The 71,662-nt window shown below is 46.8% G+C and overlaps 1 protein-coding gene across 1 annotated transcript; it reads right to left on the reverse strand.

The window, feature by feature from the left end:
• Nucleotides 1-26,760: 26,760 nt before the first annotated feature.
• Nucleotides 26,761-58,636, reverse strand: LOC144247089 (telomere repeats-binding bouquet formation protein 1-like). Its single transcript, XM_085589345.1, has 14 exons — nucleotides 56,449-58,636; nucleotides 56,138-56,266; nucleotides 55,547-55,678; nucleotides 55,062-55,122; nucleotides 54,851-54,966; nucleotides 54,648-54,722; nucleotides 53,944-54,141; nucleotides 51,625-51,756; nucleotides 49,589-49,714; nucleotides 46,756-48,345; nucleotides 41,891-45,790; nucleotides 40,677-40,790; nucleotides 38,626-38,745; nucleotides 26,761-36,852 (listed from the first exon to the last, which is right to left on the reverse strand). Exons 1-10 carry the CDS (start codon nucleotides 56,555-56,557, stop codon nucleotides 48,218-48,220), a joined length of 1,206 nt encoding a protein of 401 aa, XP_085445471.1. The 5' UTR covers nucleotides 56,558-58,636; the 3' UTR covers nucleotides 26,761-36,852; nucleotides 38,626-38,745; nucleotides 40,677-40,790; nucleotides 41,891-45,790; nucleotides 46,756-48,217.
• Nucleotides 58,637-71,662: the final 13,026 nt, after the last annotated feature.

A 71,662-nucleotide genomic window follows, 5' to 3' on the forward strand; every position in this document is an offset into this window, starting at 1 on the left:
TCTCCTTTTCTTGCACAGTGAAGGCTAGTATGTAATCAATAGGTCCATGAAACCAGCAATGTTTCTTTCGAGGGGTATCACAGGCACATTTTATTGAGTCTATCCCATAGTATTTCCAGCAAACCCAACACGGTGGATCTTCTAAGTCAGCTCCACAAGTGGAGCAATCCTCTCTCCTTGTGACAAGCCCTGTCCATGGCTTTAGATTCATCAGGGCTGCTCGTTTCGCTCCCTGGTCCGCCAAATTGTTTCCTCGTATCGAATTTCCAATCCCTGCTTGATGTCCTTTTACATGGACAATGGCTATTTTCTCTGGCCCTCTCAAAGCTTGTAATACCTGCCGAATCAATTCTTTATGTACCAGCCCCTTTCCCTGTGAGTTAATAAGTCCCCTTTCTTCCCAGATTTTGCCAAAAGTATGAACTACTCCATAGGCATATTTAGAATCAGTGAAAATAGTCCCACTTTTTCCTTCCAATAATTTTAGAGCCCTAAGCACCGCATATAATTCGCATGCTTGGGCTGACCAGCTGGGGCTAAGGGGACCAGATTCTACTGTCTTAAATGTTTTCCCATCTATTATAGCATACCCGGATTTCCTTTTCCCTTCCAGAACTCGAGAGGACCCATCTACATACAATCGAGTCCCTTCCTCTAGCTCTTCTTCCTCAAGATCCGGCCTTATTTTTGTTTCTTCCTCTATTTGTTGAAGGCAATCATGTGTTAGTTCTGTAATTGGTTCTCCATATAAAAACTGGGCCGGGTTTTGCAGGCTCGTTGTTTCTATACTTAACTTAGGAGAGGAGACTAGGATGCCTTCATACTTTAGGAGTCTGGCATCCGTTATCTATTTGTCAGCCTTCTGTTGCAAAACTCCACGAATGTTATGGGGAGATAAGACTTTTAGCTCACTTCCAAAGGTTATCTTCCCAGCTTCCTCTACCAGGAGAGCAGCAGCCACTATAGCCTGTAAGCATGTGGGCCACCCCCGGCTAACGGGATCCAGGAGATTGGAGAGATATGCCACTGGTTTCTTTTTTCCAGCCCAATCCTGAGCTAATACACCATATGCTACTCCCTCATTTACACTAATAAATAAGTAAAATGATCTCTTCAAATCTGGAATGCTAAGGACTGGAGCATTGACTAGTTCAGTTTTTAATGCTTCTAATTGATCTTCATCATTGGTGCTCCATTTCAATAACCCATCATTAGTTAATTTTTCATATAAAAATTTAACTTTTCCACTAAAATTTTTGATCCATTGTCAGCAATACCCGAAGAGTCCCAGTAACTGTCAGATTTGTCTTTTGTTCCGTGGGGCCTGTAGGGAAAGTATTCCTTGGATTCTATCAGTGTCCAATTTCTTGGTTCCCCTTGTTAACCAATGCCCGAGATATTTGACCTCTTCTTCTACAGACTGCAATTTTGACTTAGAGACTTTGAGTCCCTTAAGGCTTAAATAATTTAGGAGTTTTATACTTTCTTCCCTTACTTTTTCTTCCTTTTTCCCTGCAATTAATAAATCATCCACATATTGTAGTAACACCATCCCTTCCCCTAAAGGATAACCTTCTAGTACTTGTTCCAAAGCTTGTCCAAACAGATTTGGGGATTCTGTAAATCCCTGGGGAAGGACTGTACACCTCAGTTGTTGTTTTCTATGTGTATCTGGATCCTCCCATTCAAAAGCAAAATAATCTCTAGAAGTTTCCTTAAGGGGACAAGCCCAGAAGGCATCTTTGAGATCTATTACACTATACCACTGGTTTTCTGGGCCAAGTTGACTTAAAAGGGTATGTGGGTTAGCTACCACGGGGAACCTTTCAACGGTTCTTTTGTTAATTTCCCGTAAATCATGTACTAACCTATAACTACCATTGGGTTTCTTTACTGGTAAAATGGGGGTATTAGAAGGGGACATACATGGTTCTAAAAGTCCCTTTTCTAAAAGCCTTTCTATTTCTGGTTTCAGTCCTTGCCTCCCCTCCTTAGATATAGGATATTGCCTAATGCTGACAGGTATCTCCGGGTTCCTAATAGTTACTTCAAAGGGTTCAATATTTAGTTTTCCTACACTATCAGGGGTGTACCAAACCTCTGGATTAATCTTTTTCTCATCCTCAGCCCGGAGAGGACACAATTTTACTGTCAGTTCTCCCTTACTAATCTCTATCCCTATCCCCAATTCAATCATCAAATCCCTTCCCAGTAAATTATAATCTGCTTCTGGTACTAATAAAAATGACCCAATTCCTAATTTGAAGTTACTTTATAAGAGTACATCCTTGATTACAGGCACTCCAAAGGGTTTCCCTTTGGCCCCAATTGCCTGTATTATTCAGATGAAATCTTGCAGCCTTGGGGAAGGGTCTGGACAGTCAATCTTTCCACCCCTGAGTCCACAAGGAACTCATATTCTTGCTGCTGGGGACCTATTTTTAATTTTACTAGGGGCTCTGTTCTTTCTCTTATCCCAGCAGATAGAGCCCCTGACACCCCTAATCTTCCTTAAACTGCTCTTCATCAGCCATCCTTTGTCGGCATTCCCATTTCATATGTCCCTTTTTCCCACAGTAAAAGCAAACAATCCTATGTCCTCCACCTTTTCTTCCTTCATGCACCTGTCGACCAGCTCCCCTCAAACCTCCTGGGTGGCCACCACCCCTTCTTTGGGGAGACTGCCTCTGTCCTTCCCTTACAGCTGCTAACATAATTTTAGACTGCTTTTTGTAGTTCTCATCCTCCCTCCTAACATAAACCTTCTGAGCCTCCCGCAGTAACTCATCCAGCCCCCTCGCTTGCCTCCCTTCGAACTTTTCCAACTTCTTTCGAATATCCATCTACGAGTTTACCACAAAATGAACTTTCAACAGTGTTTCTCCTTCAGGAGTGTTAGGGTCCACTCCTGAATATAACTGAAAGGCTTTTCTCAGCCTCTCCAACCACTCAGTTGAACTTCATCCTTTTTCTGTTGTTCCTTGAATGCCTTTTGTACATTCTGTCCACGAGGGACAGCATTCCTTATTCCCTGTATTATTATATTTCGCAAATCGCCCATATGGGTTCGGTGTAATGGGTCTTGATTATTCCACTGGGGATTCTGTAGGGGCCATTTAGTATCTGCTAATGGTCCCTGTTGATGTTCATCATCCCAGATTCTCATGCCCATTTCTCTAATCATTCTCCTTTCTTCTGCAGAAAACAAAATCCCTAACATGGATTGCATCTCCTCCCAAGTATAAATATTAGGTCCCAAAAATTGATCCAACAGCTCCACCACCCCTAAAGGATCTTCTAACAAATGTCCCATTTCCTTTTTAAATTCCCTAACATCCCCTGAGTTTAATGGGACGGATATGTACCCTATTCCCAGAATCTGAGCAGGCTGTCCTGGTTGCGCAGCATTCGGGTTAGGCACCATTCCCATTCCATGCTCTCTAAGGGGAAATATACCCAATTCTTGCTTTCCCTTTTGTCGGGTCTGGCTTTGGGTTACTCACTGAGAACCCTCAGGGATATTTTCCTCCAACCTTTCACCTTCCGGTCCCTCATCCTCCGGTAATTCTTGGGTGGGTGCCGAGGGACCCGGGTGGTCGATTAGCAAAGGTTCCGGGAGTGGGGGGTATAAAAGTTGTGGCAGTGGAGGTGGCAATGGAAGAGGTGGGGGTGGTGGCAGTATGTAGGGAGGGGGAATACCTGGAGGTAATTCAATTTCTTTTGACCTCTTTTTCTTCCTCTCGATATTGAGAGCAAATAATTTTGCCCTTGTCTCTCCTCTTATCCAGAGGGCTGCATATTCACTTTCTTCTAGATTAAAGGGTTCTTTTGAATTAATGTAAATATTTAAGGCCTGACAGATCCAATCCTCAAAAGACCCAAATACCAGCCAATATGATTGATCCCCTCTTATTTGTTTCCCCCCCAAACTTCCATGCAGTAATGAGCCATTTTTACTTTATCTTTTCCCTTCCTAGAAGGAAAGGTATTCCAATATTTAATCATTAAGCTTAATGGACTATCCTCTGAAATATGGGGAAGTTCTACAGGGATTCCCCCACCCATGGGTTCAGCAGGCTTGCTTTTCCTCTGACCCATCTTCTGGAGTGCCTTCTCTCACACACACACTTGCTTCCCTCAATTCGTGGCCCAGTCCGTTGCCAGATATGGGAACCGCACTACTATGAGGTCCGCACTTGCTTGGGGAGTCCGAGCTGCCGGCCCCCCTCTCATACACCACACTCGTCACACTCCAGGATCCCCAACCCCCGACCAGGCGGTCCCGTTCTCCCAGAACAGGCCTCCTCCGGACACCAGGTCCTTCGGAAAATACTTACACCATCCGGTGTCTTCGCCTGGGGCTTCGTGCACAAAGATTAAGGGGGTAGCCGGCAGTTCTTTGCTTGCTATCGGATTTTAGGTTCGTCGGTCGGAGTCTGGGGAGGAGTGTCCCCGTAAGGCCACTGTTAAAGCAAAGGCAGTGGGGCGCCTCCTTAGGAGACCTCCTCTCCGGGTGTTCCGATCCGAGTCACGGCACCAAATTTGTTATAAATTGAGGCGAATAATTTGATTCAGCCTTTTAAGATCAATTAATAATTTTATTAATTACAGCAAGCGATAGCAAGCAAACAGCGCTAGGTGCAGCTGGGGAGTCTGGCTCCGCCAAGAGCTGACAACCTTCCTTCTCTTCAGTCCCTTTTTATACTTTCTTTTTTCTTCGTATCTTCTCTGCGTTGTACCAGGCTTGCAACAATTGGTTTCACAAGTGGGGGTGATGGGTCTCCTTCTGCTGCAGTTATCAGTTCCATCAACAATTGGTTTCACAAGTGGAGTGATGCCTCTCCTTACACTGCGGTTATCAGTTCCAGCAAGTCCTGCAAGATCTTTCACAATCTTTGTTTGCGGTTACCAGCCTTGCCCAAGCCTGCAAATTCCATGCCCCGACCCCTACCCTTTTATCCTAATTTCATACTTTTGATGAACAAACAAGTCAATGCAGTTTTTCACAGTAATAGATAGAAAAACAGGAGGCATAGTAACAAAGAGTTACCTGGTGAACAAAAATAGTCTTCAGAAACAGCTATTCCTCAGTTCTGTGGGAAAACTGTTCCCATGTAATACTGAACACTGTTACAGAAATTGAGAAGCTGTTAATTGACAAGTGGTGACCTACACTCCAAAAACACCTCTGGGAGTCTCCCTGCTAGAGGAAGATGATGCACACAATCCCAGTGCTCATCCCCTCTGGTGCTCCCTCTGTGCACTGCCGTGGAGTCATCAAAAAACAAACAAGACACCTGTGAGGCTACAGCAGCCTGCTGCGACCCTGCCTTGGTGAGTGAGCTCTGCACAGCTCCAGGGATGGAGATTATACAGCCTGTCAGGAACATCTGCTCCAGTTTTGGGATGGAGATTATACAGCCTGTCAGGAACATCTGCTCCGGTTTTTGGCTGACCTCATAGTGAAGAAGATTTTTTTTCTTATGTCTCATCAAAATGGCCATGCTGCTTCTGTGTCCATTGCCTCAAGTAGAGTTCTGGTATCATCCTCTCTTTGACCTCCTAGGAAAAGGAAGCAGCCAAAATCCCTGGTAGCTTTCAAGCTGAGCAAGCCCACGTCTCTCAGCCTGTCTGCTCATCACCCACTTGCTGTAGCCCTGTGACTGTGCTCATGGCTCTCTGTCTGCGTGATCCTCCAGTCACTGACTGGCGCCCCAGAGCTGGTCTCACAAATACCAAACACTGACAAGAGCCCTTTCCCTGGGCTCTGCTGGACCCATGGACTGTGCACGTGAAGAAGCAGCGCCTCTTGCAAGTTACAGGTTTGGAAAGCTCACTGCCAACCACACAAAAGAAAACCACCCAAACTTATTTTGTAATGATATGCTGACTCACTTCATCAATTCCAGGCGTCAGCCTACAGATGACATCCACCTTCTTTGGCTGAAGACCCACTTCTTCTTTAGCTTCTCAGAGAGCAGTGTCAATGTCATCTTAATCAGTGGTTTCCCTTTTACCTCCTGGAAAATACACTTCCCCTGGTGATTTTCTCAGAATGTCAAGGAGTACTACTGTTAAATATAACAAGGTTTATGTTTCTTATTGGATCCACACAGATGCCTGTTGGTATTGCAGCATACTTTATGTTTATCTTTCCACTCAAAGAAGCTGGAAATGGTGGTTAAGGTTTCTGCAGAGCAGAAGAAACATGCCTTAGCAAGAGTAGCTACCGAAGAAAATGCTCAGGCTATCCCTTGCTAATCCATAAACCCGTGCTATAAGAAATACACTGTACCTGTAAAGCGTTGTGTAGTTTATAGTGGAACTTTCGCTTTAGTATGTCAAAGTTTATGTTTTGCATCATCTTGACAGCTGAATCCAGACAGACAACTTGTAGAGCAAGATTAAAATATTCTAAGAGCAAATACTTCTGAAAGACACAGTTAAATAATGTACCTGTGAGAGAGGAAATAACATTTTGCTTCAGCCCAAAAAGGGTATGCAGCAAAAGAATGAAAATTGTTGGTTTTGTTTCCTATTTGTTATCTATAGTTAGGATGTGTTATGTTTAATTGGTTGGGTGTTGTTGAGAACAGGGAGAGGGGCAGGGTTGAAGACATGACCCAAACAGGAAGAAGGATGAGAAGGGAAGGGACAGAAGAATTGGCAGTTGGGAAAAAGCCTGAGTAGCCATTCAATGGGAAAGGGGACAGGGCTCACCCCCAGCCTCAAAAAGGTATAAAAGATTTCCATTTTGTCAAAGTATGCATGTGTGTGTTTTCACCTCTCGGGAGTATTATAGATAAATAATGAGATGATTAGCTCTCACAATTAAGGGATGGATATTGTATGTATATTAAGAGAAGCTTTATGGATGTATAGTTATGTTATTGTGGTTTATTGTTTAGATGTCCTCTGTTCTCCCCATAGTCCTCTTTCCCCCCACCCCTGTATTGTTCCCAGCAGATAGCCTGGGTTGTCTAGGACAGGTAGAAAGAAGGCGAGCACATGTGCCCCTTCCATGGGCAATGGAAAACTTGTTGCTAGGGGGCAACACCTCACCTCCTCCAATCAAGTTGCAAGAAAGTAGTCTCCATCAATAAACAGCAAAGAGTTGACTGACAGACTTTGAGGGGGACCACGTTTGGCTGATGCAACCCCCGGGGTAGAAAAGGCAGAACAGCCATTTTGTGGGTGAGCCACGTGGCAGGCAGACACGGAGGGAGGGCTCCCAACACTGTTATTTTCTCTTATTTAATCCTTTTGTGGTTTTATTGTAAAGGTTTAATGAATCTCTAAAATTCTAAAAAGTGAGCTCACTTTTTTAAGAAAGTGAGTTGTTTCTCACAGGAGGGAGACATGCACCCAACTCAGCTGACTCATTCTAAATTAATAGTTATTTAGTTATTGCTTCGAAGACTGTATTCCCTCTAAATTGTATCAAAAAGTGAATTATATCTAAGATATCTTTAACACATTCCAGTAGTAGGCTTGTGCATCAAGGATCAGTAAAAAGCACATTTACAATCAGTGTATCATCTGTATAACTGTGATTATTTTTTTTAAAGCAAGACCCAGCAACAGAAAAAAAAATAATTCCTGAAAACAGGCAGTGGATGTAAGGCAGGGATGGAAAACAAGAGTTGTAAAAGGAAACAAAATGCTAGTGAAATAGTTCTGAGATCCTTAGGTTTTTGCCTTTTATATATTAAAGGGAGAAAAGAATATTAACTGCAGACTGAAAAAATCACATTTAATAAAGCTGCGCTGCATTGTCAATTTCTTTATGTAGGTAAATGTGAAAAACGCCATTCACTTGTGTTAAAATTTTAGAAGTTTAATAGTAATGAAAATAGTAATAAAAATTAGGACAATAAGAAACAATAGAAAACAAAGAATCACAGACGTCCGGGCGCATGGCATTCCGCCAAAAGGCACACCTTGCTAACAAAGGATTACTCCTTAAAAGCAATAGCCTGTTGCATATTCATATATCCCATACATGAGTCAAACATTCCTTTCAAAGTAGGGTGTTTCTGATTAATTTTAGCTTCCCCCCTCATCTTGCAAATCAACCTTCTTGGTTCCTTGAAGTCTGAGTGTTTGCCATAAGGAGGCAATAATTCTTCTCTTGAAATCTTGGTGTCTTGTTGCTGTTATGTCTATCCAGATAGGACAATGCAAACAATTTCTTGATTAACGTTTCCATTCCTTGTGCTAGTGTCTTGGTTTGACAAGACAGGAGTCTGTGAAAGAGGGCAAAAGCCTCCTGTGCAATGGAGAAGGTAAACCCCCTCCCTCCGAATTACCAGGATTTTTAAATTAAAAGGCTCTCAGGCAAAGATATAGGAATGGGAGTAACAATTCTTTGCTAGGAGAAAACTAGATAACAATTTAAAAAGGCAAATGCAATCGGTACAAACAAAACTAGTGATAATGTCCACAACCTGAGGATTCGGGGTGTTGGTAGCAGTCCAGTTGAAATGATAGCTGCTCTTCTTGCAGTGGCTGATGAACTGCAGCTGCAGTGGTGATCTTTAGAAGGGTATAGTTTTCTCTGAAGATCTGGCGGCAGTTGGGCCGGTCTTCCTCTGCGCTGGGGCCGCCTCCGAACTCCGCCGCCGCTGCCTCACCACGCTCCGGCTGCTTCTCTGGGAGTCCTGCCGAAGGAGCTGCTTCTCTGGGAATCCCGCAAAGAGAGAGCTGCTCTGTCCCCCAAAAAGGTACCACTTTATACAATAAAAGAGTGCTCGGTTAGCCGCTCTGGGTGGAGCATCTCACAATGGGATGATGTTATGTTACCAGCCCTGCATTGAATCAGTCAATGGCCCATTAACAAACGATTACCACTCTTCGGAGCAAACCATTGTTCTTGGAAGAGATAACAAACCTGCCCAACCTTTCGACAGATGGCAAATAGAATACAAGCTTATCTTACAAACCAGGACAGCTAGTTACCAAAAATATCTTACATCACATAGTTTCTCTTTTAATATTATGCTATAGCCTAAAAACTATATTTACCACACTACTTAAAAGAGATTAATACAGCACTACTTAAAAGAGATTAATTCCGCATAACTTTCCAACATAACACATATAGCATTCATTTTAATATTTGTGAAGAGCTAATAATGTAATATGCATTTTGCACGGTAAACAATCATTACTGTGGAAGTTATCATTCCTTCATGGGTTTCTGTGGACCTAGCATGTTCCTGGTACACAAACACTGGAATCATAGTGAAATGAATGGGCAAGGAGACCTGCTCCTTTTTAATGCTTTTATTATGAAATCAACTCTAGGGGAGGGCCCGAGGGGTGGCGCGCACTGCCGCTGCTCCCTTTGGCGACACAGAGGAGGAGGATGTCAGCTTTGCTGTATAGCAGAGCTGGGGCTTCCGTCCTCATGGGCGTGCCTAGGAAGATGTCTTTCGGTTCAAGTTTCATGGTCTTTATACTCTTCTTGGCCCACTCTGCTTAGGGTGATGAGGGCAGAAAATTCTGACCAGGGTCCCAATGTCCCATGCCCTCTCTGGTCAGAGGTGTTGGTTTATTTCTTTATTTGTAGGGTGGCTAGTTGTCTTAGGGGTTCTTTGTAGGTAATTCTTGTTACTAGCTCTTATGGGAGTTTCATATTTGCTTATTAGGTGATGTAATCTTCTTGTATAGTCCGTCATTTTAGTAGGAACAGCAAGGGTAATACCTGATGATAAGGGGATTTAGTTAACAATAGAATTATTGAACAACCACTTTCTAACTGACATTGCAACTTCACAGAGCGATAGAGTATCTAAGAGGTAATTAACACGGAAACTTTCTGTCAACTCTCTTTACAATGTATTAGGTCTTCTCTGTAACAGGAGTGTAAAAATAGCTGGCTGTGCCTTTGGGAACAAGGGGCAGGACTGGGGGTGCGCAGGTGCCAGGAGGGCGCACGGCGATGGTTCCCCGGGAAGGATTGCGCCCCTCGGAGCCCCCCGGTACCTGCACGGAGCGGACGGTGAGCAGCGGTGCAGCCGCCCCCCTCGCACCGTGAGCGGCAGCACGGCGGCCCGGGGCAGCGGCAAGTGGGAGAACTTGTCCCCGACATCGAACTCCCGCAGGCGGCGCCGGGCCTTCTCTGTGAGCTCCTGCCTAGGAGCGGGCAGAGCGGAGCACCGGCACCCTCCGGCTGCACCCTGCTCACCCCCCCGTCAGCCCTGGGCAGGGACAGGGATCGGGGCCCAGCTCCTCTTCCCACTCTGCCGCCACCTCTGGCACTGCCACCGCCTGCGCCCTGCCCGGCCCCCGACCCAGCACCGCGCCATTGTTCCCTTTCCCTTTTCTTTTCCCCTTCCCACACCCAGGTGCGTCCCTGGGCCGGGAGCCGTGGGGCCGCTCGCTCCCTGGCCAACGCGGGGCCCCGCTACCCCAGACATGCGGCAGCTCCATCAGTTCTGTCCAGTCCCACCCGAACTCCAGGACCAGAGGAGCTTGCAGTGGGAGGACCGTGAAAGTGCTGCATTCATGCCCAGTCACAGAATCATAGAACATGGAAGGGATCTTAAAGCTCACCTTATTCCTCCTCCATGGTTTTAAAAATGTACTCACTTTTAGATACAATTAAATGGAGACAAATCGTTGAAGCAAAACAAAACTCTTTATTAGTAACGATTCTGCTGAACCAGGTGTGTGCCTCCCTTCCCCAAGAGATGAACACACACCACCTCTGAGAAAATGGTTTCTATTTATATCCTTTCGTGGCTGGGGTGGTCCCTGTCCCCTTTCCCATTGGATGGGTACTCGGTAACTTGCATTCTCTACTGACCGCCAACTATGGACAGAATCACAGAATTAATTAGGTTGGAAAAGACCTTTAAGAACATCTCGTGCAACCTGTGACCTAACACCTCCTCATCAATTAAACCATGGCACTGAGTGCCATGTCCAGTCTTTTTTTAAAAATGTCCAGGGTTGGTGACTCAATCACCTCCCTGGGCAGACGATTCCAGCATGCAGTCACTCTTTCAGTGAAGAATTTTTTTCTAATATCTAACCTAAACTTCCCCTGGCTCAGCTTAAGACTGTGTCCTCTTGTTCTGTCAGTTGTTGCCTGGAAGCAGAGACCGACCCCAAACTGACTACAAACACCTTTCAGGGAGCTGCAGAGTGATAAAGTCACCTCTGAGTCTCCTTTCCTCCAGGCTAAACACCCCCAGCTCCCTCAGCCATTCCTCACAGGGCTTGTGTTCCCAGCCCCTCACCAGCCTTGTTGCCTCCTGGACACGCTCGAGTGTCTCAAGATCCTTCCCAAACTGCAGGGCCAGAATTGGACACAGCACTCAAGGTGTGGCCTCACCTGTGCCAAGCATAGGGGAAGAATGATCTCCCTGCTCCTGCTGGCTGGTATGAACAAAAATAAAATTTAAATTTTTGGGGAATGTAGTTTGCAATATTTATACAAGGTTAAATGTTGTTGGCACAAGTAACAAATTGTAATTACAATTATAGTTAACAACGTATGTACAAAGTTGGATGTTGCTGATACAAGTAACAGGTTGTGATTAGAATTGTAGTTAACAATGTATGTACATGGTTAGGTGTTGTGGATGCAAGTAACAAATGGTGATTAGTTATATTAAAACTCAGTACTGTTGTGCACGCATAAAAGGGGAGTGGAACCGGGGAGGAGATGCCAATCTTTGTGGAGGGGGCAGAGAAGCTTCCAGAAGTATTGCATTGTAGAGCACAGCCACAGCTTCAATCAATGGAAGGGAGACCAACTAATAGGAGGCGAGAATCCCAAAATGATTGGTGAAGACTGCACCAACTTAGTAATTAGGGACACTTAGTAACGGAGAAATAGACCTATCACAGCACGGATCCTGAGCACCCCAATCAGGAGTGTCTTGGTTCGACAAGACAGGAGTCTGTGAAGGAGGGCTAAAGCCTCTTGTGCAATGGAGAAGGTAAACCCCCTCCCTCCGAATTACTAGGAGTTTTAAATTAAAAGGCTCTCCGGCAAAAATATGGGAATGGGAGTAACAATTCTTTACTAGGAGAAAACTAGACAACAATTTAAAAAGGCAAATGCAAGCGGTACAAACAAAACCAGTGAAAAAAGTCCACAACCTGAGGATTCGGGGTGCCAGTGGCAGTCCTGCTGGGACGATTGCTCCCCTTGCAGTGGTTGATGAACTGCAGCTGCAGTGGTGATCTTTAGAAGGGTATAGTTTTCCTCTGAAGATCTGGTGGCAGTGGGGCTGGTCTTTCTCTGCGCCGGGGTTGCCTCCGAGCTCTGTCGCCGCCGCCTCCCCGGCTGTTTCGCTGCGAGATCCCGCAAAGAGAGAGAGGGAGCTGCTTCTCTGGGAGTCCCGCGAAGAGAGCTGCCTCGTCTCCCCAAAAAGCTACCCCTTTATACAACAATAGAGTGCTTGGCTTCCTCCTCTGGGTGGGACCCCTCACAATGGGATGGTGTTACATTTACCAGCCCGGCAGTGAGTCAGTCAATAGTGTATAAACAAACCATTGCCTCTACGGGGCAAACCATTGTCTTTGGGAGAGATAACAAACCTGCCCAACCTTCGACAGATGACAAATAGAATACAAGCTTATCTTACAACCCAGGACATTATCCATCCCTTATTCTATTTCCATCTGCACACCATGAAATCTTACACCCAGTTCTCTCTTAAGACCAAGTTTCCCTGTGGTACACAGTGGGTCTCCCCATCTTCCTGCATTACCCACCAAGTGTAACCAGGTCCTTGAGCAAAGACAATCCCACGAATGGGTTGGTCTTTGCCTGAGGTGGGATTAATCCAAACAGTTTTCCCTAAAATACCTTTCATATGTACTACAGGGACCTTATCTCCATCTACTGCGTGTAAGGGTTCTGACTGAGCAGGGCCAGCTCGATTGACAGACCCTCGGTTGTTGACCATCCAGGTTGCTTTTGCCAGGTTAATTTCCCAGTTTCTAAATGTTCCCCCACCAAGTGCCTTCAGGGCAGTCTTAAGGAGTCCGTTGCACCGTTCAACTTTGCCGGCAGCTGGAGCATGATAGGGAATATGATATATCCATTCGATACCATGTTCTCTGGCCCAGGTGTTGATAAGGCTGTTCTTGAAATGGGTGCCGTTGTCAGACTCAATTCTCTCAGGGGTGCCGTGTCTCCACAGGACTTGTTTTTCCAAGACTAAGATGGTGTTCCAGGCAGTGGCATGAGGTACAGGGAAAGTCTCCAGCCATCCAGTGGTGGCTTCCACCATGGTCAGCACGTAGCGCTTGCCTTGGCGTGTCTGGGGCAGTGTGATATAGTCAATCTGCCAGGCCTCCCCATACTTGTACTTGGACCACCGCCCACCATACCATAGGGGCTTCACTCTCTTGGCCTGTTTGATGGCAGCACACGTCTCACAGTCATGGATAACCTGGGAAACACTGTCCATGGTTAGATCCACCCCTCGGTCTCGTGCCCACTTGTAGGTGGCATCTCTGCCCTGATGACCTGAGGCATCATGAGCCCATCGAGCCAGGAACAACTCCCCCTTATGGTGCCAATCTAAGTCTATCTTTGACACCTCTATTTTTGCTGCCTGATCTACCTGCTCGTTGTTCCGGTGCTCCTCATTAGCCCGACTTTTGGGGACATGGGCATCTACATGACGGACTTTCACCGTCAGCTTTTCCACCCGAGAGGCAATGTCTTTCCATATATCAGCAGCCCAGATTGGCTTTCCTCTACGTTGCCAGTTGGCCTTCCTCCACCTTCCCAGCCAGCCCCACAGAGCATTGGCTACCATCCATGAATCAGTATAAAGGTAGAGCTTTGGCCACTTTTCCCTTTCAGCAATGTCCAGAGCCAGCTGAACGGCCTTGAGTTCAGCGAGTTGGCTCGATCCACCTTCTCCTTCGGTAGCTTGTGCAACTTGGCGTGTGGGGCTCCATACGGCTGCTTTCCACTTCCGGTTCATCCCTACGATGCGACAGGAACCGTCAGTGAAAAGAGCGTAGCAGGTCTCCTCTGCTGGTAGTTGGTTGTATGGTGGAGCTTCTTCAGCCCTTGCCACTTGTACCTGCTCCTCATCATCAGTGAGACCAAAGTTTTCACCTTCTGGCCAGTTCGTAATTATCTCCAAAATCCCAGGGCGATTCAGGTTTCCAATACGGGCGCGTTGAGTGATGAGGGCAATCCATTTGCTCCATGTGGCGTCAGTGGCATGGTGGGTAGTAGGAACCTTTCCTTTAAACATCCACCCCAGCACCGGTAGTCGGGGTGCCAGGAGGAGTTGTGCTTCTGTGCCAATTACTTCCGAGGCTGCTTGAACTCCTTCAAAGGCAGCCAAGATTTCCTTCTCTGTGGGAGTGTAGTTGGCTTCAGACCCTCTGTAACTTCGGCTCCAGAATCCCAGTGGTCGGCCTCGAGTCTCCCCAGGCACTTTCTGCCAAAGGCTCCAAGACAACCCATGGTTCCCGGCTGCAGAGTAGAGCACATTCTTGACCTCTGGTCCCGTTCTGACTGGGCCAAGGGCTACAGCATGAGCGATCTCCTGCTTGATCTGGGTGAAGGCTTGTTGCTGCTCAGGGCCCCAGTGGAAATCATTCTTCTTTCGGGTAACCAGATAAAGAGGGCTCACAATCTGGCTATACTCAGGAATGTGCGTTCTCCAGAAACCTATGGCACCCAGGAAAGCTTGTGTTTCCTTTTTGCTGGTTGGTGGGGACATAGCTGTGATCTTGTTGATGACCTCAGTGGGAATCTGGCGCCGTCCATCTTGCCATTTCACTCCCAGGAACTGGATCTCTCGGGCAGGTCCCTTGACTTTGCTCTTCTTGATGGCAAAGCCAGCTTCTAGTAGTATCTGGATGATCCTCTCACCTTTCTCAAACACTTCTGCCGCTGTGCTCCCCCACACAATGATGTCATCAATGTATTGCAGGTGTTCTGGAGCCTCACCCTTTTCTAGTGCAGCCTGGATCAGTCCATGGCAGATGGTGGGGCTGTGTTTCCACCCCTGGGGCAGTCGGTTCCAGGTGTACTGCACGCCCCTCCAGGTGAAAGCAAACTGAGGCCTGCATTCTGCTGCCAGAGGAATGGAGAAAAACGCATTAGCAATATCAATGGTGGCATACCACTTTGCTGCCTTGGACTCCAGCTCGTACTGGAGTTCCAGCATGTCCGGCACAGCAGCACTCAGCGGTGGAGTCACTTCATTTAAGCCACGATAGTCCACAGTCAATCTCCATTCTTTGTCAGATTTGCGCACAGGCCAGATGGGGCTGTTGAAGGGTGAGTGGGTTTTGCTGACCACCCCTTGGCTCTCCAGCTCCCGAATCATTTTGTGGATGGGGATCACGGCATCTCGATCCGTCCGATACTGCCGGCGGTGCACTGTCGAGGTCGCAATTGGCACGCGTTGTTCTTCCACCCTTAGGAGTCCTACTGCAGAGGGGTTTTCTGACAGTCCAGGCAAGGTGTTCAATTGCTTCATGTCTTCTGCCTCTACAGCGGCTATTCCAAAAGCCCACCTGAGTCCCTTTGGGTCTTTGTAATATCCGTTCCGGAGGAAGTCTATGCCTAGGATACACGGAGCATCTGGGCCAGTCACTATAGGGTGTTTCTTCCACTCCTTCCCAGTCAGGCTCACCTCAGCTTCCACCAGAGTCAATTGTTGTGATCCCCCTGTCACACCAGCAATGGAAACAGGCTCTGCCCCCACATGTCCCGATGGTATCAGAGTACACTGTGCACCAGTATCAACTAAAGCATCATATTTTTGTGGCTCTGATGTGCCAGGCCATCGGATCCACACTGTCCAGAAGATCCGGTTTTCCCGTGCCTCTCCCTGGCTAGAGACAGGGCCCCTCTAACACTGGTTATCATTCCTTCCCTGGGCATACATACTAGAGGTCCCTTCAAGGGGGTCTGACAGATCGTACCCACAAGCTTGGTCACGGGAGGTTGAGGCTACCTTCACTTTGGTGGAACTCCCCCGGTTAGAGTTTCCCTCCTTGAGTTGACGGACCCGTGCTGCCAGGACAGAGGTGGGTTTCCCATCCCACCTCCCCATGTCTTCCCCATGGTCACGCAGGAAGAACCACAGATTAGCCCTTGGGGTGTACCCTCTCTCTCTAGCTGGGGATTGTTGGGTGCTGATTCTGGGGCCTGTGACTCTCACGGGTGCTGTATTAACCTTCCTTATCTCCTCCCTCATCTCCTCTTTAAACTCCTTAATCACAGCTGAGATATGAGCCTGCATTGGGCCATTAATCATACTCTCATAATTCCTAAGTTTGTTGGCAACAGAACCTATTGTCTCCCGGTGGGTGTCAGCATTGATCGTTGCAATGAAGGTGGCGTATTGAGATGGCCCCAGATTTGCTAGACTCCACAGCATTTGTCCCGTACACCTGACCTTGTCAGGGTCATTATTGTGTCGTCCATCCCTCCCAAAGAGTACCTCCAATACTGCCACTTCTCTCAGCTGTTGGATCCCTTCCTCGAGGGTCTTCCAGCGCATTCTATGATGGTGCTCTTGCATTCTCTCTCTGTGGATAAACCTCTCCCTGACACTCATTAAGAGCCGCTCCCAGAGAGAAAGGGACCCTGGTTCCCTTACAAAAACCTGATTTATACCCGAGTCCTGGGTCAAGGGTCCCAAGTTCCTTGCCTCACCACCGTCCAGCTGCACGCCTGTACCCATAAGATCCCAAACCCGGAGTAGCCAGGTAGCATAAGCCTCACGCCCTCGTCGCACAAGGTCTTTATGCAGATTGCGAAGACTTTCGTACGTCAGGGACTCGGTGATGATAGCAATCTCTGGCTCCCCTGTGGGTTGTGAGGTTCCTCCATTCCTGTCCCTATCTGCAGGGTGCTCTGCTTTCACCTTAGACTTCCTTGTTTCTACCGGGGCCACTGCTGCTGACCGTGACTGCCTTTGTGGTTCAGCTGGAACCTGGACAGTTGTAACATTAGTGGGTTCCACAGCTGTACTATTAGACTGTCCCTCCTCAAGGCAAAGGGCCGGTTTCTCACCAGCTGGGGAAATGCACTCCTTCAGCATCTCTCGTATCTCCTTAACCAGAACCCTCACCCAATCTGGGCGGTTCATTTCTGAGGTGGGCTGTGGGGCAGGGTCAGGCTCTGGAGCAGCAGCATCTCGAGTCTGTGGTGTAGGTGTGAGGGTAGTTATCCAGGTTAATCTTCCCTTATCTCTGAATGCTAAATATAACAGGACTATCAGCAACACCACCCATTGTATGGTATCATTAGCACTTAGAAAGGATCTTAACCCTTTGAGAACTGGTGGAACAGACCCAAAAAGATGGTTAAAAGGTTGAGAGAAAGTTTGCCCAGGTGCTATTTCCTCGCAGTAGGTACCGTTATTAAAGTAACCCCAAAAACATACAGTTAACGTGTGATAGCTATGAATCCATGTACCTGCCTTCCAGAGGAAATTAAAGATCCATGAATTCCTCACCCAATTAACCCAGAAGCCAAACTTGATAACAGACACCGTAGCCTTAGTCATAGGACCCATTTTTAGATAAGGGTCTGCAAATGGGAAAAGTATAGCTACGATCACATGCCACCCAAACCAAGGTAAACTAGACCACATGGTGATGCTTAAGATGTTTCTACACACAACAAAACCAAATTACTTAAGAACTGTTAATCCTTTTTCCCTCTCAATGCCCTCGGGCCTCACGTTGATGCGCCAAATTCTGTCTTGGTTAGACAAGACAGGAGTCTGTGAAAGAGGGCAAAGCCTCCTGTGCAATGGAGAACGGCAAACCCCCCTCCCTCTGAATTACGAGGATCTTTAAATTAAAAGGCTCTCAGGCAAAGATATGGGAGTGGGAGTAACAATTCTTTACTAGGAGAAAACTAGACAATTTAAAAAGGCAAATGCAATCGGTACAAACAAAACCAGTGAAAGAAAAAGTCTAGAACCTGAGGAATGCCAGTATCAGGTTTGCTGGGACAATTGCTTTCCCTTGCAATAGTTGATGAGTTGCAGCTGAAGTGGTGATCTTTAGAAGGGTATAATTTTCCTCTGAAGATCTGGTGGCAGTGGGGGCCGGTCTTCCTCTGCGCCGGGGTTGCCTCTGAGCTCCGCTGCCGTCGCCTCTGCGCGCGCCGGCTGCTTCGCTGCGAGTGCCGCCGAAGAGAGAGAGAGCGAGAGCTGCTTTTCTGGGAATCCCGCGAAGAGAGAGAGAGAGCTGCTTCTCTCGGAATCCCGCGAAGAAGAGGGAGAGCTGCTTCTCTCGGAATCCCGCGAAGAGAGAGAGAGAGCTGCTTCTCTCAGAGTCCCGCGAAGAAGAGGGAGAGCTGCTTCTCTCGGAATCCCGCGAAGAGAGAGAGAGAGAGCTGCTTCCCCCCTCTGGGTGGGACCCCTCACGGTGTTACATTTTTTCAGCCCTTCATTTAATCAGTCAAAGGTGTATAAACAAACCATTGTCTCTGAGAGAGATAACAAAAAACCTGTCCAACCGGTTCGCCTTCGACAGATGGCAAATGGAATACAAGCTTATCTTACAACCCAGGACACTAGTGCAGTCTGGATCAGTCCATGGCAGATGGTGGGGCTGTGTTTCCATCCCTGGGGCAGTCGGTTCCAGGTGTACTGCACGCCCCTCCAGGTGAAAGCAAAATGAGGCCTGCATTCTGCTGCCAGAGGAATGGAGAAAAACGCATTAGCAATATCAATGGTGGCATACCACTTTGCTGCCTTGGACTCCAGCTCGTACTGGACTTCCAGCATATCCAGTACAGCAGCGCTCAGCGGTGGAGTCACTTCATTTAAGCCGCGATAGACCACAGTCAATCTCCATTCTTTGTCAGATTTGCGCACAGGCCAGATGGGGCTGTTGAAGGGTGAGTGGGTTTTGCTGACCACCCCTTGGCTCTCCAGCTCCCGAATCATTTTGTGGATGGGGATCACGGCATCTCGATCTGTCCGATACTGCCGGCGGTGCACTATCAAGGTCGCAATTGGCACACGTTGTTCTTCCACCCTTAGGAGTCCTACTGCAGAGGGGTTTTCTGACAGTCCAGGCAAGGTGTTCAATTGCTTAATGTCTTCTGCCTCTACAGCGGCTATTCCAAAAGCCCACCTGAGTCCCTTTGGGTCTTTGTAATATCCGTTCCGGAGGAAGTCTATGCCTAGGATACACGGAGCATCTGGGCCAGTCACTACAGGATGTTTCTTCCACTCCTTCCCAGTCAGGCTCACCTCGGCTTCCACCAGAGTCAATTGTTGTGATCCCCCTGTCACACCAGCAATGGAAACAGGCTCTGCCCCCACATGTCCCGATGGTATCAGAGTACACTGTGCACCAGTATCAACTAAAGCATCATATTTTTGTGGCTCTGATGTGCCAGGCCATCGGATCCACACTGTCCAGAAGATCCGGTTTTCCCGTGACTCTCCCTGGCTAGAGACAGGGCCCCTCTAACACTGGTTATCATTCCTTTCCTGGGCATACATACTAGAGGTCCCTTCAAGGGGGTCTGACAGATCGTACCCACAAGCTTGGTCACGGGAGGTTGAGGCTACCTTCACTTTGGTGGAACTCCCCCGGTTAGAGTTTCCCTCCTTGAGTTGACGGACCCGTGCTGCCAGGACAGAAGTGGGTTTCCCATCCCACCTCCCCATGTCTTCCCCATGGTCACGCAGGAAGAACCACAGATTAGCCCTTGGGGTGTACCCTCTCTCTCTAGCTGGGGATTGTTGGGCACTGATTCTGGGGCCTGTGACTCTCACGGGTGCTGCATTAACCTTCCTTATCTCCTCCTTCATCTCCTCTTTAAACCCCTTAATCACAGCTGAGATATGAGCCTGCATTGGGCCATTAATCATACTCTCATAATTCCTAAGTTTGTTGGCAACAGAACCCACTGTCTCCCGGTGAGCGTCAGCATTGATTGTTGCAATGAAGGTGGTGTATTGAGATGGCTCGAGATTTGCTAGACTTCACAGCATTTGTCCCGTACACCTGACCTTGTCAGGGTCATTATTGTGTCTTCCATCCCTCCCAAAGAGTACCTCCAATACTGCCACTTCCCTCAGCTGTTGGATCCCTTCCTCGAGGGTCTTCCAGCGCATTCTATGATGGTGCTCTTGCATTCTCTCTCTGTGGACAAACCTCTCCCTGACACTCATTAAGAGCCGCTCCCAGAGAGAAAGGGATCCTGGTTCCCTTACAAAAACCTGATTTATACCCGAGTCCTGGGTCAAGGGTCCCAAGTTCCTTGCCTCACCACCGTCCAGCTGCACGCCTGTACCCATAAGATCCCAAACCCGGAGTAGCCAGGTAGCATAAGCCTCACGCCCTCGTCGCACAATGTCTTTATGCAGATTACGAAGACTTTCGTACGTCAGGGACTCGGTGATGATAGCAATCTCTGGTTCCCCTGTGGGTTGTGAGGTTCCTCCATTCCTGTCCCTATCTGCAGGGTGCTCTGCTTTCATCTTAGACTTCCTTGTTTCTACTGGGGCAACTGCTCCTGGCTGTGACTGCCTTTGTGGTTCAGCTGGAACCTGGACAGTTGTAACATTAGTGGGTTCCACAGCTGTACTATTAGACTGTCCCTCCTCAAGGCAAAGGGCCGGTTTCTCACCAGCTGGGGAAATGCACTCCTTCAGCATCTCTCGTATCTCCTTAACCAGAACCCTCACCCAATCTGGGCAGTTCATTTCTGAGGTGGGCTGTGGGGCAGGGTCAGGCTCTGGAGCAGCAGCATCTCGAGTCTCTGGTGTAGGTGTGAGGGTAGTTATCCAGGTTAATCTTCCCTTATCTCTGAATGCTAAATATAACAGGACTATCAGCAACACCACCCATTGTATGGTATCATTAGCACTTAGAAAGGATCTTAACCCTTTGAGAACTGGTGGAGCATACCCAAAAAGATGGTTAAAAGGTTGGGAGAAAGTTTGCCCAGGTGCTATTTCCTCGCAGTAGGTACCGTTATTAAAGTAACCCCAAAAACATACAGTTAATGTGTGATAGCTATGAATCCATGTACCTGCCTTCCAGAGGAAATTAAAGATCCATGAATTCCTCACCCAATTAACCCAGAAGCCAAACTTGATAACAGACACCGTAGCCTTAGTTATAGAACCCATTTTTAGATAAGGGTCTGCAAATGGGAAAAGTATAGCTACGGTCACATGCCACCCAAACCAAGGTAAACTAGACCACATGGTGATGCTTAAGATGTTTTTACACACAACAAAAAAACCAAATTACTTAAGAACTGTTAGTCCTTTTTCCCTCTCAATGCCCTCGAGCCGCACGTTGATGCGCCAAATTCTGTCTTGGTTTGACAAGACAGGAATCTGCGAAGGAGGGCTAAAGCCTCTTGTGCAATGGAGAAGGTAAACCCCCTCCCTCCGAATTTCTAGGAGTTTTAAATTAAAAGGCTCTCAGGCAAAAATATGGGAATGGGAGTAACAATTCTTTACTAGGAGAAAACTAGACAACAATTTAAAAAGGCAAATGCAAGCGGTACAAACAAAACCAGTGAAAAAAGTCCACAACCTGAGGATTCGGGGTGCCAGTGGCAGTCCTGCTGGGACGATTGCTCCCCTTTGCAGTGGCTGATGAACTGCAGCTGCAGTGGTGATCTTTAGAAGGGTATAGTTTTCCTCTGAAGATCTGGTGGCAGTGGGGCCGGTCTTCCTCTGCGCCGGGGTTGCCTCCGAGCTCCGCCATCGCTGCCTCCCTGGCTGTTTCGCTGCGAGATCCCGCAAAGAGAGAGAGGGAGCTGCTTCTCTGGGAGTCCCGCAAAGAGAGAGCGCGAGCTGCTTCTCTGGGAGTCCCGCGAAGAGAGCTGCCTCGTCTCCCCAAAAAGCTACCCCTTTATACAACAATAGAGTGCTTGGCTTCCCCCTCTGGGTGGGACCCCTCACAATGGGATGGTGTTACATTTACCAGCCCGGCAGTGAGTCAGTCAATAGTGTATAAACAAACCATTGCCTCTACGGGGCAAACCATTGTCTTTGGGAGAGATAACAAACCTGCCCAACCTTTCAACAGATGGCAAATGGAATACAAGCTTATCTTACAACCCAGGACAGGAGACAAGAGACTTTAAAAGGCCTGGGGTGTCTGACACCCGGGTCTTTCCTGGGAGCTGGTTTCCTTGGAAACACCCCGAGGTTACATTTACTAAATTGTTGAAACAGTCTCTGGACTAGCCCAAGGCGTTTCCTTCCAGTCGTTCAATTTGGAATTAAATACAAGCAAGCCTGTTTATTAACTGGCCTCCTTTTTTGTTAAAGTTTTCTTTGTAAGCCTGTCTACAACACGGGCCACACTATTCCTGATCCAGGCCAGGTGCCATTTGGCCTTCTTGGCCACCAGGGCACACTTTTGGCTCATGTTCAGCTGGCTGTCAACCAGTACACCCTGATCCCTTTCTTCCTGAGCACTGTCCAGACACTCTGTCCCCAGTCAACATGCAGGCCAATGTGAAGGACTCGGCACTTGGATGTTGCCTTCATGGAAGACAACGGTGACCTGGTTTCAAGGAACAGCACGGCAGCCCAGTCTCCCCTGGGCCACTCGGTCTAACAACACATGCAGGCACCAATGTGGTGGACGGTCGAAAGCGTTTATTATCTCATGGGTTTAAATAGTCTTGGGGGACTCTGCTACGTCAGGAGGGGGTTGGCAGGGTCTCTAGGGTTAGTTAGGAGTGGAAGACTACTGGGTTAGGTGTGGTTACATTCATTGGGGTAATGGATAACATGTTGCAGGGTGAGAGGGGGATGGGGGTCTTTCTTTCCGTCACATCCCGAAATCTTCCGTTCGCCTGTCCCTATCTACTACATCTCCCCCCTCCTTTTCATAAATAAAATGAGGTAGTCGTAGATATAGGCACTGGAGTGAGGTACAAACTTGTAACTTGGTAAGGAAAAAGGGGTTTGGTAAACCTGAGTAATTCTCGCAAGGTGAGTTTTGAAGGTTTTTGCAACTGACTGTGTTCGCAGTTTTTGGTTTACAGCATTTGTTGCTGGCCCACGAACAGAATGTTTGCCCGTTCTAGACGGGCCTGAACAAACGAGACTAGCTTGTTCAGCACGCATGGTCCTATGGTAACAGCTAAAAGCAGTATTGCCAGTGGACCTACCAGGGCGGAAATTAAAGTGGTGAGCCAAGGTGATTGAACCAGGATTCGAACCAGCTCTGCTGGGTTTCCCTGTCTCTCTTTCTCTGAGCCAGTCTATCTCGGAGTTCTGCCATGGAGTCTTTAACGACTCCCGTATGATCTGCATAAAAGCAGCATTCCTCTTTCAAAGCTGCACACAGTCCTCCTTGTTGCATGAACAAGAGGTCCAGTCCTCGCCTATTCTGTAAAACTACTTCTGAAAGCGAAGAGACTGATTTCTCTAGAAAGGAGATGAATTTCTCGATCCTCTGCAGGTCTTCATCAATGGTCATTTGCAGCTGAGAGAGTCCGTGCTGTTGGGTTGCGATGGCTGAGACACCAGTGGCTGTACCAGCTGCTCCCAGGCCGAGCAGCATTGCGATAGTTATACCTGTGATTATTTCTCTTTTGTGGAGTCTGTCAGGTTCTTCGAAAAGGTGGTACACTTCTTCATCTGAGTGGTACAGGACCATAGGAACAATCAGAACTTGGACACAGAAGTCAATAGAGTCATTAAATTTGGCAAGGAACACACAATGACTCACTCCGGATCGCTGGCAAACCCACATCCCAGATGCGGATGGGATGATAACCTTCTCTAGATCTCTTGGGGATTACAAACACAGGGGTGTTCCACGGGCTGGTGGAGGGCTCTATGTGACCCTTTTGCAGCTTGCGGTCGACCAGTTCCAGCAAGGCTGCCATTCGAGGCTTTGACAGGGGCCACTGCTCGACCCATACGGGGTCTGGTGATTTCCAAGTCAGTTTGATTGGCAGCAGTGGGTGTACGGCAGTGGCCCTTATTATAAATTTGTAATCCTGACTCCTAACATAGCAAGGATGTCCCTTCCTATCAGGGGTGGAGAGTTTTGCAAAATGTAGGGGTGGATTGCTACTGTTTGTTCCGGTCCCTTGCGGATGGGACCACCCACTTATTGGTCTTTCTGTTGGGCTTGACAACTTGAGTGCAGAAGTTGCCTTTCTGCTTTGCTAAAGTTGCATTGCCAGTGTCAGGGCCACAGTGCTTGGGGAAAAATCGAGCAGTCTGCTCCTGTGTCTGCCCAAAACTGAAGCCCTATGACATGGAGGTCCTGACTGCCATAAAGGCGGCACGTCCCCCATAGCATCAGGGGCTCCTTCCCTATTTTCATGGCCAGGGCCACCCAGGGGTCCCGTTCTGGGGCGTCCCCTGCTGACCCTGCGGCACGGGCGCTGCTTGTGGTGGTAGTGGGTACGAAGGTACTGCAGGCTGTGTTGCGAAATTCGCTGGTGAGGGTACCAAGCTGGCTGTGTCTTGTGGGGGTATGGGGTATAAGGGCGCCCCGCCCCACTGGGGGTTGGCATAGATGGGCCGCCTTGCATTCGCGGCGGGAGGAGGCTGAGTGCAGCCCGCACGCCCCCTCCCTCTCCCGGTTCCCTGGGGCCGGGACCTGCATTCCTTAGCGAGGTGCCCTTCCTCCCGCAGCTCCAACAGGCTCCTCTTGGGCGTGCTTGGGGTGGAGGTGCCGCGGCGGGCTGCCGTGCCGGCTGGGGACAGCTCACCGCGATGTGACCTGCCTCACCACACTTGAAACATGCCATGGCACTGGTCAGGGTGTGGACGGCTGCCTGAATGGGTGTCAGGTGCTCTTCCCTTACTACATGTCTGATCATGTCAGCCAGGCTGGCTCCGGCTGGCAGGGAACGTAAGATATCTTTGGTGACAGAGTTGCACTGCTGGCGCAAGCAGTCAGATACCACGGGGCCCTTTGCCTCTGCCGGCAGGGTAGAGGAGTCTATTGCTGCCTGCAGGCGATCTACGAACTGCGTGAAGCTTTCGCTCTCTGCCTGCCTCACGGTGGACCACGGCGACGGCTTGGCCACGACCCGGGAGGCTGCACGAATAGCCTCCCTAGCAGCCCGAGTGGTCGCCCTGAGCTCCTCAGCCTGCATCTGTGTGGCTTGTTGCTGAGGCGTGATCATATCATCGTGCTTTCCCATAAGCCTGGATAACATCGATCCGCGTAGTGGCTGCCTCGCGCCAGATGCTTGGGCTAATAGCTTTGTACAATTATCCTCCCATTCCTGTCTAAACACAATCATTCTGGCACGATCAAGTATCATGCGACCTATTCGCTCGGTATCAAAGGGAAGCAGGTTGTCATTACTAAAAAGGCCATCGATTAATGTGGAGACCATGGCCGAATTGTTCCTTTTTCTGCAATGGCTTTGACAATTGACTGTACATCTTTTGGGTTTACCGGGCCATATACCCTCTGCTGGTTCCCTTCCGGGCCGGTGATCCTCACCGGGAAGGCTTGTACGGCAGCCGCTGGGGACCATTCAGCACAGGCTATTTTTATTTCTCCCCAGTCGGTAAACTGGGCTGGTTTGTATTGTGGCTGCTTTTCGGTGCAGCTTAAAGCTTTACTTGGTTTTGTTTTAAATTGCGTTGGCTCTATTCTCTTCGTCTCAGAGTCCCAGCCGGCTCCCAACAGCTCTTCCGAGCTGCCGGAGCTGCTGCTGGACTCAGAGTCGGAAGTCAAATGCCAGCGCACTTCCGGGGCTCGGTGCCGTTTTGTGCGGCTCCGACCCCGCTCCTCCCCCCGGGGGTGGTGCCGCTGCCGCCCCCCGGGCTCGCCCTGCCTCCTGCAGGGGGGGGTTCCTCCCTTACATGGTAGTGGCGTCAGGCGCGGCTGCCAATTGGCTCCGAGCCCTCTGCCGCTCTCCTCCTCTTTCTCCCGCGCACGCGCATTAGCAAAACTCCGCACCTCTGGGCTCTTCGCGCCGAGACTGCCCACGCCCCGCCCCTCCCCTTGGCTGCCGGCGCCATTTTCAAAGGGATACGGGGGCGGCGTGGGTAGGATCCCCTCCCGAGCCGCGGCCTCCGCGCCTCTGGCTTCCCCTGCCAGTCCCCGCCAAAAGAACTCTGCGCGCTGCTGCACCTCCGGCAGCGGGTCACTGACCGGCAGTGGTGGGGCGGATGGGGGAGCCGCGGATTTTGGGAGGTTTCCGCGGGGGGTCCCGGGCCCCGGGCCTTGGTGGGGGGCGACGCGCCGGGCCCCCCCGGATCCCCGCTCCCGGGCGGATCACCCTCAGGGCCGGTTTGCGTTGCCGCTCCTACGCCTAGCTTGGGTGTAACTAATAAACACGTACGCGCTATGCTCCATGTCTCCTGCTCTTCTATTGCTCTGCGCAGGGCTTTCTCTACTTTGCCCCATGCCTTAAGGCTTCTGCCACTGCCTGAGGATTTTGTGTCCTCGGCCAGCACAGCTGTGCATTTTTCCCGTATCTCCGGATGCAAAACATCCACAGGGCGTTCAATTGCCCCAAGCTCAAGCAGCCTTGCTATAGCAAGATGAAAGTCTTTGAGCTTACACTCAATTCCCCATTTACAACCCTGGCGATGGCATCCATGATGATCGCGGGTCCTGGGACGTCTCCCTTGCCGAGAACACGGTCTTACCGGTCTGGCCGCTGCTCTTGTCCAGGCGACACCCGCTACCCGAGCGAATTATTCCCGGGCTTCAGCACCACTTATGTTGCCTTCAGGGGAAGGCAAGGCGACCTGGTTTCAAGGAACAGCACGGCAGCCCAGTCTCCCCTGGGCCACTCGGGCCAACGACACACGCAGGCACCAGTGTGGTGGACGGTCAAAAGCATTTATTATCTTATCTCATGGGTTTAAATAGTCTTGGGGGACTCTGCTACGTCAGGGGGGGTTGGTAGGGTCTCTAGGGTTAGTCAGGAGTGGAAAACTACTGGGTTAGGTGTGGTTACATTCTTTGGGGTAATGGATAACATGTTGCAGGGTGAGAGGGGGAAGGGGTCTTTCTTTCCGTCACATCCCGAAATCTTCCGTTCACCTGTCCCTATCTACTACAGAGCACAGAGACAGCCAGCAGAAGCCAAAAGCACTCTTTAGCCCAGCTTTGCATATGGCTGGAGCTGGCTGGAAGCAAATGGAATGAGGGCTGGGCATCAGCCTGAGGTTAAGCTGCTTAAGTGGTGCTGTGTCTGGAGGTGGCAGTCCTATGAACGGAGGAAGAGGTTCTGGGGCCACTGGGGGTAGAACCTGTGCTTAGAAGGCAGCTGGTTTCAACCTCTTATTCCTCATCTATCCTGTGGAAATATTTCCTCTGTACAGCTGTATCACTTAATCTGATTTCCATTGCTGTGCAGAGAGCAAACCCCAAAGAAGCTTTTCTTCCTTGTGTGTTCTGGGCAATCGACCAAGTTTGATGTCATTTTCAAACCCACTCTGGCTCAACGTCTGGAAGAGAAGATTTGTCTGTTAGTGGGGGACATCTGCATGACCCAAATAGAGCTGGTGGGTGAAGGCCACAGGGATGAATTCACCCTCGGTGGATTAGAGGAAGACATGCAGGAAAGGAATGCTGAGAGCAGTCTGAAGAAAGACATCATTGATGGTAAGAGAGGACAGGCTGCCAAGGTGTAGCAAGGAAGAGGAAAATGTCTGATCATGTGTGTCCTCCCTCTATCCAGGCCTGGGCTGTCACCCACAGGGCTTGGTGGCCTGTGGGCATGGCAGCCATGCGTGCAGAGCAGCGTGTGCTGTGCTGCATGTCGCTGGCTTAGGGACGTGTCAGGGTGTTTCCCTGGAAGTGGTGGGATGGGGAATTGCCTGGGGCACTCCCTCCAGAGGGAGGAAGGCTTGGAGCAAGGAAGCATTGAACATGCAGGTGTCTGTGCACGTGAGGGGGGCAGGTGGAGCTTCCTGCATGCTGAGATCCCTTGCTCTCCTCCTTTACAGCTGTCAGAGTGAATCACCTCCAGTTTGGGTACTGTCCTGTCAGGAAGCCCTGCCGCAGGACCTTCACCATCACCAACCACACCCGTACAAAGGTCATGCGCTTTGCATGGGAGACAGACGCCCCATTCCAGTTCTTCCCCAAGGTGAGCGTGGACTGCTCTGCCTTTCCCCATTGCTCAAGCCCTGCCCTGGTGTTCCCAGGAGCTGGCAGGGAGTCCTCACGTACCAGTGATAGCCTGTTCCAGTGCCACGGAGGAGATGCAGCCCCTGGCTTGGCTGGGCCATGGCTGCCAGCCTTGCAGAAAAGGCTTCATGTTATGGGAGGTGGCACCTTCTGTTCATACTTTTGGATATCCAACTTTGTGTACATCCACTCTGAGGTGCAGATTCCTGGCATAGGTGTTCACCACATCAGTCCCTTTTGCTGTCAGTCCTGGCCTACCGTCCGCAGGGGCTGGCCCAGTTCCGGTCCCTTCGCCCCCTGGCTGACCTCTCCCAGGCCGCATGGCTTCCCCTCCCGCACCCAGCCCGTGGCTGGGCAGGGGAGGTCTGAGCTCTTCCCTGACTGGAACAAAAGAGAGAGTTGCCCTGGGGTTCTCCGCTTTTAACCCCCCTGTGTTCTCAGACGTGTGTCCAGGGTCTTCAGTTGTCACACCACGTGTCAGCATTCAAATCTGACCACTGATTGGTTTGACCCCAACTTCCTGAGAAAACTCGCTTCCTTGTCAAACCAGGACACCTTGGCAGGGACCAGGCTTCCAATTTGGTCTTGACTCCCTCTCTGATTCTCCCTAGGTGGGACACCTCCATCCTGGCTGTGCCAAGGGCATCACAGTGATCTTGAAATCAGATGTCCCAGCCACCTTCAGAAGGCACCTTGTGAGCTGTAAGGTGACCAAGATTAACTTTGAGCTGCCACAAAGGAAGGTTCCTGACTGAGATGACCAAATGTGCATTGTCACATGGAAGGAAACCACCAAGAAAGACCCGGCAGCCAGCTGGCCTAAAAAAGAAAAGGTTAGAAGCAAAATGGCCAAAAAAGCCAACCCAGCTTTTACACAAAGAACCACCATAACACCATCACTGTTGGCTGAGCAGCTCCTGCTTTCTCTGGACATTGGACAGCCATGAGGTTCACCAGCAGTGCATTCCAGGAGAGAGGTGGAAACACAGTGACTGGATACACTCACACGAGAGGGGGAAGCCTTTTGGCAAGAGACCTTTAGCCACACACAAACTGCATCAGTCTGTGCCACAAGCACAAGTGTTGCAGCCCCTGTTGAATGGGGAACGTTTTCTTAGTTTATCCCATTTTATGGCGTTAGACATCTCTTCACCTCATTTCTTGCCTTTTTGCCAACAAGGAGTTAAGTCTGCTGCGCTCTGCCCCTTCTTTCAAAGCGGAGAGAAATCCACTTCTCCTGCATATGAACCCCAAGTTTTGTCTGCCTGGATACCAGAGAATTTGGTTGTCTCTGTATTGTGTGGGATATCTCATCATGGAGTAGCTCAGGCACCAATGACAGTATGGAGGAGTCCAGAGAAGGATCATCTCCAGAGCTTCTTGCTTTTATTGTCATTATTGCCAAACACACTCATCTTGGGTGATGGTTCTTTCTGAGTTTCTGGACCATTTTAAGGCCTCTATACCATCCTCTTTTCTATCAGAACATGTGAGGGTGGAGACTTTCCTAGTGAGATCTTTCACATCCCAAAATGCACATCCTCAGCTCCCAGCAACGTAGCTGTTGCTCCACACAAGACATCTGGAAAGCACTTTCTCCTAAGACAAGAAGAAAAAGGTGCTTTCTAGAACTCTTCAGTCTTGGGGTTCTCCATCCACAGAACTCCAGCAGGGGAACTGAAACCAAATTTTGAGACCTGCTGGATTTCAAGGGGACCAGGAAAAGAGTCAGTGCCTCTACAAGGTTGAAGTACAGGACTAGAGCACAGCTATAGTCTCCATCGATATATTAACAGCTGTGCTAGTGACTGCTTTGATCCGTGGGTGGAAACAACTACTGTAGCAGAGCAGTCTCAATGTTGTCATCTTTCCAGGGAAGTAAAAGTGAGTGGTCCTTTCTAGTCCCTCCGTGAGGCTGATCTTGGAGGCCAGAAGATTCCTTTCTCAGCCTGACTTTCTGGGCTCTGCTCAGTGATTCCTCCCTTCTCTGTTTGATCAAGATAGTCCCGGAGCCAGCTCACACTGTGGTGGAGGAGAGCAGCCAGGAGTTGGAGATGTACCTCAGTGCCGTTGTTGCCTACACCCAGTTCAAGCTGAACACGACCGCGGTTCAGTTCAAGGATACCTTGCCCTTCCAGACAAGGACCACCACGTGAGTGCTGGAGGCCAGGCAGGGCCCTGCGAGCAGGAGCTGCCTTTGCCCAGGGCTGGCCCAGTGCCCTGTTCCAAGAACTCTGCCCCAGCCAAAACCAGCACAGGCCCATTTACGTGCACACAAAGCCAAGCAGCTGGTGGTGGTCAGGAGAAGGTTCAGTGCTGCCATACCTTTCTGCTGAGAACAACCATGGATTTGCTTTCACTGCATGTCTGCATCTGCTCAAGAATAAGTTTGCAGTCAAACCAAGACCTAAAGGCCAGAGTAAGCCCCTTAGCTTCAGTGTCCTGGGCATCATGTTGGCCCTTTCCTCTTAAACTTCCAGACTCTGAAATACTTTTTTGGGCCACTCACGACAGCAGTCTTAAGCATGGCAGAGTTGCCTGGCGAAGAAGATGCTCCTCGGCAGAAAGCAGTACCAGGAGTCCATCAGACAGTGTTACTGTACTATTTGCTTTATATTTATTGGACATTTTTTGTTACTCCTCCTTCTTGCTTTTCAGTTTCAGGCTATGCAACACGGGGAAGGTAGCCCTGGAATACTCCTGGGAGAAAGCTGCAGATAGCGAATCGGTGAAGAAGCCATTTGCAACTGGTCAGATGAGTAAGGGCATTTCACTTGGTAGCTGAGGGCCTGGGAGAAGACTGCCACTTCACAACAAATTGCTTTTTCATCCTTGTCCACATGTCCACTTTCATCAGCAGCTTCCCAGCTGCAGCTGGAGAGTTTTCTCCTTGTCCCCATCTGCCTTTCAGCCCCTTCTGTTCTTGCTCTGCCACTTCTGCTCTGCAAAGGAGCTGAGCCAGGCTCTGGGGAGAGCCATGTGCTGGGTCAGGACTGGGAAGGGGGACGTCATGTCATCTCTTTGAGAAGTCTGAGACTGTGAAAAGCAATGGTGTAACAAGTGAGCTGCCCTGCAGCCACTGTCTGTGTGCAGTTCCCCACTCCAGGGCAAATGCAAAGTCACTGTCTAAAACCAACTCTCCTGCTTTGGCACAGGAGTGTGTGCTGCAGGCAGAGACTCTGCTCCCAGACACTCTTATTTCCTGCCAAAAGTACTTGGTCAGGGATGCTCCAAGTGCATCCCAGCTCTCTTCCAGCTACCTGCACAGGAGGCAGAGTTGCTGGAACACAGGATTTTGTCATTGAGAGGTGTTCTCTTCCTCTATGCAGCTCAGTTCGTCTCTGCTACTTTAAAGCGTTACAGAAAGCTGCTGGATCGTTTTAGGTGGCAGCAGGAGCATCCTTTCCAAATTCACCCTTCTGAGGCCCGGCGGCTGCAGCAGCCTGCCAAGCAGGAGCAGGATTTCAAGCAGGAGCTGCAGCAGCCTGAGCAGCAGGACTGTTCCAAGAAGCTACTCTACTCAAAGCGTGTTGGTTCTGCCCTGGAAATCTTCACAGATTTCACTCATGGCCTGCCATTGTTCTCCATCAACCCCTGCCATGGCATCCTTGCTCCGGGCCAGAAGCAGACCTTTCATGTGCAGTTCTCTCCAAAGTTCACGGGGATGTCTCAGACCACAGTGCTGTGCAGGTGGGAAACATAGACACACTTGCCATCTCGGAGCCGCCGCATGTCTGGGGTAGCGGGGCCCCGCGTTGGCCAGGGAGCGAGCGGCGCCACAGCTCCTGGCCCAGGGACGCGCCTGGGTGTGGGAAGGGGAAAAGAAAAGGGAACAATGGCGCAGTGCTGGGTCGGGGGCCGGGCAGGGTGCAGGCCGCGGCAGTGCTGGAGGTGGCGGCAGAGCGGGAAAAGGAGCCCGGCCCCGGTCCCTGTCCCTGCCCAGGGCTGACGGGGGGTGAGCAGGGCGCGGCCGGAGGGTGCCGGTGCTCCGCCCTGCCCGCTCCTAGGCAGGGGCTCACGGACAAGGCCCGGCGCCGCCTGCAGGAGTTCGATGTCGGGGACAAGTTCTCCCGCTTGCCACTGCCCCGGGCCGCCGTGCTGCTGCCGCTCACGGTGCGAGGGGGGCGGCTGCACCGCTGCTCACCGTCCGCTCCGTGCAGGTACCAGGGTGCTCCGAGGGTGACAGTATGTACAGTGAGACTGGTCCGTGTGCTCCAGTGTCCCACTCAGATCACCAGGATTTCTGCATCAAAGTCCTTCAGGTGATGCTGAGGAGCCCTGTTCAGTCCTGGCCTGCCCAGGGTCTCCCCTGAGCATCCCATGAGACTCATGTCTCTCCTGATCCCTTGGATCCCTTGTTGCTGACCAGCAAATACACCTGGGGGCATGTAGGCAGCAAAAGGAGGCCCAGAGGAACAAATGAAGTGACAGCCCACAGCAGGAGGGGACACAGGTGAGGAAACGCAAGCAGCCCAGCTCTGTAATATGACAAAGCACTACAAAATGAACACCATGAAAATCATCATCATCTCCCTGTCCAAACCCACAGCCACATCAGTCTTGAAATATTTTATATTGTTCTGATCTCAAAAACCAAGCTGGAGCATTGCAAATTGAATAAAAAAGGGACAAGGGAAAGATTAGTAAGTACAGAGCAGCTTCTGTATGATCACTGAATGGGATTCCTCAGTCTAGAAATCAAATGGGAGACAGATGTGAGAGGTTTGCAACAGCATGAATGGCCTAGGAAATGGAGATGAGGAAAAATCTGTCTTGATTCGTCACCAGTCAGGAACTTGAGGGCCTGAAAATGTTATCAGACAAAAACTACATATATATGTAGAGGGTGACAAGAAAAAGGGTCTGTGACATGCCAGTGGAGAAGCACCATATGGGACAGAGGTGTGCAAGCAACACATTGTATGGGAGAGAGTCTGATGGAAACCTCACACCTCACATTGCCCAGGAATAAAATAGAACTTCACCCAGGCATAACCACGACAGTGGAGAATTAGGGATCCTCCTTCTTCCCCTCAGCAACTCCCAAAATCCCCTGTTAGAGAGGCTGTGACAGCTGATGAACTTTGCTTCAGGTTCTGCTCATTAAGGATCTACTGCTGCAATGATGGGCCTGACCTATTCCCATTACCACTAGTGAGAACATCACTACTGGCTGATGGGGAAGCCTTGGGCCAGCAATGTTTATGTGCTGGATGTGAGACTTTGGAGGGAAGGGAGGAAAGACAAGGCCCCACCCTCCCCAAAGCCAGGCCAGTGTACATGCTCCTGCATCTGCCCCAGGGGTGATGCCAGGACTGCTGCAGGTCTCTGCTGGGGCTTGGAGCGATCAGTGCCTGGTGTGGGCAAGGCACGGGATTTTTTCCTATTCTTTTGCCAGGAATTTCACCAGAACAGAGAAGCTGCCAGTTAAGGGAATCCCTGGCCACACTTCAGCACTACATTCCATTCCATTCCATGCTATTCCATGCCATTCCCTTCCCACTGCTGCCACATGTTACATGCTTCTGCCCTCAGATGGCAGGATGGGAATAACACTCCGAGGGGTGACTTCAGGGGTTGCCTGAGAAAGAAGGTGTCTTCTTATTTTCAAATTATCAGGAGAAGAGTATCCAGCCAAGTTCGGGATTCAGTTTCAGGACTGAAAAACTGAGTGCAAATCAGCCTCTGCATCTCCTACATCCCACCCTGGGCTGTACCCAGCAGACTCCTCTGTTACTGCTGTAGCAGTCATCTCTCACACAGACCTGGCTCCCCAAGACCCAAGGACACAAGCTCTACAGCTAAACTTAACTTCTCTGAATTTCAGCCAACATCATTAAGCTGTTCCCCGAGCCCACAGATAGAAGAGCTGTGAAGAAGACATCCCTGACACTGAAATAACCAAATGAAAACCACTGCCAAGAGATGGGGCTGGTAGGCTCAATTTTGGCCTTTTATCTGTAAATTGTGAGCTTTCCCTTAAGACAGTTCTCATCCTGTTAGATCTGCCCTTTCAATGAATCACTGCTGTACCCAAAAGGCAGAAAAAGATAAGGTATGGAGGGGGTTTTAACAGGTTGCTTTCTTCTGCCTTTTAACTAGGTCCATTTGTATCTTTGTTTCCTTGTACGGCATCTAAAGACAGGTCCAGATCTCCCAATGGCACCTTGCAATCCCCAGACACTGCTCTTGCTTTGAGCAGTGTCTGCTCAGATGATTTCCAGAGGTCCCCTCCAGCAAGTTATTCTATACTTTTAACTTCTAAATCAGCTCAACTGCTTTTCACATATTCCCCAAATATCTCTTATTTCCTATACACCTGTGCATGTAGCTATGCGCATGTGGTATATTGATAGGCATTAGAGGAGCTCGACCTTCATGGAAGTTCCCAATGAAGAATGCATGATCTTCTGGCAAACATTTAACACAAAACAAAAAAGAAAAAACAGCAGAAACAGAGGAACTTCAGAATATTTAAAAATAAATCTCAGTGAAAGAGGGCTCAACCATATTCAGAGATTTAAATCATCTGTTTGAAATTTTAAACTGGCTTTCAAAGGTTTATCATGGAACAGAAGAGGTGACTGATGTCCTCAGCTGACAAGGGAAATCAGATCAGCTTTAAGTAACAGGAATGCACCAGATGCCTGCAGCACAGCTCAAGCTGGGCATCTGATGCAGGGACCACTGGAAAGCCACGTGCCTGTGGCCTCCCAGAAAACGGGTCTATTTGGCTGACAGTGGTGAGTAAGCATTTCAGAAGCTGCTTGCGCTCAGGTGGGTGCAAGCCAGCTACTAACATGTTCCAGGCACCCTGGAGGAAATCTGGGACAGAGAAAGCTCAAAGGCTGCATCCTGCTAAGAACACTGAAAGCAAGAGCAGATGCCATTCATCCTGCCCATTTCCAGCCAGGCTGCAGGGCAGCAGCTGCGATGCTCTGGTTCCTTTTGTTGCTCTTTCCCAGCCCTGTTATCACCCAAAGGTGTTTTGGACTGCCTCACCTCTGGGTGCTCAGCTGGTAACGAGCTGCCTGGTTGCTGACATTGCCAACCAGCAGAGTCTTCTGGCTGCTGTACTTGACTGGACACACTGGGAAGTCCAGCTGGTCAGGGAAGTCCAAGATAGCTCGGACACCAACTGCCCGAATTGGCACAACTATCCTTTCCCTTGCACTGCTGCACACAAGCTCGTGGAAATAATCCACGAGCAGGAAAAGAAACTAGCTCAGCGCAGGATATTTAGTGCCATCCCCATGGCAGAAGAAAAACCATTTCCTGTAACTCATCAATGGCATCCATTTACCTATCCCACCCTAAAATGAACACTAAGTCCTACTAATATGTCACATTTTAAAGGCACCAGGGCACTTTGCAAAACCGATCTCTGTGGCATTAAGCTCTTGTGTCACTTGGATCATACAGAGAACTACCTTAGGGCACCATAATTTTTACTCTAAATTTTAATAATGTTAAATAATTCCTAAGTCCCTTCTAAGGAACATGGAGCTAGGGAACACAGGACATTCTTCTTTAGGTTTCTATATTCCTGCTGTCTGAGAACAGGACAAAGTGTTAAACTGACTCTAAGCAGCAAAAGGAAGATGAGAAAACAGCTGCACCCAAAGAGCTCCTGCACCCAAAGAGCTCCTGCACCTCTGACCTGGTGTAGAAACATTAGTTGGCTCCCTTCTAACTTTGCCTCTCCAACCAAGTCAGGAGAAGAACAGTGCTAAGAGGTTGAAGGATGCTGTTGGAAAGAGCCTCTCTTTGTTTCCCTGCAAGGCTTCCTCCCTTCCATGCCATGTCCTAAACCCTTCTGTATGAACAAGCCTCCGGATCACAGCACTGAGATCAGACTTGCCAGGGCCCCAGCCCTGGTGTTCAAACATCCTCATAAAAGCAAGTTTGGCAGGGAATGGGTGCCAGTTGACAGAGCCACCACAGTGACAGGCATGAAGACAGAGCCACAGCAGCGTCACTGCCACAGGCTCTGGGCTCACGGGTCTGCCTGCAGGTTGTACCTGCCCTACACGAGCTCTTTCAGGCAGGTGTCCAGAGGTGTCCAAGTCCCCTGCAGCTCACCAACCTCCTGCTGGCTATGGGCACCTAGAGCCCAGTGTGGCTGTGCCAGGCCGGGCTCACAGGCCCAGCACATCCTCTGCCCTGGCCCTGCAGCTGTATCATGGTCAGCTGTGCTCTGGGACAGCACAGCTGCAAGGCTGGAGAACAGAGGGTGTGAAAAAGCATCATCTTTGCTCCAGCCCCGGGTGAGGCAGAGAAGCTGCTGCCAGTCAGGAAGGAGGAAAGCTCTCTGACCTCTTAATTCCTCTAGTGTTTTCCACAGTAATTAAGCTCTTTTCACTGTACCTAGAAATGACTGAACATCTGTCAACACCCCTTTGTCATTTTCATACTGTTCCCTGTGCACCTTCCCTTGGGAATGCTCAGGAATGTGCAGGGAGGGGAAGCAGAGCCTCTCAGGCCTGGATGCAGTGCCTGACAGCACATGCCAAGGTGTGACTGGCAGCAAGCTGCCTGCCCATGGCCGGGAGCCAAGCTCACAGCATGGAACGGGATGTACCCAGGGTGCAGGGAACAATGGCTTTGGAGATAATTCTGTTTTGGCTCCTCCAGTCTCGCCTTGTTCTCGTCAGGGGTGAAGCGGATGTGCACATGGGCAGGCACACCCGGCGTCACAACACGGTACACGTTGTTGGAGCACATGAGCTGGAAATAAGGTGAGCTCTCCATGTAGATCTTCACCAGCTGAGGAAACTGCAGGAAAGATATGAAATGATGATTTTGCCACTTGTGGAAACAGGACGAGACAAGACCTGTCCGTGCCCTTGTGACATCCCTCCTTGACTCCTTTTCCAAACCACTTTCAGCTGTGGAGGTACAGGCACGTAATTCACAGGGGTGAACTTGAATCCTTTCTGTCTGGGTCCAGCATTTTGGCCAGGGGCAGTAGGGCAGTGCCTGGTGGGAAGGAAGGGCCAAGCAGGTCAGCACTAGGATAGAGACACAGCACCTGAACCAAGTCATCTGCATATTCAACAAGATCAAAAAACCTGCTGGCTTCTGCCAGCACACAGCCATGCAGTCATGTTCCAGAGGGGGAAGGTGCTGCCTGAAAGTACAACAGCACATTATCCTGTGGGAAGGAAGAAAATCTCTTCTACCAGATCAGGTTTGGGTAGGGCAGCTCTGGGGATACAGACAGGCAGACAGACCAGCAAGAGAGGAGACCAAACACTGTGCCCTTACTGAGAATAAAAGCAAAGGAAGGAACACAGCAAGACGATTCCTAAACCAAGGAGATGACAAAGAGAATTTAAATGGGCAGTAAAGCAGCAAGGAAGAATCAAAAAATTCTGACAGCAATCAACTTGCCAAAAGTGACGGAAACACAGACAGGCTGTGCCTATGAACTATGGGCTTCAAAGGCATTTTATGCCTGGAGAAAGATGACCAGCAGTGACTGACAGTGTGGTTCCAGCATTTAAAGCCAATCTTGGCTTTCTAGGGGTTCTTGCTGCCTGTGCAGGCAAGCTGGGCTGTTGGGCATTCCTGCCTGCAGCCAGCAAGCCAGGTTCTGCCCTCTGGGATAGACAGACACAGCATACATGCATTTTCTAGCACAGATATCAACCCCTGAGCACCAAAATGCTCTCCAAAAGCCTGAACCAGATGCTTTTGATTCCCTCCTGTATCTTCCCACCAGGCCACTCTTGGTACAAGCCTTATTTGAGAAACTGTTTTCCTGACTGGAATACAAATGGTCTCAGTTGTCCTCTTTACAGTGGAATACAACTGCTGACATTTTTCAACTTTTTCTCTCTCAACTCTCTTGGCAAACTACAAAACAATCACCATTTCTTCAAGTGAACAGAAAACCTCCAGGAGCACATGGCTTTGGATGTGCTGTGGTTCTCCAAAGGAACAGCAGAGCACCATGTTGCTTTTGGAAAACCTGAGCAGAGCTGGATGAAGTTTAGCAGGAGCCTGAAATGGCACCTAAAGGCCTCCTGCTGCTTCTGCTACATCAGTCTGATTCCAGGGCTGTTTCAGAATGCATTTCCTGCAGTGCCAAAGCCATTAATGATAAGTGATTCTAGCAAAAAGTGGAGAAGGCACAGCCCCTGAGCTTTGACTGTGAGCTGCACAAAGGGAGACAAACAGGCTGAGAAAGGCAGGGATTCCTACAAATTTTAGGAGCCAAGAATACCCAAGGAGACACAGGATGTGGTACAGACTCAAGGCAAAGCATGAGAGCAGGTAAGAACTGCACAGTACTCAACATTCCTATCAATCCAGAGCTTTCGAGAGAAGAAAACTCCTTTGAAATAAATACCATTAATACATGGCCAAAATCAGGGGACAATTCCCTGCACAGGAAATGTCTCGGCTCCATCTTGCAGAAAAAAGGTGCTGAGATATTTTCTTCTGCATCTCCTGCAGTAGATAACTTGCTTTGCTGTACACTAGGGGAATTACACCACCCTCCTCTTCCAGCACAATGTTAAACCTTCACACCCCAGCACTTACCTTGCTGTTATTAATGAGAGACACCACCATTTCACAGGCCTCATGGGTAACGAAGTTCTGAAATACCATCTCTGGTGGGGAAACCTGGAACAAGCTCTGTTTCAGGGGAGCTGATGGCAGCTGGAGAGGAAAGAGAGAACACAGAGAGGTTCAGCTGCTGGGAGGAAGGTTCACGAAGGAGAATCTTACACTGACCCCCAGTGAAGTCCAGGCTCTGGGTAAACACGTCTGCCCAGCCCACACTGGGCAAACAGTAGCTCACCTACTGAGCTCTGAGCTGATCAAGAACTGCTGGGCAACACAGAGCAGGTTCAAGGCAAGCAAGGCAAGCTGCTCTTTTGGCATGTATTTCTCCAGGTTTCCTTCTCCAGAATGCCAGGTAGCACTTACCTTAAGCACAGCCCTGTGCCCAGATGGTCACAGAGCTCTGGGACACTCATGGAGCAGAAAAACCCATGGGTTTACAGGAGTCTCCATGGGAAACAATTCTGAGATGTCCTTTACTCTGAGACAGGGAAACCGAGGCCCACACAACTGCAAGTATCTTTTTTGCTCTAGAACTTAGACATCAGTAAGAAGTAAACAGTACCAGAGGAAGTGTGAGAGATGAGGCGATATCTTGCTAAAGCCAAAAGGTTATTAAGCAAAAGAATGGAATTTGTTGGTTCTATGTGTTGTTTATGGTTTGGATCTGCTCAGGTTGAGTGTTGCAGTGAGAACAGGGTTGAAGACCTGACCAAAAGGAAGTAGGATGAGAGGGGAGGGGACAGAAAAGTTGGTGGTCAGTAGAGAATGGAAGCTCCTGAGTACCCATCCAATAGGAAAGGGGACAGGGACCGCCCCAGCTGGGTACAGAGGGGATAGAAAGATTGCCATTTTCTCCGAGGGTGTGTTTGCTTGTCTCCAGCGGATGGGAGACACACCCAGCTCAGCTGAATCGGTACTAATAAACAGTTTTCTTTTGCTTGGATGATTTTGTCCCGTTTAATTGTGCTTAAAAGATGGTGCATTTCAAACAGAGAGAAAGACAAGAATAAGAAGACAAATGAGGTAAATGCTGAATGAGGATAAGATTCAGCAGTTTTCTCGGCAACTTTGGTAGAAGAAGAGTTGGTATCTTCTTTTTCCATGTGCTTTAAAAGGGCGCTTTCTTGTAATTATTGCTATCGTATTTAATACCATTGTAGAGGCATGTCTGGAATGACACAACAGCAGCAAATGCTTCTGGAGCAGAGACATTGCTTTGTCTGCCTTCTCCAGCCACACTGCTGTCACTCCAGAGACTCAAGCAGGTCTCCTGCGTGACTTCACGGGAGACACAGTCTGCTAAAGGGCATGGCTGCAGCACCCTGCCCCTGAGGTGCTCCCAATGCCCCTCTACAGGGCAATCCTTAACCAGTGAGTTACATGTCCCCTGCTGCCAATTTCCTGCTCAACAGCCCACCTTGGTCACCTACCCCTTTGGACTGTGCTTTATACTGAGCCAGTCCTACCAGAAAAGCAGCTTTAAACACACCGCTATGTAGGCACTGATCCAGATAAAGCACATCCATTCCCCTCTGCCCAGGGCGAGTCCCCTGCACATCTGGCAGCTTGCAAAATCTAACACCCTGTCAAGGTCCAACACATTGTTCCAACCCAAACCATTTTTGCACTTTGTTAAATCTGAAGTAATTACTGCAGATCCTCAGCCTTCAAAGGCCAACGCTGCCACTCTGGAGGAAATCCTGTGACCCCGAGCATTTCATGGTGACCACACCAAAGCAAGAGGTGGCCATTTCAGCAGGAGAATGGCAAATGGCAATTTGGTGCCCTTGTGTCCCCAGCCTTCCTCCCATGAGCAATGGCAGCTACACTCCAGCACACCCCAGCAGCCTCAGCAGAGGTTATTTGTGTTGGCTTAGTGCAGATCAGGACTCCTGTTCACCACTACCAGCAGTTTGCAATGACAATAGAACCTGAACACTGAGGTATTTTGCTGGAGGCAAGCCTGTCACAAGCATACACCCTCTTAAACTTCAAAGAGAAAGGAAAAGAGCAGGAAAGGCTACCTTTTGATGAGGCCCACTCACGTCTCGAGATGGGCCAATTCTGGGCAGAATACTCCCCCCAGTGCTGCTCTTCGTGCTGACAAACTTCTCCCTCAGGAACTTAGAGGGAAGCAGCTGAAAGGCAAAAACACACCAACTAGAGCCTCAGAGATGTCCTTGATCAGAAAGGCTTTTCTTGAACAAGTGGCACTGGTGAATAATTTGTGCTCACAACCACTCGGACAGTCCTAGAAGCCCTGAAGTTTCCTGCTGAAATACTTAGCATCAATAAATTAGTAATACAAAGTGGAATACACATACTCCAACCACATGGCTCTGTCCCGTTAGCTTCTTTGTGATCTGATGCGACATGTTTGGGGATTTCTGCTCTTTGGGCATTTGTTTCCTCTTATGTTTCATTGGATTGAGGCAGTGATCTTTTCTGAGTGGGGAGGAGCTCTCAAAACTCCCCTAACTCCATCCCTGCAAAACACTCAAAACTCACAGCAAGGAGATAGCACTGCTGGGTGAGTCCAAGAGAAGCAAGAAAGGAATGTTGTACCAAGAGTGAGGTGCACAGGACTGTTTCCAAATTTTAGTTCTCCCTGTCAATTAGTATTGGTTTTCTGTGTCTGAGCTCACAGGCTCCTCCATAGAAGAAAACAGAGGGATCTCCTTGACAGAGCCTCAGCAGTGGGGCATCTTCACTCCAGTGAGCTCCAGACACCAAGGGACCTGTGTGGCCCTGACTCCAGTGCTGCCTGCAGGGCTGGATCTGCGGCCACACAGGAGATGAGAGAGAACAGCTGGCCTGGAAGCTCTTCCAGCTGGGACCAGCCGTGTCTCTCAAGGCTTTGGGCAGAGTTTGAGCTTCCCCCCCCACATGCCCAGGTGCCCACGGGCAGGTTGGTCAGAGCAGCACAGGTGAGTGTCCAGCCTGACAGAAGGAATTGCCGTGGCAAAGGTAAAGGGAAAGAAGACCTTGCTCAGGGCTTCAGCTGCACATTGGTTTCACTTGGCTCTGGTGGCACAGCCAGGCAGGATGCTGGACTGTCCCTGAAACATCACACAGCCTTCCCTGCTGCACCAGGACAGCCCCCACCAAGAGCCAGGAGCAGGGCACGAAGAGGTGGCGAGGGGGTCTGCAGCTTCACAGCGCTGCTGACAACAGGGGCAGGGAGAGGAGGGACACGAGGGGAGTTTCCAGCTTTAACACAGCCCCAGTGAGTACTTACAGTTAAAGATTTCATCATTTCCCGCGACAAAAGATGAGGCGTCAGTGTCGTTCTCGGAAATCCAGAAGCCATTTTCAAGGGAGAATGTCACAGATGAGCGACAATGCCTCAACAAAAGGAGCAACAAGGAACTCTGAAAATCCAGAACCCAACTCATGGCAGATTCAAGGGATATACTGGTGCTAAAAATTTTATGTGATTTGAAAGTAGCCAAGAGCTTGTTTGGCATAAATAGCCGAACTTTTATTGTTAGGCCTCTAGCTGGACTTTATTTGAATTATATGGCTATGTTGTGCAATTCAAAGATAGCTCATACTGAAACCTGGAGCTAAAAAGCTGAACATTAATAATAGCTAGGACAAAGCTGTAGCTTAAATATTACTTAAAAATAGCTCGAGTGGACCTCCTCTTCTTTAGGCTAAACAAGCCCTGCTCTCTCAGCTGCTCCTCACAGGACTTGAGAGAGACTGGAATGTTATGGCAAATGACTTTTTTCCCATTGTGACAAAACTGAATAAAGAAGCTGAGACCACCCAAGCCCACCCTGCCCTGAAAATGCCTCCTGACTGGAATTCAGGACTGTGAGTTAAGCCACCTAAGGGAACTTGAGACAAGATAAAGGTTACACTACTGTCCTGTTATCTCAGGTCTGGGGAGAAGTAAACAAGGCTAAGGGAGAAAAATGTATCCACAATAAAGCCAAACCCAGCAGCTGTCCTGAAAATCAGCTCTGTCTGCCTTCAGGTTGGAGAAGTCATAGCCACAGACTCGTTCTGCTGAGGCCAGGTTTGCACACAAACCTCCCATCAACAGAGGGAAAAAGGAAATTTTGGGTGTGTGGTGCAACCTCTGGTAAGAGGCAGTGGACACCCATCCTCCCTCACACAAACTGGCTCAGCTCCAAAACCCCCCAGCCCCAGAAGGCCACATCCAGGGCACATTCCCACGAGGGGCAGCTCAGGGGGTGTCATAACCCATCAAAGACCTCCAAAGTGCCCCCAGACCCTTCCCTGAGGCCCTGCACTAGATGACTGCATGGCAAGCCACGTAACACAACAGACCTGAAAATCCACAACCCAATTCGTGGCAGACCCAAAGGATATACTGGTGCTCAGGATTTGATATTACTGAAAAGTAGCAAGAGACAGAGTCCAACTTCCCCGACCCAGGGAGGTACCTGGGCAGTCCCACCTTGCCCAAATCTGCATTAATCCACTGGAGTCCTATGTTTTGCGAGACCTCACCACAGAGAAGACCAGAAGAGATTTCATGTTTTCCAGAGGGATCCATGCAATGGAGACACCTTTTACTTGATCTGTCACTCTCTTTCTCTCCCCCTCCGCAATGCCCTTCTCCATTTCTCTCTCTCCCTTCCTCACATTTACTGTTACATAAAATCCAGACTACTGACTTTGGCATATGGTCTCATTTGCACCTTAATTCAGGGACATCGCCCAAATAATTTTAATAACCAGATCGTAACAACCTACTGAAACTTAAACAGAACTCATTCAACTTTAAGCAGTTGAAGTAATCGTAGGAAAAAAATGTACAGGCTGCTATACTTAGGAAATTTTGCCTTTCTTCAAAGGCAAATTTTGAAAAAAAAAAAAGCATCTATCATTCATCCACTCGGCTGTACATGCCACTGAACTGCTGCACCAGAAGACTGGTATTATCACACCCTGTATTTCCCTCTGGAATTTCTCTTTCAGAGCACAGATGTGTCAAAACCAAAAGTACAACTTTAGTCAATCTTTACCTTCAAACGAGATTCGGGACACCCTCGCAGACACCAAGGGTCTGCGAGTTCAGGACTCGCTCGCGGACAATTAGTTTGGCGAATCGCCGAGTGCAGCCGCCTACACGAGCCCAGGCTGCGAACCAGCAGCCAGGAGCGCGCTCTGCGGGCACTGAGGCGGCGGCACCTCACAGTCGGCCCGCTCGCGTTACCCGGCAACCGCGGAACCGACTGTGCGGCCGGGCCGGGGCCGGGGGCGCCGGGCAGCCCTCGGTCCCCGCTCGGTCCAGCCTTGGTGCCCCTCGTCCCTGGGCGGAAGCGGGAGGAATCCGCTCCGGGGCCAGAGCCTCGCCCTCCGCTCCGGGCTGCTCCTTCTCCACGGGAAAACCCAGGCTCTCAACAGTTCGTGTTCAGCACATAGCACCAGTGGCCATCAGCCAGCTGCAGGTGCTGGCAGTGACATACAGCTTCTCCTTCTTCTTAGGGACACGCAGGGAGCAGAAGCAATTTCCTGGTGTAATGGTTTATCACCTAATCAGCACCCAGGGATTAGTGCTCCCAAAGAGGGATGTTATCACATCCTGTATTTCTCTTTGGCATTCCCTTTCAGAATGCAGATGTGCTAAATGGAAAAAAACCCTACAATATTTATCAACCTCTATCTTCAAGTAAAAGGCAAGACTTTCAGATGTATTCCCAGCATTGTAATAAAAACACATTAAAACCATAATTGTTGCAGGTTTCCTACTTGCAGTAAACTCAAAATTTTATATTTTTTTCAAGTTTATCTGTAATATATAGGTTTATATATTCTAAAGAACTTAGGTTTGTTAAATTACTGCATACACCTTCCTGCTGCTGAACAACAGCACAGATTGTCTGTGTCTTCAGCAGAACTGGTTTGTCTTAGTAAAGAGACTTAGAAGTGAAAAACTTTCCAAGTTAACCAGAATTAAGAAAGTGCTTTTGAAAACAAAGAGGGAAAAAAAGACCAACCCTATTAGTTTATGATGTTTCCAAGTCTACTACTCTGTGCAGCCTAAGGAAGCTGTAATGGAGTAAGGGAACAGAGATCTTACAGCCATGTTATCCAGAAGTGTATGGAAAACCTTCACAGAGAGTCCCTGTATGGCTGCTTTAAAGACTTGGTGACAGAAGAGCAACATAGGACTGAACCAAGACAGAGAAATATCCAATTAAAGTCAAATTACAAGTTATTTTATTTTCAGATGTGGCTGCAGATTGTATGCTGCTCACCATCCTGGGGGTTCAGAATGTCCTGCAATTATGAAAAGGTGAAGCACAAACATTTCTTATGCACCTATATTGCATTACCAACTCAATTTAAATCTCTGAAGTATTCATTAGAGTCAAGAGCATATCCAACCACAAATTTATCTGGCATTTCAAAGCCTGTATCTATAAGAAAATACAGTTATTTTTATACTTCAGTGGTGTAAGCAGCTTTTAAGTGCACAGTTGATATTCAACACATACTTGAGCTAAGAATAATAGGCATCATCTCTTTCAGGGTGCTTCCTTAAGAACCTGAGCTGTAAATTGATGACAGAGGTTAGAATCCAAACCATTCCCATGAGTCAGTAATATAATTAAGGTGTTAAGAGAATGATTCTTATTGACAAAATAATTGTTTAAAACCTAGTTATGAGTTAGTCCGGGGAGAGGAGAAAAGGAGTGAGATTTTACTTGATTGAAAGTAGATAAAGTTTGATTCAGTAGGGCTTTTCCGTTTGGAAACAAGGCTAGTTTAGTAATACGGAGTCAAAACAAATGCCCTCTAGGGTCAAAGCAAAGCAAAACACAGTTAAGGTTTGATTCTGTTTCTGCTATAGTTAAATTAAATAGCTAAATAGGTAAATTTGTATATCAAATAAATAAACCTGCACTCCAGCCAACCAGGGGAAAAAAATAAGGTAGCCATAAAGTCTCAGGATAGCATAGCTGGCCATTAGCTTTATGTGGTTTCTCCCCATTTCTCTTGGCCTTCATGAAACTTAGGTGACAGCTGTCACATGTGCCACCTGAAGTGAAATTGCAGGACTGTGTTTTGGAAAATACAGAAAAAAAATACAAGAACAACATGATACTTACAGTCTGGTCTGTAACCTGGACTCTGGCATGTCCTTTCACCGAGCAGGCTGTAAGGCAGAGCACAGAAGGCTGGTTTTTAAAATGTCTTGCTCTAAGCTCTCGTCTTCCATTCTGCCACGCCTCCCCATAAGCATCTAAAATCATGCACTAAAATTTAAAACAGTGAGATTCTTGCAGAGAAAGAAGTAGTTTTCAGCCTCATAGTGGAGGGAGAAGCAAAGGCTCTGATCTAGGTTCATTCTTTATGTCCAAGTGGCTCGACCTTGCATTCAGCTCCCTTCAAGCCTTTGGCTCTGTGGTCTTTCCCCTTCCATGCAGCAATGCCTCAGGACACTAGAATAGCATGTCCAAGTGGCTGGTAATGATTTTAGTGGGGTGGGAGGGAAGGAGGGAGAAAAGGACAATTTCTTCTGAAAAATTACATCTATTCTTAGTTTGCCTGTGCACTTCAGAGGAAATTGAGAACCTCCTGGACAGTCACTAGAAGAACTGTCTGAATAACTGATGCTTAAAGCAACTGTGTTTATAAAGCATTGTGGTTACTTGACAGACACAGGGATATTCCACAAAATTTCCTTTAGAGATCTACTAAAAGCAGATATAGAATGCTACTTGAAGTTATCTTCCCAGTGCTGACAGACTTTTAGATTCTGGAAACTTCTACAGTTGAGGATGTCAAGAAATCTTCTGAGTGTTGTCATTCTAGTATTGATGCAACTGAGGTGGTGTTAGAAAACCTATGGAGATTAATTTCCTTTGAACATAAAGAAACAGGGAATCCATCAGACTTTATGGACTACATGGAAAGAGCCATAAAACCTTGTTTTTATTAATCTGAGCAGTGAAGATGGTCGTGCACGCGTAAATTCATTTTTCAGCAACTGGATAAGGATTACTTCCTGCAATTGCTTCCTCCCCTTCCAAACTTCAAGCCAAACAAGCACCTGTCAGCATACACTGACTATCCACCCAAATGATTTGAATATGATAGTTAGTGGCTATATCCTTGTACCTTACAACTTTTACCATTCTGGGTTCTCTAGTATTTTTCAAAGCCGAGCTTTCAGTCTCAATAATGTCTTGAAAGAGATAAAAAATAAATAATCCTTCATGTTTGAAAGAAAAACCAGACTGTCAGTGGATAAAATTACAGCATACCAACCTGGCAGCACAGTAACATAATTAATTAGTATTTTATATGTAATATGTATTAATTTGAAAAGGGAGAAAAAAAATCCTTGTCATTCCACCCCTCCTTCAGTCATTACCTACCTCTACTACTGACACATTTTGGAGGGGAGGGGAGGGGAGAGGACTTGTAGCAAATTAGACAGGCAAGAAAAGCACACTAAAACTCAATTACAAGGAAGTTACTGATTTTCAAAGGAAATTGTCACTTCAACTATTGACTTTACTATAGCATTTTCTGAAGAGTCTTTCTGTAAGTATTTATGAAAGCTTAAAATATGGTGATAAAGGCACCTGTGACAGATCTAGATATTGCTCTATGTAAAGCATTAGTATTCTAGAGCCACACTGAATGAGTCAGTTTAGGTTCATTTCTGGGCATTCTGGGATAAAATGGGGAATAGGATCTTTGGGAGCAGTCATCACTGATCACTTCAAGTTTCCACTATTATCAGGGGAAATGATTCTCTGTTTCAAATCTCAGCATTTTAAATGTAAGTGGCTGGAAGTATGCAGTATCAAAATCTTCATAAAGATGGATTTTCTGGAAGATACACAAGAATAGTTGTTTCCCTTCAAAAAAGCTGAAGATGGTAATTCATACCTTCCCATTTAGTGCAGACAGTTCCTCTCCAAAAAAAAAAAAAAACCCTGTTTTGTTTTTTTTTTTTTTTCAGAGAACCATTCTAGAAGGAGAAAGAAGAGATTCATCTCTTCTTTGTATGAAGTCATACAAAGCATGCCCAAAAATGTTATCCTGTATTTGTTTGTTGAAAGGTGTGCTGCTCTTGCTTCTTGCAAGAGGAGGGAGTTTGAGATCTGCCCCTGGCTTTGTCATGTTGGGTATTTGCTATATGTTTATTCCAGTGAATGTATAATATCCACCCTTTGGGGCAGATCAGTAAATCAATTCCTACAGCTGTACAACCCTGAGCATTTCATGCATGCAAATAATACAACTATAGGTTTGAATGTCCAGCAATTAAAAATTAATTCAACTTCTTTTTCTATCTCACAGAAAATCTGGGTTTACAATACACTAGAATACTTCATACAATACAGATGCCTCCACTCTGCACACCTGTAACTCAGTATGATCTACAATAATGATAAAAGATGCAGGTTGTAGTTTCACACAAATCCAACGTTTTTCCTGAGTTTTTTGCTCACATTGAAATTATCTTCAGGACTTACTTTTGCTCTCTCCTTCAACTCTGGAAAGATATGATTCGTTTATCCTGTGTTGGCAAATAGGTCAACCTCATTGTACTGTTTTTCAATTCAATTTAATTCTGTGTAAAATGTATTTTCTTCCAGTAGTTTTGCAGACATCTTTTTCTGACCTGCACATCCAATTCTTCTGCATTGTTCACATTTAACAAGTTATCATATAATTTCAGAGACAACTGTTCAGCTTTCTAAAATATGAAACAACATTAAAAATTAGTATTTTATCAATTAACATTTTAAAAATATTGATTACATTTTAGTATGATGAGGGCCAGCCCCAACAATTTAATGCAAAAAACAATTTTTATAAAACACAGGTTAATACATAAATGTTAACACACTTGAAATATAAGCTGCAGTTACAAGAGGTGAGCTTGCAATTACAGTTCCTATAAACTGTTTGCACAATAATACTGTGAAAAAAAAAAATACTTTTTCACTGACATAACTCCGGGTTCTTGACTAGTACCAGTCTCTGCATTTTTTAAAAAATACAATTCCATATTCATGGACACTACAAATCCCCACAGCCCTGACAGAGGACACAAGACTGACACCATGAAAGCTTGCAAGCATCAGCACTTCTTTATTCCCCACTGCAGCCTTTTATACCCCTTTGCCCTATGCATAACACCCGTGTGCCCTTTTACCCCCTTGTCATTGCTCAGTGCACTTCAGCATTCCAGTGCTCCTTTCCCCTTGACATGGTCACCTGTTTTACACAGCTGCACCTTATCAGGGGTGAGCTTGCCTGCAGCACTTTCTCTATTCTCTTACAATGCATTCTCCCACACACCCCCCAGTCTTACACAAACCTCTCAGTTGTGCTTGCAGCACAGAAACGTAGATACAGGTTTGGTTTTGCCCGATTAGCAATTGCACACCCTCCACACTCTAGAGATTAGAGGACAAGGTCTCTCTGTTTCATGGGTGGTATTGTACAGATAGTTAATAAAAAACTGAAACAGGGGGCCTAAAAATAAACCCTGCTTCAGGGAAAAAAAAAAAAAAAAAAAGATTTCTTAATATTGGAGATTAATGTAGACACAGTGGTTTCAGGCTTGATTATCTCCTGGTTTGTTCTCTCCCTCTAATTGTACATCCCCAGGAAGAGAGTATCCACTGGGTATTGAATGACAATGTTCATATTTTCCGCACAATTTATAGATGGGAAAGCTTTAAGAACTGTCACTACATGGAGAAGTTTCACAAATGCATTTTTTGCAACTGTTGGAATTTTTCCTTCTCTTTTTTTCTGACTAAGTCAGTTCTTGATAACAAATAAACAACTTTCTGTGCAGAAAACAAACATCTTTTGGAGTACACAGAATCACAAAGGAGCTGCAGTTAAAATCACTTGTGGAATCAGCAGAACACGGAGATGGAAACAATCACTGCCATTTTTAAAGCAGCAACAGCAAGCTTACTCATTTGTTTGCAGTTCTGCAGCACAAAAGTAGCAGCTTTGACGAGTTCCTCGTCCTGAGATTCTGTCAATATCTGAATCATAAGTGGCAGACCATTGTTCTGAAGCAGCTCACACTGGTTTTCTTCTAGAAAAGACATGGTAAGGAAAAGGTTTGGTTTCAGCCCCACACACCTTAACCTTACAGTAATTTTAGGAGCCAATACTGGCAACTTTCTGCAAGTTTCTGTAGAAAGAGAGGTTTTCATTACAGACCCGAGCCTGCTGCAGTGACAGCAGGAGAGCTTTCCATCACACAGGATGATTTGACCACAACTCAGATTTCTTTAAGAGAACTGAGGGATTGAGACCACTTATTCGATGGAGTTCCAAGCTCATTTAATTGTGGCCTAAAACATTTCAATAATGACTCCTGTATTTCTTCTGTTCCATTACCTGCTCTTGGAGTAGATAGGTGACATTCCTGTGAGGCCTGAGATGCAGAAATATCAAAATCTCGAGGTTCATAATTATCAAAATTGAATTAGTAGTTTAATCCTGGTCTAGCCAATCTGTTCCTCATTTATTACATAATTAGCTTAATTTTCATTATGATCTTGTTCACATATATATTCATGTAACTGATAACTTGCTGAACATAGTTCTTTCTTGCTTAAACTTAATTAAAAAAGGAAATTAAAAAATTAAACATTGTTGGAACTCTGGATGCTGAGAATTTTCAACTTTCTATGCTGAAAAGCACAGACCCACAAGAGAACACTGCATTTGACCTGAGGCTGTGGAGAAGAAGTTAAAAATTGATTAATAGTACCGGAATCACTGGGTATGTAGTTGGTTAGAAGTGTGTAATATCACAGGGTGGAAAATTTAACAGTTTGGGGATTTAGAATATAGAAATAAACATGAACCAAGATGGAAGTTTTAGGGTGGAGACAGGTAGCTCTTCTTTACTTTCTTCTTCCTTCTTCTCCATGTGTTTGGGTGATGTTTTGTAACTGGACAGAAAAGTCGACATTGCAGGCTTAGAGGGATCAGTTATTGGGTTAAAAAGGGAAAATAATCTAGGCGTCATTTCTTAATTGGATTGTTTAGTCTCAAAAGACTTTGTAACAAGAGATAGTTAGCCATTTTGTGCCTTGCTAATGAAAGACTGCACGACTCATGGTTGTGAGACTATTTCACTGATATGAAATAATAAACACCTGAGCGTCTTCAATCCCAATCTCGCGAAACCCGTAAAACGTTTTTTATTCCGATAGTGTTGACATTTAAAGAGGAAACTTTTTTCTGTTGGTTTAATCATCTTTCTATTCAAAAGACATTTTTCATTAAGTCTTGTTTCACTAATTCTTCCTGAAAAAATGTCTGCTCAAATAAATTTATGACCTATTGAGCTAGTTATTCAACATGATATTGGCAGAGGATGAAAATCAACCAGAATTTTTGAACATAAGGCCTTTTTCTTGTTAATCTAAACATACATGAGAAAAAACAAAAGTACAAATTAACTTCCCTATCTCTTTGCTTGCACTGCCACAAAATACCAACGAAGTGCTGTATTTGCACCAGATATGCTTGGGCAAGCCCTGAGGAAGGTGACAAAAACATTTCAGGGCTACCTACTGCATCTGTGTCTTAAAGACCAGTGCTCTTACAAATATTACTGGCCTTGTAAGCAGTGGACAGAAGCTGTATGTGCTAAGGACCATGAAAAAGAGAGCTCAAGACAACTCATTTGCTATGTCTGGACTGCAGTAGCTTTCAGGTCTGGATTAATTATTCCCTGTGACCCCTAAACACAGCTCTGAATTCTTGCATGTTTAGTCTACTTTTTCAAAGCTACTAAAGACACTTCCTGCTAACAAGCTTTAAAATTTAAGGATGGAACATTACAGAAAACTTCTTATCCAAATATTGACACTGTATTGTTTAATCTCTCTCATGTTCCAGTCTTAATAAAGTGATCCCACTGGAGGAGTCCGTCTGTAAGACTTTAGGAGAAGCTGACAGAAAGGAAAAAGAAAAAGCAAATCTTACCACAAACTTCAGTACAGTGTCCAATTGTTAGAGTGATACCGATTTTTTCCCCTGTGCTCAGTGTCTCATTGGACAGCAGCTTCAGCAACTCTGACACAGTGTGATACTTTGCTAAGACAACACCCATGGTAGCTGTTTGTTAAAATAATTGGAAGGAAAATAAATCAGATCATGAGTGTACAGAAATTATCCAAGGACAAAATGCTGAGGGTTTGAGGGAACCTACAAACCCCTCAAAACCTTGGGTCTGCTCAGCCCTGCCCTGCTTCACCTTTACCAGCTCAGATTACCCCATCCCCCTGTGCTGCTCCCAAATCCAACCCTGCCCATCCTCCCGGCCTGTGTGCTCCACAAAGATGAGGCAGAAGATCTGATGAATGAGGGCTTTGCACTGTGCAAGCTTTGGAGATCCCTGCTGAGTTTCTCCACGTCCTTTATGTCCTGGAGAGTTGGCTCTGGGTCCAGTGGGAGGCTCAGGATTGCTTGCCGGCATGCCTCGTTTGCATTCCGCTTGGACACCTCGGTAAGCGTCCCCCTCCTGAGCCTCTCGTTGCGAACCGGCGCCTCTAAGGCAGTGTATAAACGATCCACGAAAGTGACAAATTAGTCAAAGGGTTCCTGCTTAATACAAAGAAAGTCAATGACCAGGCCGCTTAGTCTTAACTTAAAGAACGCTTTTTCTGCTGTTCTGGTGGAAACCTGAAAGGCTTCCCTAGGGATTTTGTCTGCCTGCTTGGTTCCCAATTGCCAATCCCCCTCCCTGCACAGGTGGTCCACGGACAAAATTGCACCATCCACATCCCACAAGATCTCTGCATCAGCCTGTAAGTCTGGCAACACCTCCCTGATTTCCCCCTTCCATTCGGATTCCCAAATTAAAAACTCTGCTTGGGTAATTAGGCAGCAGGAACATACTCGGCCGAGGAGAGGGTTGCTTTCAACATGCCTCTAAAATATTCACTTTCGCAGCCGAATTATTTTCGGGATTTGCAGAGATCCTTGCTTGTCTGCTGTGGGATGGAGGACCACTGTGTGAGGAGCCCGCCCCCCCGCCGAGGTGTAAAGGTGACCGGTGCAGCCGAGAAGGCAGGCAGGGAATGGGGCAGCCCGGAGTTCCCACGCTCCCCCCCGCCCCGGAACCCAAAGCGTGGGAACCGGAAGTTGGGTCGTGGGAACCAGGGGAGGAGCCGGAAGGGGCGGGGTCTGGATCAGGGGAGTGGCGTGTGGGCAACTCCCCTCCCCGGGGGTGGAGCCGAGGGGCGGGGTGCTGCATAATTCATTAGAGGAGGAGTTAGGGGGTGGAGACGAGGGAGGGGCGGAGGAATCTCGGGAAAGGAAGGGGTTGGACAATGTCCGGAAGGGGTTTCAGGAGGAGGGGGGATGGGAAGAGGAGGCAAAATTGGCGGGAAAAGCCACGCGGTCGCCGCCATTTTGTGTCCTCGGGCCGCCATTTTGTGCCCTCGGGAAGGAGGGAGAAGGGAAGCCATTTTGGGGATTCGGGGTTAAGGGAGTAGGGGATAAGGGATTCCTATGTATCTGGGGCAGCTTAAACCCAACAGAATGCTTTCGGCATGGGGTGGAACATTGTGGGGAAGAAGGGGTACAGGGAGGATTCGGGACAGTGCCAGCACTGTCCTGTCGGGGGTCCAGGGAATTCACAGAGGGGCCAGAATCTGCCTGCGAGCTGAGAACACCCGACCTTGGGAGAGAGGGAGAGGAAAGAGGGGTAGGATTTTTAGAACTGGGGATGGGTTTGTCTGCAGATGCTTGTGGCAGACCTTCATAATTATTTTTAATAGTATCTCTAACTTGGAAAGCCAGATGAGTAAAATTTAGAGAGAGAGATATCCGACTGCAGAAGGATCTCCCTCCCCACTTGGTCCCAAAAAGGGGACTTGATATAATTTACCTGCCGAACTTTCAGGGAAAGTCTGAGACAGCCATCGGACAGACTTCTTAATGTCCGATTTTTTAAACTTTTTCCCAACAACAAGGATACCCACAACTTGGGAAAACAATCTCTTCTCCGGCGCAGACAGCTTAGCACCCATGCTGTCAAGTGGAAAAGTGTGCCACAAAAATCAACCACCGGGAAAAAACCCAACTAAAAACAGAAAACTGCCCTGACAGCTTAGCCAAATTGTCCTAAATGCTCCCCACACCCCGGGAAAGGAAGCACCAAAAAAGAAAGTGGGATCTTTCCCCAAAACCCCGGGAGAAAGAAATGCCCACCCACCAAAGGAATCTTTTCCCCGGACCCCGGGGAGAAAGAAACACCCAAAATGGACAGGGCTAAGCCCCGGGGGTCCCCTTACTTACCGAAGAGGGTCCGGTGAGGTCGGGGCAGAAACGAAAAAATCCCGGGAGTAGATCCAGCCGCGGGAGGAAGCCGACTCCGGGGGTGCTGTCCGGAGCTGCCGGTCCTGTCCCCGGGAGCGCCACCCTCTAACACGAGGGTCTGCTCCCACCGGGGCAGCCCGACAGCCAAAAGAGGTTGTAATCCTCGAGTCGGGGAGACTCAGAAGGTCCTCTGCCGTGGGGTCCGTCGCTGCGGGGGGAGCCCAAGTTGGGCGCCGGGCTGCCGCGCTCCCCCCCGATCCTGCCCCGGCTAGCTGTCCGGTGGGGCGAGAGGGGCAAATGAAGCACCCTCCGCTGGACCCCCAGGGGCTTTGGACAATGCTCCGTGGGTCTTCCGAGCGCTGCTGGACCCCGCGGCGATGAGAGAAGAGAGGCTCCTGGCAGGGGTATAGCCAAGATTTATTGCAGCCCAACCGGGGCTAACAACACCCGAACAATCCTGCTGCCAAGAGCAGCTGACAGGTGCTTGCAGCGCCTTATAACCGGGGAGGGAGGGGAACCGGCTGACCAATGGGGATGGGGTGAGGAGTGGCTCTGGTGTGGGGTGATGTGTATGGGATCCAATGAGGGGCAGACGTAGGAGGGGTCCCCAGACCCCTGTCCAACCACCCGGCACCCAGGGTAGAAGCTTCTAGGTGTCCGGGAGGGGATGCCGAGTGACTGACAGGGCGCCTGGGAGGGGGCAAGGGAGTGGGTAGGCACTTTAGGGGAGGATTGACACGTGGGGTAGGGCGGGAAAACTGGGGGTAAACCAAATAGAACATGGGGGTACAGAGGAGCAAACCATTATATAATAAAACTTATAATAACACAACTCCACAGGAGAATATCTTTGAAGTTCTTTCACAATGTTCAGAGCAACACGCACCGTTCTGGGGGTTGTTGACACAGGCACAGAGAGTGCTGCACACCGAGGACCAGAGCTGATAGCAGGGATCAGTGTTTTCATCTGACACATTCTTCTCAGAGGTGGAGAGAGTTGTTCTGTTAAGGACAATGCAAACAAGTCCCAGAGAGTCAAGGAAACATAGCTGTCAACCAGTCCATTATTTGTCTGTTTGAATTACAACCCTCTTTACCTGAATAACTGCAGCAGCAGGCTGATGCAGCCTGTATCTCTGACATAGGTTTGCCCATTTTCTAAAAGAGAATACACACAAGACTCCAGAGACAATTGCAATTGCAGACAAAATCTTAACATCAAGTTTAGTTTACATACATACATTCCCTTCCCTAAGCACATATCCTCCCCAGAAGGAAATACAAAATCATATCAACATAATGGTAAATAACCTTTCTATGTCTCTCTCTTTCTATACACTCTCAGAAATAATGGGTTTGCATTGGCAAACTATATTTTTAGAACTAAACCACGTTCTGCTGTTTAAGGAAATCCCAGTGAGCAATGACCTACTGCAACAATTCAGGTTCAGGTACATGCAAACATTCATCTTTATAAACTAACTTCACCAAAACATTACTTATTGAATGTTCCAAATTTTGTACTGCAGAATGGAAAACAGAAAAGGAGTGCTGTTGTAACACAGAAAAAAACCCAACTTACTATTATTTGAAACCAGTACTAAGATGACATAAACAGACATTCTTTTCAAGTTCACACCAGAATCCTTTTTCATTAAAAATAAAATGAGGTCTTCAAACAATGCAGAAGTACACAAAGTCTGTTGACAATACACTGAAAACAGAAAGTGAAAACCATTAAGTCCTATGTAAGCCACTCATAATCCTAAATTTTTATGTCTCAGTTGTGGCCAGTATGTGGGGAGTGGAGGCAGGCAGGACTATGAAGTGACTGAGGGCTTCCCCCCGCAGTGAGCTCTACACCAACCAGGACCCTGGCAAGCTTTACAACAATCCTGCAGCCATTGAACACTTGCTGCTGAGGGAGAGGGGGAGTGCAGGTGTCTGGAAACTTGAAGACACCGTGTGTGCACAAGTCAACAAGGCACTGATCAAATCTGGGGATGGACAGGGCAACTGGTACACCTTCATTGCCCTTGCTCCAACTGACAATCTTGTAGTCTCATTTTGTGAGACCAAAAGAAAATGGAGACAAAGCACGAGCACAAGTAATGACAGGGGCTGTGGTGCACTCAGAAATACAAACAATACTATTTTTTATTATTTGTATTACCATTACTCTCTATAATAATCCCCAATGTAAACAAAGCTGCTTGCTTTACGATGCAATGAGCACTCGACTTGGCAAGGTCATTTATAAACATCAAACCACCAATTTCTCGAAAGTATTCACTCGCTTCACCTACAAGAGGAAAAAAGAACAGGAACTTTTGCTTTTGTTTCTCTGCAAAATGAAAGGCTTCTAAGATTTTCCAACGTCTCCAACCTTATGTCCTTTGGACATTTTTACAGTGCCCACCAGTTTCTTAGCATACATGGTGAACACAAATGACTGCATTGTTTCTAAGGAAAAGCCTTCCTTACTGTTTTGTTGGCTAATGGAATAGATAGTGATCAAAGCCTCCTTCTGAGACAGAGGGCAGTCCATCTGATATTTAAGGCATTCAAGCAGTAAATTCAGATCCGTTTTCATGTCTAGGAGCAAACACAAAAACCTTCATTAAAATTGTTATATCTTCTATATGTTAATCTAGTCAGTACTACAACAAACCTGTCCCAAATGTAGTGTGCACATGTATTTCAAAAACAGGGGAAAAGGGAGTCAAAACGGAGCTACATCACTTCTATTCAGCCCCAAACAACAAACCAAGAAATATTTATGTCTATAGTTTGTTAGTTGAGCATGATTTCCTTTGCAGAGTAACAGCCTCCTTTTAACATTTCTGGCCTTTATTTACTAGTAACTCTTAGTAAGTCAGATGTCAACTACTAAATAGTAAATTCACAATTGCAAGGTGCATTAAGTGTAAATAATACACAGCCATTAAAATATTCAGAGTGCAAATACAGTTGAAAATCTATGGAGTAGTAAGGAAAGAGCCCAAGAGCACAAGGCTGCTCCATGGTACTTAGTTACAGGAGACATAAATCATGCACCACAGCAGCAGAGCCCTCAGTCAGGTAGTTGGAGACATAACACAAAATATCCTCATACAACCCTAGGCGGGTAAACAGACTTGGAAAATCTGCTTCTTAGTCTGTAAACCCTTACAAGGTTTGGGGGTTCTTAGAGAAGTTAAAATACAATAACAATGTGGATAAATATTAGCAAATAAAAAAAGACTTTATGGGGGTGTGCTTTACTGTATATGTAGGTTTGTCATTTGATTTACCCTTTGCATATCCAACACAGTATCCAAAATGTGGCAACTAGGAAAAAGCACATTTTCCCAACTGCTCACCACCCCACAACAGGCCTATCACAGTCTACTAAAACTTTGTAAAACTGATGCAGACTATAATGACAACTTATATTAGGTTATCTTACCACACTGATTTATCTGCACATTTTGAGTGTTCATTTTTGTTTTATCTCTGTTCTTGTTCTACAACAGCAAGGAAAAAGTGTTTTCAGTTTTGTTCACATTAGCAGTGTTATGTTAATAATGATGATATATGCAGTATAAATGACATCATTCTTCTAAAATGCACTTTTTCCAGTTTTCTGCTTTTACTCTGGCATCTCACACACACAGTTTCAAGTATTCTTGTATGGCAAAGTTTTCCTTTGGAATCACATTATTTTATAAGAACCCTGCATTTCTAACTACCAGGTTATCATCTGAAAGTGGACATTCTGCAGAAATCAGGTCATTCCATGTTACCATTGAGGGGCACTGTCAGGAAAGAATATCCCCTGCTCTGTGTCACTGATCACAACAAAGCTGATCCAATTTTCCTTACAAGAGTGGCCAACTTTGCCATCAGCCAACAACTGGCACTAAGACCAAGTAATGTTACTTAGGGCGTGAACACTAGAAGACAGTCAGCCTCCTGCTGCTCAAGGAGCCACTAAACCATCAGCATTGTTCTGCCAGGACTGATCAAACCAAAGGCTATGAGCACAGAGACATATTCCTTACAGTGAGAACTCATTAAACTCACCAAAGACATTGTCACATTACACGAACCATGTAACCCACAAAACCCCACAGCGTTGATTCTACACAAACCCAACGTGGCAGCCTCTGAGAGCAGAGCAGCAGAGTGACATTCAGCTTTGGAGGCAGAAAGATGCTCCCTCAAACATGCCCTGTTATAAACGAGAGTTTATTTTAGCCAGATTAAAAAATAAAAATAATTTTATTAGCGGTCAAATTCTATCTAGCCAGCCATACAGAAAGGACAGAGCCGAGCCTGGGGTCGACCCTGGGTGTGCAACAAGGAGTCAGCCTCAGCAGAGGTTTTCCCCTATGCCCACACACCTCCATCCTGGCACAGGCGGTTTTTATAGGGAAAATTCTGCCTGAGGCCAAGGTTTTAGCAATCAGTCCTTTCTTCTATTCGGAGTCCATATGTTAGTAAGGATTTCTTTTTGGTGATGAGGAGAAAAATTCAATGTTGGGCGTTTACGGGAAGGCTTCTTTCACATGGATCTGTCTGAGTATTTCCATGATATCCATCTTGGACGATCAGCACAGACGATCAGCAGACAACGGCCCATCTCCCGGCTGAGCCACATCTGTTTACTTGTAAATCAGTTTCCAGTATACACTCAAGTCTCACCTACAAAAAGGGGGGGGGAAGGGGGGAGGAACTAATACAACGGGCATGATTTAACAAGCATCCAATATTACATATTTCATACAAGGAATGGTGCGAATTATATTTACTATACATAACAATCCCCCACCTTTTATATTGATTAATTAATTTGCGCCCTAATTTCTACCTCTGTTCATTCTTGAGACTGGCTTTTAGTCTACATTTGGGATATCTTGGTAATTTTTGTAGTTTTGTTCTTTTCCCTTTATTCGCCTTTCAAATTTTGCTAAAGCCTCAGCCGCCCTGCTGTGAGGACTTTCCCCCCATTATACACATACTAATTTTATTTGGATTGTAACACACTGGGTTAGCTTGGAAATAAGCAACAAAGATAGACTCCTGTCTTCCCCCAACCCATACAGTACTGTTACATTCATTACAAACCGGAATTGAGATTTCCCCTGTGCTCCTTCGATGCAGTTGATGAGCTGACTGTCCGTTTTCACGGTATGTTTTTGATTTCCCCTTTAATTTGTATACCCCTTGTTGAGTGTTTGTCTCAAGACACAGTTTATCAGGCTTACCCCTGCTGCAGTTCCATGAGGTGAGGGATAACTTCTCTGGGTATTTATCTCTAAGTTCCCCCTTGAGGCATGTGGCTAGGCTCAGGCTCACTAAGATTACTCCCACTGCTAGGATCCCTCTGCCATTCCCGGCGCCCACTGGGGTGCTTCCAGCGGCGGGGCAAACCATCTTCTTGGCAGCAGGAATCTTCGTCTGTGGTTTCATGTTCAGGCTGAGCTGCATACCTGTTTAGAAATGCCTCCCTGGTGTAGCTCAGCAGAGCCTGTGCGTTGTTCAACCTATGACACTCAACAATAATAATTTTAATTTTCCAAGTAATTTTTCCCTTAATCCGTTCTAATATGGGAAAACATCAGATTATTGAATTTAATTTGAAACAATCTCAGCCTTGTGGCTATTACCAGAAAACGGATAGTCAGCTCTAACTCCTGCTCAAAGCACTCCCACATAACCCACTTAGTTGGAGCAGTCTAACAGTATTCATAGGGGAAGCATACAAAAAGGATAATAGTTACACTCTGGCCCAGAAAGTTTGATTGGGATGTTTTCAGCCAGTTACTTTGCCGATGCAGGGTTATCTTCATATCTCCAGGGCGGGAGGTGATTTTCCACTCTGGTGCTTGATCCTGGAGTTCGACTTTCTTTATCCTTGATGCGTGTGTCCACCCCTTTTCTGCAGTTCGTATAGCAGTATCTGTGGTCAAAAGAACAATGAAGGGTCCCTCCCAATGAGGCGTTAATGGAGATTCCCTCCATGCTTTTACAAGCACTTTGTCCCCAGGTTGTATTTTATGTATCGAGAAGCTAAGAGGACTGTGCTGCATGATCACCCCCTGCTTTCGCAATTCTTCAAGATTCTTATTTAATGCTATTAGGTATGGTTGTATTTGTGTATCCTCTAATCTCGGATGCCCTACAGGCATACCGTGGGTATAAGGCATCCCATATAACATTTAAAAAGGTGAAAGTCCTGTTTCAGAGTGAGGCATAGTCCTTATATTTAATAAGGCCAACGGGAGGCATTTTGTCCATGACATTCTTGTTTCTAACATCAGTTTGGCTAATTGGGCTTTTAGTGTTTGATTCATCCTCTCAACTTGTCCTGAGCTCTGGGGGTGCCACGGGGTGTGGTATTCCCACCGAATGCCTAAAGCATCTGCCAATTGCTTAATAATTTTTGATGTGAAATGTGTTCCCTGGTCTGAATCAATGTAGCTTACTAACCCATATCGTGGTATAATTTCTTCCAATAAGATTCTTGACACTGTTTGGGCTGTAGCCCGAGAGCTTGGGAAAGCCTCTACCCAGTGGGTTAGTTTGTCCACTATGACTAATAGGAATTTGTATCTCCCGACCTTAGGTAGATCAGTGAAATCTACCTGGACCCTTTCAAAGGGCCGGTAAGCTGCTGGGTGACTCCCCATTGTTAACTTTTGGGAGTTTGCTTGATTTATTTTTCTGCAAATTATACACCCCTGTACCTCTTGTTTAGCCAATTCATAAATACCTCTACAGCCAAAGAATCTTAGGAATTGTTCTGCCAGAGCCCGGGCTCCCCAGTGTGTTTGTTGATGTAATCTTTTTAAAATTTTCCTGGTGTATTCCTTTGATAACAATTCCCGCCCGTCTGATAGCTTCCACTTACCTTCTTCTAACCGTCCCCCCATCTCTTGATAAGCCTTTATCTCTTTTTCAGAGGGGTGGTGGGGGAATTCTTGAGCTTTTCCTTTCCCAAGTTCTGGGGTACTCAGTTTTAACAAAGCAGCACTCTTTGCCTCTTTGTCGGCTAAATTGTTTCCTCGAGTCCTGAATTGCATCCCAGTTTGATGTCCCTTTACATGGACCACAGCAATAGCTTCTGGTCCCCTGATGGCTCTTAGGATTTGTCTAATTATTTCTTCATGAATTAGCCCTTTTCCCCGTGTGTTTAGCAGACCCCTTTCTTCCCATATTTTTCCAAAGGTGTGTACTACCCCAAATGCGTATTTGGAGTCAGTGAAAATTGTTCCCTTTTTCCCTTCAAGTCCCAGCAGAGCCCTGTATACTGCATACAGCTCACAGGCCTGAGCCGACCACCCTGCACTCAGGGGCCCGGATTCTACCACCCTTCCAGTCTTCCCGTCTATGACTGCATATCCTGACTTTCTTTTACCTTCCACAATTTTTGCAGAACCGTCCACAAACCATTTTTCCCATTCTTCGAGTTCTTCTTCTTCCAAATCTGGTCGTATTTTGGTCTGTAATTCTACTATCTCAGCACAGTTATGGAGGGGGTCCCCTGGGACTGCCCCAAACAGGAATTGGGCAGGATTTTGTGCCGGGGTAGTCTTTAGCTCCAGGTCCTGGGAGTGGATTAGGATGGCTTCATATTTCAGAAGCCTGGCGTCTGTCAGCCACTTGTCAGCTTTTTGCTGCAAGATGCTTCTTACATTATGGGGGGAGTAGATGGTTAATGAAGCCCCGAACGTTACCTTTTTGGCTTCTTCCACTAATATTGCTACTGCCACAATTGCTTGTAAGCAAGTGGGCCACCCCCTGCTGACAGGGTCCAGGCGCTTGGATAGATATCCGACTGGTTTCTTGGCCCCTGCCCAGTCCTGGGTCAGAACCCCGTGGGCAGTGTGGTTACTAACAGCCACAAAGAGCTGAAAGGGCCTTTTTATGTCAGGGAGACTTAGTACTGGAGCTGCTATGTATGGAGAGTTTTGTGGATGAATGGCTTCGTGAGAAAGGACATGACTACGTGCAGTTAGCGAAGCAGTAGCTGAAAATTGCACAGTGCAGCAATAGCAGATGTAGCAATAATATCTTATGTCCTTGGCTAAGCTGGTTCCCAACAGTAGAATGTTCAGCAAAAAGATAAATGTAAGGGAAAACAAAGCAAGCTTAGAAAGCTCCAAAGGCGGGATTGACCTGTTTTTCATACACCAATGATGAGCTTAAATTTTGCAATATGCATAAGCTTCATTATAACGGGTATAACTATACATGTGTGATTGAAATAAACTGAGACTTGTTGACATTATAGAATGGACTTGTCTCCCGTCATTTTTCCACAAAATGGTGACCCGATCGACGTGATAGGCACCACAGTGGAGTGACGAAAAAGGGTTCGGGTCCTGATGCAGCCAGGACGGCAAAAGTGCTGAATTGAAATAGAGTGCACCGTGCCCCAGGTGACTGCACAGGCAAGCCTGGCCGATACGTGCTGCCGACGGCCTCGGAGGGCTGCAACAGCGCTGACAATATAGGTATGGAGAGGCAAGCAGCATATGATTTATTTACTGCATTCTTGCAGAGAAGGCAGATTAAAGGCATTGATTTGCAAAAATATCTGCCAGGGTTATTAACATATGGGTATTCTAAGGGGTTCTTTGTAAATCCTCATACAGTACATGAGTTGTCTGAGTGGCGTAAGTTCGGGCATAAACTGTGGGAGGAAGTTTTAGATGATGATAAGACAGCTAAAAAGTTGGGAAAGTGGTGGAAGGTAGTTCACAATGAGTTATTACAACATCAGGCAGAAAAGAAAGCTGCCGAGCAGAGAACTTCAGCACTAGAGAAAAATAGAGGTTTTAGCGGGGAGGATTGGTTGCCTGGTGTTTCCATGCCACCTGCTGTGTCTACAGTGGAGTTACCTCCATTGCGACCTGTTTCTGAGGACACAGAAACAGAGTCACGTTGTGAGCCCACGGCTCCTCCAGCCCCCTCAGAACAGAAATCGACAGTTTGTCAAAGTTTGTCTGTCAGTAAGCCGACCCCTAGGGCAGAGTTTGACCTAACGGAGGCTCTGGCCAGGGAACGGAGGGAAGTTTGGGCGACTTTGGCAAGAGAGGAGCTGGACAAAGGAGATGGGCAGGCTTTGGAATTAGCAGCGGAACTGGCTTGTCCTGTAATTTTTCAGCAGCAGGCAGGCGGAGGGTTAACAGCTCAGATTACACCGTTAGATTGGAAGTTGTTGTCACAGTTGCGAGCTACAGTGAGTCAATTTGGAGTTACTAGTGAACCGGCTAAGCAGATATTGGATTATGTTTGGAGTACTAATATATTGCTACCAGGAGATTGTAGAAGTCTTGCTAAGCTTATTTTCTCGCCGCATCAGAGGCTTTTGTTTGGTGCACACTGGCAGGCAGAGGTTAATGAAGCTGTAGCTATACAAAGGCAGCCTGGAGATCCTCGTCATGGAGTAACTGTAGATGAATTGATGGGCTTAGGACCATATTTTCGCACTGAGGCACAAGCTATGCTAGGACCTGAGAAGTGTCGAGAGGCAATGCGACTGGCTCGAAGGGCTATAGATAAGGTGAAAGACCCGGGAGGTTTGCCAGCGTATATGGGAATTAAACAAGGAAGGGATGAGACTTTTGGAGCGTTTATTGATAAGGCAGCGGCAACAATAGAGAGAGCTGGAGTGCCTGAGTTTATGCGTGGATCATTGTTGAAGCAGTGTGCTTTGCAAAATTGTAATGCTTCTACAAGAAGTGTGTTAAACACATTAGGAGCTAATTGGACTATAGAAGATGCACTAGAGAGGATGGCTACTATACCAACGGGGCAGCAGGCATTTTTAGTTGAGGCTATTAAAGAGCTGGGGGAGGGATTAAAAGAGCAGGCAAAAGCTTCACAGACACAAGTGTTAGCTGCTCTTGCACCCCTCCAAGCGTCAGTAGCAACCCAGGGAAATGTTTACAGCAGCCGTATGAGATGTTTCCGATGCGGAGGGACAGGACACGTTCGGCGAGAATGCTCTGCTGCTGGAATATGGTGTCCTAAGTGCAAATCGGATACTCATAACATTGCTGCCTGTAAGAGGAGACCAGGAAACGCCCGAAACAGCGCGAACAAGAGCAGCCGCGCTCCGACACAAATAGCTGCTCCAGCCTTTCCAACAGGACACCTTGCATCCAGCCACAAGAGAGAGCCTCGGGATGGACTTGGCAGCTGCAGTAGAAGTGACTTTAATGACACCACAGCCACAGAAGGTCCCCACTGGAGTTAATGGACCTATTATAATAGAGGGCAGGACAATGGGAGCTTTGTTATTGGGAAGATCATCGGCCTCTATGCTTGGATTATTTGTGCTGCCTGGTGTCATTGATGCAGACTATACTGGTGAAATTATGATTATGGTTCATACTCCATTTCCTCCTATTCGGATTAATAAAGGACAAAGGATTGCTCAATTGGTTCCTCTGGAGCAAGTCACTAAGGCTGTATCCTCACGGAAAAGCCGTGGAGGAGATGGATTTGGATCTACAGGAGGCTTGACTCTATTAACTTTGGATCTGAATGACAGACCAAGAAAAGAGGTTTTGTTGGAGTATAAGGGACAAAAATGCATGCTTACAGGTTTGCTGGACACGGGTGCTGATTCAAGTATTATTGCACCACAGTGTTGGCCTGCACATTGGCCCTTACAGCCAGCTGCTACAGCAGTAACAGGAGTTGGAGGTTTAACTCTTGCAAGTCGCTCGCCACCTCTTACTGTCTCAATAGATGGTAAAGTCATAAAGGCAATATTTTCTGTTGTTCAGTTACCACCTACGGTGCAATGCCTAGTTGGGCGAGACATTTTAACACAGTTAGGGGTTGTCCTGACAAATGAGCACCCTTTGGGATAATAGCCATTGCTTGGACTTTCCCGATTCCCATAATTTGGAAAAGTGATGAGCCTATATGGGTAAAGCAATGGCCTTTAAAAAGGGAAAGTCTGCAACATGCTCATGCCTTGGTCATTGAACAATATCAACAAGGGCATCTGAAATTGTCTACAAGTCCTTGGAATACCCCTATCTTTGTAATAAAGAAAAAGTCAGGGAAATATCGCTTGTTACATGACTTGCGGGAGGTTAATAAACAGATGGAGCCAATGGGTGCACTACAGCCAGGTCTGCCTAATCCAGCAATGTTACCTGAAGGATGGCCTCTATTGATAATAGATCTCAAAGATTGCTTTTTTACAATAGCTTTGCATGACAGGGATACAAAGCGCTTTGCATTTACTTTGCCAGCTCTGAACAGAGAAGGTCCAGATCAAAGATTTGAATGGACGGTTTTGCCTCAGGGTATGCGTAACAGCCCTACTTTATGTCAACTTTACGTAGATTCTGCATTACAACCATTGAGGCAACAGTGGCCACAAGCTATCATTTATCACTATATGGATGATATTTTGATTGCTCAGCCTAAATCATTTACGAGTCAACAGGTTAAACATGTACAAAACTTGCTGGGACGTTTTCAGCTTGTTGTGGCCCCAGAGAAAATACAGTTAACTTCTCCTTGGAAATACTTGGGATGGACATTGTCTCAAAGCTTGGTAACGCCTCAGAAATTAGAACTGAAAACACAGATTGTTACTTTAAATGATACTCAGAAATTACTAGGTGATTTACAATGGCTTAAACCTATAGTGGGCCTTCCAAATGAACTGTTAGATTCTCTTAGACCCTTATTGAAGGGCACAGACCCAACAGCACCAGTGACCCTTAATCCTCAGCAGAAAAGAACTCTTCAGCAAATTACAGACTGTGTGGTTCAGGGTCGTGTACATCGGCGAATACTGGGAATCCCGCTTAATCTCACTATATGGTGTGGTGAAAAACATTTGCTGGGAGCTTTAACCCAGCTAGACACAAAAACGGGGGAGATAAGGGTGTTGGAATGGCTATCCCCTCCACTTCAGCAAACAAAGACTTTAATTCAAAAAATTGAACTGTTAGCAGCTTTGATAAAACGAGGTCGTGAGAGAATTTTGCAGGTTGATGGGCGAGAGCCTGAATTAATACAGATTCCAATGAAAAAGGACTCTTTACAATGGTATTTGGTCAATAGTGAAGAACTGCAGGAAGCTCTGCTAGGAATAGGAGGTGCTGTCATAACTGAAAGTATTAAAAATCCTCCATTACAGTGGATTGGAAAATTGAGTTGGATGGTTCGGCCACAGTGAGAAAAGGAGCCAATTCCTGGTGCAATAACAGCATACACAGATGCAGGGAAGAGGTCAAGAACAGCAGCAATTACATGGCAGGAGCAGGGAGTTTGGAATCATGAAATTCTCACTGCAAATGACTCAGATACCCTTCAGACCTTGGAGTTAGGAGCTGTGGTTTGGGCTCTAACAGTCCTAAAGGGGCCTTTGAATATTGTTACAGATTCCTTGTATGTAGTTGGTGTTGTGGAAATAATAGAGGATGCTGCTATCAAGGAAGTACAAAATCAGAGACTATTTGAACTGTTCATACAACTTCAAAAAGCAGTAAAAATCCGAGAACATCCTTATGCTATCATTCATATAAGAAGTCACAAATGGGAAATTGGCTTAGGAGAGGGTAATGCCCGGGCAGATAAGCTTGTCACAGTGACTCAAACTTCTCCTTTATCAGGGCAAATGCTCGCTAGGGAGGCACATTCTATGTTTCATCAGAATGCAAAAGGGTTACAACGGGAGTTTGGAATATCCCATGCAGATGCTACTGCTATAGTGAGAGCTTGTCCTACCTGTAGTCATCATAATGGGGGTCATGGCATGGGATGGGGAGTTAACCCACGAGGTCTTTCATCTAATGAACTCTGGCAGATGGATGTTACTCATGTAAATAGTTTTGGTCGCTTGAAATATGTTCATGTTACTATAGATACATATAGTAAATACATCTGGGCAACAGCTCAAGCTGGAGAAAAAACATTACATGTTATAAGGCATTTGTGTAGTTGTTTTGCAGTAATGGGAGTGCCAAAGCAGATTAAGACAGACAATGGTCCTGCATACATTGGTGGCAGGGTGAATAGATTTTTAAAATCATGGGGAATTAAGCACATTACAGGAATAGCACATTCTCCCACTGGACAAGCAATTGTAGAAAGGGCAAATGGAACTTTGAAGAGATATCTGGAAAAACATAGAGAGATTGGAGATGTTCAGGAAAGATTAATGAAAGTGCTCTTTGTTCTTAATCATTTGTGTGTATTTGGGGATTCAGAGGCACCACCTGCAATGGTACATTATGGACAAAAAGAAATAAGCAAAAAGGGCAAAGAAGTATGGGTCAGGTATAGGGACCCTAAAACAGGTATTTGGCAGAACCCAGCAAAGGTCCTATATTGGGGAAGGGGATATCTTTGTGTTTCCACCCCTACAGGTTCACTCTGGGTGCCAGCAAAGTGGACCAAACCAGCTCTGGATGAGTTGTCTCTTAGCTCGCCTGACGGATCAGGACCAGAGGAGAATTGAAGAGAAGCTGATTCGCACAGTGGGACCTATTCTTCAAGAGATAAGAGGACTTTCCCCAGTGATTGATCAATTTTTGCCTTCAGAGTTAACTTTTACGGCAATTGTTACAGCTATTGAGGCTTTACAGACTGTTCATATTCCAGGACCAAAGAATCCTGAGTGTCTTAGTTGTGGGAATTTTAATTGTAACAGTTGGATTGCTTTTGTTTGTGGGGGTTGTGGAAAAACATACTGGGAAGATCAAGTATTTTTAAAACGACTTTTTTGGTGTAAACATTGTGACTTTCGAAAACGAGGAGATTCTTGGCAGAAAGATTTAATACGAGACACAGGCTTAGGAGTTGCTATAGCTTTACAGTTATTTGAAGCACCAGAACAAAAGATATTAGCTTTTTATAGGTGGGAAGCAGAACACGCTTGTGATAGATTAATTAAGCAAGCAAATTCAAAAGTTTTATCAACAAGGTGTCAAAAGCAAGTGAAGGTATCTATAAGATCTTATTTAGGAAAACCAGTAGTAGGAAATCCAGACATAGAATTAGATAAGCTTATTAAATATGTGCAGACATTAAAATTAAAATTCAAGCAAAAGAAATCATGAGGGCGATAAAGTGGATAATTTATCTTGTTCTTTTGACTAATCTTTGTCACGGACTAATACAATTTAATCAGCCCAGAGAAAATATTTGGGTAACCTTGGCTAACATGACTAATCAAAGTTCGCTATGCCTTAGCTTGGGAGGAGTGACAAATCCATTTCGTACCTGCCTAACAGGTGTTCCTGTCTGGAGACCAGAAGAATTTTGTGGATTAATAAGGAATCAGACGCTTTGCAAAAATCTTGCAAAGGTGAAAGGGCCAGACAAGAATATTGGTTACACAGAAGCTCAACGAGATGGCTATAGGCAATGTTTGTTGGTACTGTCACTTAAAGAAACATTGCAATCTCCACCAGAAGAATTAGATCTCTTTGGAAGTGCTAATGCTAGTTTAGGGAATGTTTCAACAGGAGGATGGTTTAGCTTTGTTCCATTGAATTTGCAGAGTGTAAATAACCCAAGAAACAAATGGGCTTCTCTGGACTCTTCACTGGACTCAGGTAGGGTAGCATCACAGTTATATTCTAACTGTGATGGTTCCAAGATAACGAAACCCTTAAGGTTGCCAAAGGGTGTATTTTTGATCTGTGGAGATAGAGCTTGGAATGGAATACCAGTAAAATCACAAGGGGGACCCTGTTACCTAGGAAAACTAGCGCTGTTCCATCCTAATATATCATTGCTAATGCAATGGGACAGGCTAGGGAAGACAAGGAAGAGACGTGATGTGCATGACTTAGAATGTGATCAGGTTGGACAACCTCAATTTTGGAGTACTTTAAAACAGGTAATAGTGGCAACCCTGTTACCAGGAGGAGCTGCCAAAAAGGCTATGGTGTTAGCTGAACAATTGGGATGCTGGACTAAAGATGAACTTAACAAAACATCAGAGGTTTTAGCTATGCTTGCTATGGATGTACAAAGTGTAAAGCATGCTGTACTACAGAACAGAGCAGCAATTGATTTTTTGTTGTTAGCCCAGGGACATGGATGTGAGGAATTTGAAGGAATGTGTTGCATGAATCTCTCTGATCATTCTGTATCAATACATGCTAAGATTAAAGAACTACAACAGGGCCTTCATCAATTAAAAGAAGAAGATGGTCTGGGGATAGAAGAATGGCTTAAAGGTTTAGGGATCGGTCCTTGGCTAAGAACTTTTATCATGTATGCAGTAGGAATCTTGATTGTTGTTTTCCTACTCTTGCTGATTTTGCCCTGCCTGTTTAACTGTCTTCAGAAGCTGGTAGAACGCATGGTTCAAAAGATGTGGACAACTAACTTAATAGTCCAAAACAAAAACGGGGGAAATATGGAGAGTTTTGTGGATGAATGGCTTTGTGAGAAAGGACATGACTACATGCAGTTAGTGAAGCAGTAGCTGAAAATTGCACAGTGCAGCAATAGCAGATGTAGCAATAATATCTTATGTCCTTGGCTAAGCTGGTTCCCAACAGTAGAATGTTCAGCAAAAAGATAAATGTAAGGGAAAACAAAGCAAGCTTAGAAAGCTCCAAAGGCGGGATTGACCTGTTTTTCATACACCAATGATGAGCTTAAATTTTGCAATATGCATAAGCTTCATTATAACGGGTATAACCATACATGTGTGCTTGAAATAAACTGAGACTTGTTGACATTATAGAATGGACTTGTCTCCCGTCATTTTTCCACAGCTATGAGGGTCTCTTTTAATCCTTGGTAACTCTCTTCGTCTTTTTCAGTCCACTTAAGTCTGTCTGTGGTAAGTTTGTCATATAAAAACCTTACCATTTCACTGTATCTTTCTATCTATTGTCTGCAATGCCCAAAAGTCCCAGCAATTGCCTGATTTCTCTTTTTGTCTTAGGGGAGGGTAATGCAATTATTCCTGCCACCCGGTCTGGATCTAGTTTCTTTTTCCCTTTTGTCAGCCAGTGCCCCAAATATTTTACTTCAGGTTCAGTGAATTGTAATTTAGACTTTGAAACCTTTAACCCTTGTCCTCCCAGGAAGTTTAATAAAGTTATGGTTCCAGCCCTGACTTCTTCCTCCTTAGAGCCGGCTACCAATAAGTCATCTACATATTGCAATAGTTTGGTCCCGGGGACTGGCACAAATTCACTGAGCACCTTTTCAAGGGCCTGACCGAAAAGATTTGGTGAGTCTACAAACCCTTGAGGGAGGGAAGTCCATCTTAGTTGTTGTTTTCTGTGGCTGTCTGGATCCTCCCATTGGAAGGCAAAATAATCACGACTTTCCTCAGCTAGAGGACAAGTCCAGAAGGCATCTTTTAGGTCGATCACACTATAGCATTTATCATCCGGGGACACATTGTTCAGCAAAGTATATGGATTAGAGACCGTGGGAAATAGGGTTTCTGTTCTTTGATTTACTGCTCTTAAGTCTTGTACTAGCCGATAATTACCATCTGATTTTTGAACTGCCAAGATAGGTGTATTATGTCTTGACATGCAAGGCTCTAAGGTGCCTCTTTTTATTAAATCTTCGATTATTGGTTTTAATCCTTTTCTTCCCTCTAGAGGGATGGATATTGCTTTACCCTTATGGGGTCTTCTGGTCTCTCAATTTCAATGTGGATTGGTTCCATGTCTAATTTTCCAGCTTCCTCGGGAGTGTGCCAGACCCTGGGATCAATTTTATTTTCATCTTCGGTAGTTAGGTTGTATAAACTTACCGTGAGTTGTGAGTCTTTTGCAATTATACTTATTCCTAATGTTACCATAAAATCCCTTCCCAGTAAATTGTATTCTGTTTCTTCCACTAATAAAATATCTCCAACACAGATTTTATTATCCGATTCTATTTCTACATTTTTTAGGATAGGGACCTGAAAAGGTTCTCCTTTTGCCCCGATCACAGTCATAAAATCTTTACCTTTGATGCACTCAGGAGGTAGTTGTTTGACTGTGGTTTTTTCTGCTCCAGAGTCAACTAAAAAGGTTAGTTCTTGTTTTTGGGGTCCAACCTTTAATTTTATCAAGGGCTCTCTAGATGTCCTTGACCCCAGATTGTAAAGCCCCTGACACCTCTATTCCTCTTGAAAGACTATTTCATCCTTTATTCGTTTCTTACAATCCCTCTTGAGGTGTCCTTTCTTTTTACAGTAAAAACATTCAGGAGCACTTACCCGTTTCTTTGTCTTTTGTGTGTGCACCGGCTTTCCCTGGTGCCCCGGGGCTGGAGATGACGTCCCAGCCGTTTGTGCTTGTGCTTCCCTTACTGCTGCCACCAACACCCTGGCTTGTGTCTTTTGTTTTTCCTCATCCCTCCTCATATATACCTTTTGTGCTTCACTCAATAGTTGTTGTAAACTTCTTTCTTGCCAATTATCTATTTTTTCTAACTTCCTCCAAATGTCTTCCCATGATTTAGCCACGAATTGTGTTTTTAAAAGGACCGCCCCCACGGGGGATTCAGGGTCTGTACCAGAATACATTTGAAGGCTTTTCCTGAGCCTCTCCAGCCACTCAGTAGGAGTTTCATCCTTCCCCTGGCATTCCCCTAATGCCTTGCTAATGTTTTGTCCCTTGGGGACCGCTCCCCGAATACCTTGTATTACCATGTTCCTTAATCCGATCATTTTTGCTCGGTCTGCCTCCGCCTGAGCGTTCCA

The sequence above is a fragment of the Lonchura striata genome, chromosome 11 (genome assembly GCF_050655825.1).
Source record: "Lonchura striata isolate lonStrDom1 chromosome 11, ASM5065582v1, whole genome shotgun sequence".
Lineage (NCBI taxonomy): Eukaryota > Metazoa > Chordata > Aves > Passeriformes > Estrildidae > Lonchura > Lonchura striata.

Excerpts from the sequence above, each read along its gene's own strand:
- LOC144247089 (XM_085589345.1), bottom strand. The coding sequence starts at position 56,557 with ATGAAAACGGATCTGAATTTACTGCTTGAATGCCTTAAATATCAGATG. Across the intron at positions 56,267-56,448 it reads TTCCATTAGCCAACAAAACA|GTGAAGCGAGTGAATACTTT; the intron begins GTAAGGAAGGCT and ends TTCCTCTTGTAG. Across the intron at positions 51,757-53,943 it reads ACCTCACCGGACCCTCTTCG|CTACCATGGGTGTTGTCTTA; the intron begins GTAAGTAAGGGG and ends TTTAACAAACAG.